Genomic DNA, 56140 nt, shown 5'->3' with positions numbered 1-56140 from the left:
TTAACCCTGTGGGGACCCTTAGTGGACCGTTATAAGATCTTGAAGTTGTACACCAGTTTGGCTCTATTGACTATTTGCACACAAGCATTTAAATATGCATAATGCCTCAAGGAAGAGAAGCAGGAGGCACACTGACGCGTGTGCGAAGTTGGCACGGGTATCCCTCCAGAAAGTGTTCCCTGATGGATGCACGGAAGCAGTAACTAATGTCTCGGAGGCTGCCCTAGCCAACACAAGGAGCACAAGACGACCTATCAAGATGAAGTACACTAAAAGCAGCTACAGGTCCTGCGGGGCTAGGCAGCCGTCTCCCCCCTAGTTTGCACTAAACCAACACCGCGTGCTTTATTGGGGGAATATTGCCGCTTACAGTCTGTGTGCGGCACTGCTTGCCTGCCCCATCGACTATCCAGGCATTCTCCCTTCACCTTTCGAATACAAGCAGTACACGACGGGGAGGAAAAGTGGGCTGAGTCACATTTTTCTGAACAGTGAGTCAAAAAGTGCGAGGAGTGAATTCCCCGAAAGAGATTCTTTCTTCATTCATTTGTCATTATTGCAAGTTCCTTAACGAATTTCGCCGCACGGGCGCACTGTCATTTTCATCACCCTCGTACGCGGGAACGGAGTCTGGAGTGACATCCGGCTCTGTATGTTTATCGTCGGAGTTGAGAAGTAGAGCCTCTTCGCTTTCTTCTTCATCACGCTTCTCCCTCAACTGCTGTAGCTCGAGACTAATAGTTGCATACCTCCCCCTCAGCCCCACCAGCTTCTGCAGGTCTATGCTGTATTGCAGGGAAATGTATGCTACTACAATGCCTGTGAAGGCCCCAAGGCAGAGGCAAGTAATGAGAAATACTGTGGCGTTTTCAGCCGCGATTCCAGGGTCACTAACTGTTCAGCATGAGCAACAGCAACACAGCAGAACAAACAAGAGTCAGTTTATGATTGCGTTTACATATTTGAATGCATACCTGTGTGGCTGGGTGCAGTTCTGCGCATTTGCGGGTCTAGGCCGGTAACTATTCCATTATGCGGGCATGACGGTGACCCCATTGTGCTGAGCAGTTTGACTCAAGTTTTACGCAGCCGCCATATGAAGTTCCGTGATTTCTCACCCGCACAGAGCATGTATTTAGCCTTGGCGCAAAAAATTTCCTTCTCCTCGACGCTCGACGCGGCATCCACAGTCAGGTCTTTCTCAAAACCGCGGAAAACGCAACTGTACTGCTCAAAGTTTCTTGCACCAATGGTGCCGTTGGAAAGAGAAGCACAAAGTTTGTACGCGTCAGTCTGCCAGTTTTGCCCAGCCAAGAGCGCCTCTCCTCTGAAACATGGTCGGTACCCGTTGGGGCAAGAGCACGAATCGGTCTGAAGGCAATTTACGCGCAGAAAAAAGCCAAGATTGCGCATTTCGGAGGTACTGCTTCAAATTTTACAGCTCTAGCTAGCGTTCTAGAACGGCATTCCCCATGACGCATCACAGGCGCACTGATATGTCGTATTCCTTCGTCGCGCCTTCCGCGTCCATGTTAACAAAAGTGCAACGCTGAGGAGTGATGTCCGCAGGAATGCTATTCCGATCTACTGATGGTGGCTTTGTGGTTGTGCTTTCCGGGCTCCAATCCTCAAGAAGCGGAGGGGCCTTGGTGGTAAACGTGGCAGGCACCAACAGGTCGCTTTCCGCACTGGGATCTGGCAAGTGCAGCCGCAAAGTACATGCAGAAAATGAACTGGCAGAGGAGGAGATACAAGCGAGTGAGAGATTGTAATGACGCTAATGCTTTGAAATCGGTATTGCAGAACACACACAGCATCTGAACTACATGCAAAACGAAAACAAGTCACCCAGCTCGAAGGCTGATAAGTCGGACAGTGGGCCCTCACTAGTGGCGTCATGAAAACAGAGGGCTAGCAATAGGAACAGCGCAGCAAAAAGCGCGCGTATATGTATTGCATTTTAGTTGTTATTGCATTCCTTATCTCCTAACCGAGGGGCCCCTATTTCAACGCACCGCAAAAAGGTGTAGCCGAGCACACACTCGTCTCCACCGTTCCTGCATCAGGCACAAACTGGAAGCAACCCTTCACAGATAATACTCTAGTGCGTTTTCCTGCACCTGCTTCCCTACAACCCTTCAAGGCGGCCACCAATTCCACTTTCCACGTAATCAGAGGCGCTTGTCGAAGGCGAGCATCGCAGGAAACTTACACAAGCTGCTTACCAGCAAGCGAGAAATCACGGCACTTAAATGATCTCTTTCCATACTCTAGCGCTTCGCGGGTCCTTATTCGCACCGACGAGCTTACATTTCCGGCACTTGGAATACAGCTGCGCAGAATTGTAGCATAGGCACGTATAGGAATCACGGGAAAAGGTAAAGTTTTACCGACGACATTTAACCCGTCAACATTAATATTGCGCACCATAATCTCATTGAAGGGCGGCATTGCCGGCCAGAAAAAGGCAAACGCGTCCTGTTCAGAAGACACTACTTCTTACGGCTCTCCCTACTGAAGTATTATATGAGCGATCCCTGCCGCACAACTCATGAACTGCGCTGACTTTTATGACAAGAATGAGGCAGCCAAGAGTCGCCAAACATTTTTTCTTCTTACCTCAATGAGCAGGCCGACCATTCGCTCCATTCAGTAAACTCGCACTTGGGTTCCTTTTCTGTCAGCAGAGCAAGAAAGCGCCTTCTCATGCAAAAAAATGGTAGGGAAGTGCAGAGGACGTATATTTAGGAAAGACGGGGATAACACTTGAGTTCATGGCGACGGGAATAAAACTTGAATTTATGGCAGAGAAAGCACAGGCGTCTGCAGCTGAATTTTTCGGCCGCCTACGCACGCTCTTACCCTTGCATAGAATGACTCCGTTTCCAGCGGCCACTGCGGCAAGTGACAAACGAGCAAAAAGGAGCTTCGAGGTTGCAGCATTAATTGTGTATCCCGCCGTATTTTGTTGGCTTTGGGGGGAAAACTAACATGTGAAGGAGAGGACGCGCCCTTCTGGCATGGTGTATGGAACGGTTAGCTCTCTGATGCAGAAACAGGGAGAGCCTACCGGGCGAAAGCGTGCATTTGTCCGCGAATTCTGGGGTCTCAAATGGCCTAATCAAACACGCTTCGTACGAAAACTCTTGAGCTTCGGCAATGCATGCGCGTAGCAGCTTTCTGCATAAGTCTTGGCAAAACACAGTGCCTTCTGTTGGTTCAGGTCCTTCGGAGTTCTTTGCCATCGCCCCCGAGCAGTCTGGCATCCTCGTGTCTGCGCGCGTCTCAGCAGCGGCAGCTATAATAATAAGCCACAAGCAATGAAAGGTTGGAGTTAAGGCTCTTCAAGCGGCCAGGGCAGTCCCTCGGCTCGTGCAAAACGCCTCTGTCAGCGGCTGTAACAAGCGTCTGGAGCGGCAGCGTGTAGACACCCATCGCGGAAAGCCGCTGGCTTACAAGTCAAGGGGTTTTCTACGCCTTCCCAATAGTTCAGTCCGTGCTGGCAGAAGTCGTTGAGGCTCTCCGTGCTGGCAAACTGCGTGAAAGTGAAGCGCTCCTGAGAGTCAGCCGTCGTGTCTTTGATGGACGTATGCAGGGGACAGTGGAATCTACCCAGACCTGCAAATGCTAAAAAAATACTTGAATCTGGAGCTTTTGTCGCACTCTCTTCAGAGCGCTGCCACAGTGGTTCTTGGGCAAGTGCTGTCGTGCAAAGCCCACTAGCCCCTAGTAAGGCATTTCGGATATTTAGCCAGTCTTGAACGATGTCGTCTGCACTGCACGGCTCCAGGCCGTCCTCCAAGCACGCACAGCTGACGGGCAAGCGCGAATCTTCGACGCTTCCCGTGTCTGCCGACGTTTCTTCATCAGGAGCTGTATTTTTTAGGAAGGCGTATCGGCTGCTTGGATCGATAATTCTGGTAAAGGTCGGTCTGCATGCCACCTGTCGCGCTGCATGCAGACAAAAACACGCCTTGGCGACAGGGTGCCCGCATGACACCCCCGTGCAGACATACACAGCCCTCAGCAGAAGAGTGCTTTTCCCAAATACTCTCTTGTATCCCGTGCATGCGTAGCGGGTAAGTGCGCTCCTTCTAGCTGACGGAGGGGCAACACACGCGGCATTCGAAGCTATGCACTACCCGACAAACCCGTTTCCAACTGCAATGCAATGTGCCATGCCCGCCTATATACATATCTATGTATATCTATCTATAATATATATATATGAAAGAGAAGGCAAAACAGGGAGGCCCCCTGCACTGCCTTGAAGTTGCCTGGGCTTTCTCTTAACAAAGCTCGCTATTTAAACCTGTGGCGGCTATCCAGCTCACGAACGGCAGGTTTAGTGGAAAAATTAACAACTCTCTAGCGTTGCCTTACCAGTCTGGAGAGCTCCAGAGAATTTACAAGTAAGGTAGAACTCCGAGGACGCAAGTTCGGAGAGGACACAGCTCTTGAACGGCGATTCTAAGGCGTTCTTTTCTAATAGCTTTGTGCACGCCTGCTTCACTGCTTCACACTTTTTCACGCAGGCATCACCGGACTGAGAATCGACGTGAACAGGAGTCGCTTGAGAGCAGTCTGAAGCGCACAGCGAAAGCACATACCCTTTGTACGCTGCCCTTCGCAGGAACAGGCCGTCGCACGTATTTTTCGTACAAACATTTATTTACGACTTCCACGTACATATCTTCTCTCACCAAGATCGAAAGAAGCGCTGCTGCACTCTTCAAGGCTTTCTACGCTAGCACAAGGTCTCGTAGTCACGACTGCACCGACATCCGCTTAGACCACCACACACATGCATACATACATGCACAAAACACACACACACATACACATGCATGTATATACACCCACACACATGTGCATGTATACACACACACACGTGCATGTATACACACATACACACACATTCACATGCATGTAGATACACACACATACACACACATTCACATGCATATAGATACACACACATACACACACATTCACATGCATATAGATACACACACATACACACACATTCACATGCATGTAGATACACACACATACATACATGCATGCAGGCTATTGAAATCTGATGCCGGTAGGGGGTTTCTACGCAGATATCACCACAGCCCCTAACACGCCTCTCGAAAACAGTTCCCCTGTCTCTGCTAATGTGTCGCCTCCTTCCAACGCTTGAAAGAAGACTGTATCCGACAGAAGCTGAGGAAAGCGGGGGAAACGGGGAGTGGGAAGGGGGGGCGAAGGGGTTTTATTCCGAGCCATGCGTAGTCGCCGACCTGATGAGGACGCAGGACTGCTAGTTCTCTGAATCCTGAACTGTACCGCCGTATGAACGGCTGGCAGTAAACACCTGAGGCATGCAGAATGGTCAAAAGATGCAAGTCCACTGAAGAGGCCTTTTCAGCAGCTAACATGGGGTGTACGTACCCCACGAGACATCAGAAAGAAAAATCAGCTGCCAGCGTCCGCATGCACTGTCCTATGTAGTCGCTGGAAATGTTTGCCACATACCACCATTTACAGAGCGCAGTTGTCAACTGCATACATGGCGAGCAAATTCGAACGTGCCCTTAGGTCGTCCTTTATTTAGGAAACGCTGGGCTTTTTAAGCATATTGCGATGCATGCGCCATGAGAGACAAAATGTGCGAAGGAGCGATACTCACGGCACGTCGCATCCTGACCAGTCTGAAGTTTCTACGGTGCTTTCTGAAAGAGAAAAAACTTCAGCGAATTGGGGACTTCCCGCTTCGCTTGCTTTCTCCTGGATTTCGTCTTCTGTTCAAAAAAAGACATCCACTGCCACATGGCAAGCGTGCTCTCTCGAAATCACGGTTTTTAAAAGCATTTGTGCATACGAGGGAGTCTGCGCATCTGTAAGGCTATTGCCAGCGAGAGACAGACAGAGCGAAAGAGATAAAAAAAGACAGCGCATCGAAACTTGCATGGCTGGGCCTAATGTGGAGAATGCATGTTCAACATACATGCACGATCTGTGAGGGGTGTCGTGAGCATTGTGATGTGCGTTGGAGGAGCACTGTCTCACTCGATTCGCATGGAAGGAATTGCTGGATCTCGTCGATTTTGCAGTACTTGGCGCCCGCAAATACCGGCTTGTATCGCCGCCTCGCCTTGATGACTTCTCTGTCTTTGAGCACCAACGCGCATGCACTCCACTGGGACCAGTCGGCCGTCCAGCAAGACCCTTCGCATTGCTGCAGCAGTCCTAGACACTGCATGCTTTCTTCCAGAATGCAGCTGACGGCCGTGTTGAGCCCATCGGCGACAAGGGGGATTCTTGTTCTGTGGCGATACGGAGTTGAGCCGTCCCCAGCTACACAAGTCGCACTGCAGGCGGACCAGTCTCCCCATTCGCTTTCGTAGCAGGAAGGGGGGTCAAGGGCAGCATCGCTGCCTGAAGCCTCCTCCTTCTTCTCTTCGTCGAGTTCCTCCCCAGTAGCCTGCGCTGCAGTTCGAAAAGCAAAAGGGCAGTGGCTCTGCTGCAGGAAAAAGGCAGCGGAAGCCTCTTTTTCGACTCCTCTCGAGTCAATCAACAGAAGGCCTCACCGCAGCAGGCAGCCCTTCCCGCCTGCCGCGGCTCCCAGCTGTAAGAAGAGCACCCTGCCCCTGCTCGCCGCTCCGCAAAATGAGCGGCACGCACAGCTCCTGCACGCATGCATGCAAGCAGCAGCAGCCGCCACTGCCACCCCTTCTCCCCCAAGGCATACGCTCACCGGGGCAGAAGACGAAAGGAGTGCTGTACTGACAAAGGTGAGAGCCGCTGAGCGACTCTTGACCAGTTCCAGGTCCTGGAAGATCCGGATACGCGGGATACGTCTTTTTAATCCACGATAAATACACATTTCCACTCGACTCTAGCGAACAGGCGTCCACAGACAGCTGCCAATACTCCTGAACTACAGGCTGCACGACTTCTGCAGGCGCCTTCTCGCAGAGGCCGCCTTTAGAGCGCAAATCGCGGAGCCACGCCAAGTCTCGCCCCGCTTCAGCCGACGTGCAAGGCACGGCGTGGCTTGGACACCCACACGTAAATGCAGCCGAATTCCACGCAAGATCTGAGGGATACTTCCGCATGTCGACTACGCGACACTGCGCGCTTGTCTCGGCATCCTCCATTGCTGCAGCAAAAGCAGCAGCCCCGCTGTGACGGACGGAGGCGGTAAATAAACGCATGCATGCGTGCGCGCGATGCCACGCAAAAAATGAAAGAAAACGCATACTACTGCTGGCCCTAGGACCGCCTCGAAGTAGTAACAACCGTCCTGCCTCAAAGAAAAAAACCAGCAAACGTTCCTCACGCTTTCCGCTCGTTTCCCCCTGAGCCTCATCGGAAGGCATGTCCTCTTCTGAGAGAGGCCACGCAAAACACAAGAACTACAAAAAACGCCTTTTCTAGGTAGCCCTTTCAGAGTTAAGGATGGGCGCTGCGACACACTTTCCTCCACGGCACTCCGCAACAGCTCTTGAAACAAATCGCAAACACATGATTGCAAGACTACAAATCCTGGGCCATGCAAATCCATGGAAAATGCGCCAACGAATAAACCCATACACACATAGATTCACAGACACGTAGATACACAGACACATAGATACACAGACACGTAGATACACAGACACGTAGATACACAGACACGTATATACACAGACACGTAGATACGCAGAGACATAGATACACAGAGACATAGATACACAGAGACATAGATACACAGAGACATAGATACACAGACACAAAGATACACACATACATACACACATGAACAGAAAGCTCTGAGAAAGTCGGCATTTGATTAAGAGGACTCTTCAAGCGCCACTTCGGGTTTGTGCACGGGCTGCGTGTGGCCTACACGCATGTACATGGGGAGATACCCTGAGCGCCAGAAGAAACGCGAGTGGGCGAAATGCATGAACTTTTAGACAGCAGAAGAGTGTCTCTGTGGCTGTCTAGGACTGGTGGTTTGCTGCAACCTACGTGGTAAGGTGCAAGAATCAAGGAAGTCCTTTGGAGAATGCAATTCAATACAATATGCAGGATTTGATGAATTGGAGCAGTACAGTTGAAAGACTCCCGAGCACATTTCTGTGCATTCTGCGTCGGTCAAGGCCTTGTCCTACACAGAACATTTTTATGGGCGTTTGTCTCTCTGACACATTGAAATTGCATTCTGCGAAGCTCTGATTTTCATATCTTTAGAGGGGGGAAGGGGGTGGGAGGCAGGGCTGCCACATGGGGAAAGGACCAAGTACGAAAACGCATTGCGTGCGAGCAAACCTCTATTGCTTTGACATTGCAGATGCTGCTCAACGCTGCGGCAGCACAAATTCCACAGGCAGGCAGATGTTCGAGGCCGAGGCAAGAACAGCAGAATGACGGTCATAAAGTGACCAGTGGTGTGTAAAAAGCATGTCATGAGACGCGGCAGCTGCGCCTCTGCGAGAAGAAGTAGAACCGTGAAAAACGAGGTTGCCACGGCCAAAAGGCAATCAAAACTGCACTTACGGGAGGTTGCGCTCATCTGAGTAACTGCAAGATCACGCAAACGGAAAAAACCGCATATTGAACATGCCGCAAACGTGTCTCAACTGAAACACCATGGGATATCAAGCATGCCGCAAACGTGTCTCAACTGACACACCATGGGATATCGAACATGCCGCAAACGCAGCTCAAATGACAGACCATGGCATATGTCGAAGATGCCGCAAATGCACCTCAAATGACAGACCATGAGATATGTCGAACATGCCGCAAATGCAGCTCAACTGACAAACCATGGCATATGTCAAACAAGCCGCGAATGCAGCGTGCACGAAGCAATTTTGCACGTGTGTTGCGGCCTTGAAAAAAGGAGGACCGTTTTTTGGTGTGGAATGCATGTCTTCACGATGGCTCTGAAGCTTTCTGAAAGGGGCAGCGGTACATAACGCCGTCGATTCAGATTATTATTTCCTAATGCCGCTCGTCTGGCCTTGCCGGAGTGCTTACTGGCGTCGATGTACAATCCCGTAAACGTCAGCATGGAGTGAGGCATCAAAGACAAGAGCTCATCTGTGCCGCACAAGGCCATCCAGGCGGATGGCGTCCACGTTGCACTGTCTGCGCTTGCCTTCCACTGGATGGAGTACTTCTCGTTTCCGTCAAAGCCAACTCTTGCGACTTGCGGAAAAAAGTGGGGGGTAAAGAACGTGGGCAGGTTCTCGGGGAACGGTATGGCTGCCAAATCGACTTGTGTCGAATCGAAGAGCTGCGAGCAGCAGCGCAACAGAACAGCATCCCGATGCCAGCTAGCTCACCGAGCGAGAGTTCGTGTTTCCCTCTCGACAGCTTTTTGTGCGGCCACCTTCTCCGCGCACTAGCCCTGCGCGAATCTTCACGTCGTCGGCACATACATACAACAGTGTGTGAGGTCCTTAGAAGGAGCCAAGGATTGGCTTGCTCCCTGGAAGGAGCTAAGGATTGGCTTGCTTGTCGAGGGAGAAGGAAGGAGCAGAATGCCCAACAAAGGATATTGCAGTTTGCATTATTGCCTCGCAGGGTTAAAGCTATCGCTTCCTGCCCACAATCGCTTCCTGCCCCTCTAACCCGTCGTACAAGGAAAGGGGGGGTTTGACGTGCCGCATTCAAACAAGCTTTACGCTGCACTGAATTCTCCTCTACTTGCCCCCCTCTACTTACCCCCCTACTTACCCCCTCTACTTACCCCCCTACTTACCCCCTCTACTTACCCCCCTACTTACCCCCTCTACTTGCCCCCCCTCTTTATCTTCGTTCCATTACCACTCTCCCCTAAATAACTCACCGCTAAGGACCGGCCTCCTAGCGACGCTGCCAGCGGACTGCTTTTCGATCCAGCCTCCGACAAGTCGGCAATCAAGTAGCCTACAGTTATCGACGCGAAGTCTTCCGTGCACGACAATCGCGCTTGAAGGCCTTGCGCATTTAATTCGAGCAGATTAAATGCAGAAGCCGCCAAAATCACCGCAGGGAACCGCCCTGTAGCGGCTTGAGGTTCTAAGAGGATAACTGCCTGCGGAGAGTGGCACGCATGCAGGTCGACCCCGTCTGCTTTGCTAAATGTCGAGCAACAGAAACAGGAGGCCCCTCTCGAACGGTGCAGAGGTGAGCTTGAAAGAAGAGCGCCAATTCCTGCAGGACGGCAGCCAGCGGGAAGGGGGGGAGGGGGGGAAGAAGCGCTCGACTGAAAGAAAGCCACCCCACGCAGCCTCGCCTTCTCACCTTCGAAGGATGCTGAATCGCAAATGGAATGCGAATTTGGAAGGCTCCCAGCTGCGTCAAGCTCAAACTGCCGACAAGAAGTCGAATCGGCGAATGCTTCGCAACGTACTGCCCTGGCGGGAGAGCTAAGTAGCTGGTCACGACTTTAAGCTCCGCTGATGCTGCTTGAGGTGAAGCTGCAGATCAAAAGCGCCGACACACGTCTCGCAAAAAAAGAGCCCCTTGCACAATTGCCTCTCCGCCTCTTTCCATCGTGCTAAAGAGCTGGAAATATCTTCGCTCTGCGCAACGCAAGTGCTATCGTTTTAGGTGTATCGGTGAGCAGCTTACACCCGCAAATACTTCCGAAGGCTTGCACCTTAAAGCTGTAGGACGTCACTGCGGATATGGCTAGCTTGGGAACTCCCGCTAGCGCTTGCGGTGCTCCCGAGAAAACAACTGGGGGAGGATAAATGGGTTCTGCAAACAAAACTTGACTTTCAGTGCCGCTTGCCACCATCCAGGAAACGGCCATGTTGGCAGCTGCAGCAATCGGATCGCATGCAGCGGGGGCAGGGGGGGTGAAGCGAGGGGGGAGGAAAAGGGGTGGAGTTGCTTGTCTGTCGAGCTTGCTTTGACGTCGGGGAGTGTAGAGAGTCTCCTGAGCTCGCTCTAGGAGGACTTCCGAAAGACGCTAGACATGCCATACCTCCGGCCGTTGGTGTTTGAGTGGCTGGAAGAATGTTGCGCAGCACAGCACACAGCGTTTGCAAGGCAGTTATGGTCTGCTAGGAGCAGAAAAGAAGTGTCTCATGCCTCGACACTCAATGGTAACACACGCAAGGACTCTCTACTGGGAAGCTTGGTATTCTGCATGCACAGTCCTACGAAACGCAGCGTGGCATTGCAGCCGCACTTGTGTCAAGCTCGCAATACTTCAGCGCGCTTTCCGTCTGTAGCTGCTTGAAGCACTCCATGATATCCTTGTACAAAGTAGGCTTTTGGATCATTAGAACCCGACATTCCCACTCAACGTGTCCACAGTAGTACTGACAGTACAGTGTGCTTGCCTTCTGGGGATTCGTCGTTACAGCAGTGCTGCAGTCTGGCGCAAGAGAGCCTGTAAACCGCAGCAGACAAGGCATACATATATATACGTATATACATATATACATATACATATATACATATTCATATATACGTATATACATATATACATACACAAATATACATATACATGTATACATATACATATATACATACACATATATACATATACACATACATATACATGTATACATATATGTACGTATACATATATACATATACACATATACGTATATGCATTTATACATATAGATAAATATATATGTATATAGAGAGATGTATAGCTCGAAAAAAACCGTTTTTTAAATGTGGTGCCTGCCGCTTTGTTGTGTGCAACTACTCGGCTGCCCGATTCTGCCAACAAGAAAAACCTTTGAAGGTTTTATTTGTCTCTTTCCCTCCCCCTGCTACTGGTGCCGCACCGCCTCGCTGGGAAAGCAGTTCTTTATCGGAGCCTGCGGAGTTTTGCACACGAGCGAACCAGCGAAACTTTATTACAGGTCAGCAAGCAAGCCAATCACGCAAAAGCTGCAAAAGCTGCAAAAGCTGCAAAAGCTGCAAAAGCTGCAAAAGCTGCAAAAGCTGCAAAAGCTGCATCCTGATAGGACGACCCTTGTTCGGCGAGCAGCTGAGTGAAGGCTGCGGGGGGAGGAAGAGGCGGTGGAGGGAACTAACCTAAGCAAAAGACACCTTTGATCCATCGCTTTTGCTCACACAAGCCTGCCTGAGATCCAGCCTCATAGTGCCACGAGGCCTTTGCAGAAGGCCACAGCGCGCGGTTGTTCTTTGCCACAATGACACCCTCGGAGCCATCCCAGAACTGGGAAAGACTCTCCTGCCACACGAAGTGTGTGACTTCTGCCTCTAGAGACGTGCATGCCCCCAGGGAAGAAGTGCTGCATGCGCAAGTGCCATGGCTTGCATCTTCGGGGCCAGGAGATTCAATATAGCAGGTGAGGGAGTTTCTGTTCGGAATGTAGCACTCCGCATGCAGTTGCCTGGCGATGCACAGCCAGATGTTTGCGGAGGCTGCACACAGGCCGCCAGCTTTTTGCGAGCACTGCGTCTTGCATTCTTCATCATCCGCAGCTGAAGCCCCTTCCACAGTTGAAAACGCGCTGCTGCATGATGGCACTGCACGGAGAAGCACGCATGCAGCCCGCACAGCGCTATCCAGCCTGTTCTCCCGAGACAAAACAAACTCCATGAGCGGAAAGGGTTGCATGCATGCACGCAATAGAGAGCAGCATGCAGCAGCAACCCGAGCCAGCCAGCGGGGCACAGCAGCTGGAGCACGCATGATGCAAGACTGAGCGCATGTCGTCACGTGTGCAACACAACATGAGAGTCTTGAGAGGTTGAAGCTTCTATCTGGATCGCTTCCCACCACACGCCTTACTTCTTGAAGGAATGCTGTCGAGAGCGACGTCTTGACGCATGTCTGAGGAGTGGCCATAGAAAGAGCAAGGAAACCAATCTGCATGGCTTGCACACAGTGACTGTCTGCTCACGGAGTCTCCACACTTCGCCTAATTCGGCTGAGAACAGCGCGATTCCGCAAAAGCGTTCGCTCTCAGCAGCATCGCAAAACTCTATCGAGCACCAAGAGGCTAGGGTCAAAAAAGATAGCCACGAGAGGCCGTTTCCATTCTACTAAGCACATAAAGAAGGCACCAAACCCCCGTAATCCCCTGCGTTGTGGCAGATAAGAGTTCGCTGGTAGCCACCCCGCGTCTCACCTTCACACAGCACGTAGGAAGATTCTTCTGCACATGGTGTGCTCAGTTCCTCCATGAGGCTCACGCTCAAAAGTCCAGCTTTCGAAGGTTTGAACACAAGGTAGTTGGATAAACTGACAGTTGCGCCTTCCGAAACGTGCTCCCGCCAGCTGCGGCTCACCAGAGCAGCATCCATGTCGCAGGGTGTTGCGCTATTGGGGCAAGCACACGAGTGGTGCGTCGCATCCTGCTTTCCTTGCGCGCGATACAAGGTGCATTGGAAGGGAAGTTTGTCCTCGGAAGCTGAATCGTCTGCGAGGCAAATTCAGAGAAAAGCGATTCTGTGGGGTCAGACAAAAACACGAAAAAAAATCCACGCGGTGTCGCTCGACACACACGAGAGATACGAAATAGCAGGTGATGCATGGGGGAGTCAAGAAACGCGCACCGCGAGCACAATTCCAAGAGACAAAGAATTCTCTCTCGTCTTCGGAGCACGTGTCGAAAGTAGGTTCGATCCCCTCAAGGGATGCTTCATAGGTCCGCAAGGATCCTTTCACAAACTCAGCAGGCAACAGTCGCTCGACGGCATCAGTAAGGGCAGCCTCCGCGCAGCCCGTGACTCTCTTGCCCTCCCTAAGCGTCGACGAGCTTCCAGAAACAACGTTTACAAGCGAAAACTGTTCATACGTTTCGCAGGTAGTCTCTAGCCGCAGCGTGTTGGTGGCGCTGCTCTTCTTGACGAAAGTGGAAAACTCTGAGCACAAGTCACGTGTTGCACACCAGGGATCGCCATAGCGTCTAATGCACGGATCCCCTCTACAGGCGTGTGCAAGGGCCAGACAAACCGATTCCACAAAGCAGGAAAAAGCGCTCGCTGGACAGGGGTTGCAGAAAAGCGGCCTTGCCGATCTTGCAAGACAGCGGCCGCGATGCAAAACTGACCGCTCTGAGTGGAGCTTTCATAGTCCCACCGTTTTTCTGCGCATACGCAAGCTCTGCGAAGAAATGAAGCTTTCAGGTTCGAGAACTAGAGACCATATGACGCTCTCAAGTAGAAGAAAAGGCGCCACGAGGCAGCTTTCCCAGCACAGCGCATGAGGCCGCACTTCCGCAGAGGGAGAAGCGACCCAGAGGGAGGCGTAGTTGCCTTTGCCCGCGCCACTTGACAATCACATGCGTGGTGGAAACGCGTGAATAAAGACTCAGAAAAGGCTGACCGAAGATGCAAGCCTGAACCCTCTCCGCTGCAGAGGAGCTGATGAATGAGAGCCGCGTGAAGTCGTAGTTCTTCCAGATGCTCATGAACTGATCGTAGGTGTCATGGACGCCAAATTTAGCCTCAAAAGCCCGCCAGATCGTTATACAGGGCACCTGACAAAACGGCTGGTCTGTTCCTTTGTAGCAATTGGGGCCTACATCTCCTGGATAACCGGCAGAGGAGCAGAAGGCACTCGTGCCATGCAGTCGTATATACGCATATATGCATGCACACACACATACGTAAGTACGCATACATACGAAACACACACACACACACATACATACATACATACGAAACACATACATACGCACATACATACACATGCACACATACCTACATACACATACATACACATGCACACATACATATATACACATACATACACATACACACACAAGCTTAAGCACCTATTGCGAAAATCACGGACGGAGGAAGTTTTAAGGCTCTGCAGCCCCCGATGAAAGTTTCGGACGAACCTAAGAACTCCTTGAAAGTGGATGTTGTTGTGGTTGTAGTTGTTGGCGGGTCTATCGTACCTGCAAAAGCAAACTCAGGAGCCTTCCACAAGTGTATCTGTCAGTCACCCATATCGGCGATACAGACATAAAATGAAGCTCACTGCGAACGTTTCGTAAAGGCGGTCTTAGGCCGATTGAATTCGACGCTTCAAGCGTACAATGTGCTTACGCTTGCAAAGCGCAAGCGCCTTTTGTCGCTTGCACGGATTCGAAACGGTGCTGAATGCTTCAAACGCCTTATCTGCAGCGGAGTATCGGATACCATCCGCTAAGTACACCCGTTCGTTAGATGCGACATCGTCTTTCCATGAATCCGAAATCTTTGCCTCCTCTACTGTACACGGTGAATCGAGATTTGGACATTTGCAGTACTGCTTGGAAGAATCCCATGAAGTCGTGCTCTTCACGTCGCATGAGAAGGAAGAACTGGCTGTAGGAGGAGGAGGACAACAACCATACATACATGTAACCACAGCAATAGAATGGGGCCTGTGTTCGACTGAAATGCTGAAGTGCACCATTAATTAAGGCTTCAAGTGCAGCGTTATGTGCGTTGGCAAGAACCACTGTAGGCCTTTGCTCCACATTCCTCTAAGGCTAAGGGTTGAATGGCGGCTCACGAGGGTCACAGTCGTAGAACAGAGCATATCGGTATTCATTGGAAGGCACATCAGTGCATATCGTAGACAACTCTGGGGCATTGGGGAGGTCGTAGATACCCAATTCGCAGTACAGCCTGTTGTTCTCTTTTCTGTCCTTTTGGCAAGCCTCCGCTACTTTTTCCGCCTGAGAGTACAGCAAGCAGTTCCAGTCGTCTCCTCGAAACGCGGAAGGATGTCCAACAACGAAATCAACGACTTTTAACTCCTTCTGGTTCTTGCAAAGTGTTTCTCCTCCGAATATGGCAGAGGACTCGAGGTCTTCTGCACTGTATTCTTGATACCCATCTGCGAAAGACACGGATTGCGTGTGCCCCCTTAGAGTGAATTTTCTCAGCTACATAGAAGCAATCGTAGTGCACAATCTGAAAAGCGTCTCAGGAGACACGATCCGCAGAGCACCATCAGGATGGAAATGCCACAAATGAAGCGTGCTCTGCCTTACAGTATTGGAGGACTGGCGCGGTGCTTGGTCGTATGCCTGGTTGATGACACCAAAGCACAAAAGCACAGAGCTTCGAGCTCCACCTTTTGCCTTACACCTTATGATCCATAAATGATGCTCTGGAGTCGAAAGCAACCCATCTTAGGGGTGACCAGCGATGCAAATATGCTATGCGGCCAGATCACACACAGTGCGTGGTACGTAGGAACAAACTGGCGGAAAGTAGGTAGTTCTTTATATGGCTCACCAAAGGAGCACTTGGTCTCAACTTTTATGAGAATACTTGAATCCACTTGCGGTTCCTTCGCTAGTTCTGTGGTGTTCCAGAAGTTGGTAAAGCATGACATTGGATCCGCACAACGCATGAAGCGTTCCGCAGCATATTTACTCCAAATTTCCTCACAGATAAAGCTGCACTGGCGCTCTATGACGGTAGTTCCGGTGAATTTGCACTGCGGGCCTCCATTGTTGTAGTCTGCTGCATAACGTGCTGCAGGCACACTCGCATATCCCCCCAACACGTGAAGCGTAGCTGCTTGCCACAGTCAGACGGACACCTGGTAGGAGGCATGTAGAGCCAAACACAGGCGGGGGTTCACACGAGACCCTGAAGATAGCCATGAAACATCTTCTAGGTGCACGTGAACTTACTGCGATCTGCGTCGGAATCATCCCCCTGCACGAAAGCAATGCCGCCAAAGCACAGGCATATGAGGCCACACAACAGCAGAGATATGCTCTGCGCTGTCATGATGTATCAATTGCATGACCACTTCGAGAACACGCTGGGTCACCCGCAAAGGCGGCGTGAGTACTCTGGTCCCAAAGCGAGGCGGTCGATTTTGCCCTCCTTTGTTTTTTGAACTGAAATGCCCGTCTCTTAGAAAAAAAAGCTGTAGGATCGAGCCGCCTTGAAACTAAGGCTAGATATTTCTGGAGCGTCGACCATTATAGGACAGTACGCAGCACCCAGCATATCCGATTAGCCAATAGAGCAGTCTCATGGTCTGTGATGTGACTGGGCCAGACCACCAGGCAGTCAAATGGTAGGCACGACTTCTGGAGTTAGAAGGAAAATACCTTCTCACAAACTCGTATTTGCGTGTTTTTTGAGGAAAGCTGGCCTCGGAACGCTCGTCTGCGAGTGGACTGGTGGGAAACAGACGGGTAGGGAGATCACGCCGGATGCATGCCACTTGTGTCTGTGCCACTAGCACAGTGTGTAAACGATTAGCTGAAACTTCCAAGCCTCTTCAACACAGTGCGATAATACTTTCTGCCTATAAAGACTTCTAGGGGAAGGGTGAAGTCCCCATTACTATGCTGATCGTGGGCTGCCTGCTGAGACACAGCAGTGGTCCAGCGAGTTCAATGTGTTAGCAATAATGATAAATGGGGACAAATAGGGTTGATAGCACGTTCTAGTCAATATTAAGCCTTGGATGATGAAGTTATGAGCCTAGATCATTAAAGGCATCAAGCAAGGAACCACCGTACCTATGAATGCGTATGGTCTAGCACGGGGGATAATACAAGCCTACAAGGTCAATATTAGCTCTTCAAGTATGTAATGTGTAAGGATTTTGCATCTGAAGTAGTATGCCAGACACTAATTTGGTGTGACATGGGACAACTAGCTAGAACGGATGACCAAAATCCTGTGTTTTCCACCTAACACGTAAAAAACATTATGGGCTACCATGCCCAACAAATGTACACCTGGGGGAAAACACTGTGCGACATTTCTCCAGATGTAGTTCCTGAGGGAACCAGCAGGAACTTTCCTTTCTAGTTAGTGGGCTAGCCAACAGCACGTGCGTCAGAGTGGCTCTGCCCACTCAGACGGGCTGGCTCCCCCACTGCGTGAGGTGTTATTCCTTTGTCATATTGACGAGCTCAACGTATCTGCCCCTTAAACCAAGCACTTTCTGAACGTCAACGCTGTATTGAATGAACCAAAGCACTACTGCGACGCCTAACATTATTCCCACGAGCAATATCAAAATCTTTGTGATGGCAGCTTGACGCCGTTCGGATTCAAGGTCTTCTGCCACTGAGCAGACAAATCATACCATCAATTGTGCTCCTCATTAAGTACAGAGAAAAGAATTGAAGCCTACGGAACCCATGAGTCGACTGGGGAAATTAGATTTAGCGCTGCTCTCCGGCAAACTTACCCACGCAAAAGACAGAAGAATATTGTTCTGTCAAGCACGCTGTCTCCGCTGTCGACTCATTTAAATCCGCATGAGCATCAAAAAATGTGCGCGTTTCGCAATCGAATGCTATAAAGCTTGCTAGTGGTATCCTAGCTGAACAGAAATGCAATTTCAACGCATATCGTTGGGCCTTAATGTGGCACTGCTCCCTGCATAAGACCAGTAATTATTTCTACATCATTTTAGCAACTTCGAAACAAGGTTTCCTTACGGTAGTGGCCAAAGATACATCAAGGTTCTAGGTGCAACTGGATTACCTGTCTTATTGTCTTTGCACAAAACCATCATTGTTTGGTTCCACAAAGAGCGAGATGCTTCTGCCTCATCAGCCAGGCACGGTCTAGTGTACGATGGACATTTGCAAGTCCGGTACTGCCAAAAACGAATACGCAAGAAAGAAAGATTATAGCATCACTCGCATTATCTGAAGCTTCTTACCGACCGTAAAGGGTACAATAATGCTTGTTGATCGATCAGAGTAGGAAATAAGCGGCAATGCCGGCACAGGACCACAGATGAGGTCTGAGCAAAGGAAGAATACTAACCGCTTTATCGTATCCCATCTTTCTGCTGTCAGTAGCCATGTCGACGATGTCGCAGATCATTTCCCCCGGATCACGTGGCTCGGTAGTAGTTGTGGATGTACTCAAAATATCGGCGCTCCAGTCTTCCAGGGAGGGCTCGGGCTTGGGTGTTATACTCGAGGTGCTCCAATCGTCAGAATCATCTGAACACACTCAAATTTATTCTCTTACGGTTGATACAAGTTGTCATGCATCACCTACTTATGTGCTTCACTCTAGGCCGCCCTAGCGTAGTGCGAACGCTCAAACAAAAGACTGAGCGTTCTCTTGCACCGAGTACTAGTTTACGGTGGAATAAATACGCAAACAGAATGTAATGCTGCAACGCGCACCGCATAGTTTTTGGAAGGTACAAATCTCCAATTCCACGGTCCCTGTATCAGTGGTTGAGGAACTCGCTGCGATGCATGTCAAACAGTCAAAACAAAGTTTGGCGGTACATAGTGGGCCACAGTAAGTGGTATATCGCACAGGAACGATATAAGACTCAAAAACATATCCGTAACGCGTACTTTTGTGGGTGAGAAACCTGCATTGCTCTCCTCCACCAGTGCTGGGTGCCACAATTTGCCGAGTGCGGAGTCTGACGCTTCCGGCCATTCCTCCTGGGCCACTGCGGCAGGTGGCACTGCATTCTGACCACGCTCCCCATTCCGAATATATGCAGTCTTTTTGCTTAGCTTTGCAAAACACAAATCCTCTGCCGGCGAGACGCTTTCCTTTAGTTGCACACCCCACGTCAAATTTGGTGATTCGGCGCTTTGTAGCGACGCATGACAAAAAGTTTACTGTGGAAATTTCGCAATCCTCCTGAATCTGACGGCACTTTGATTGACAATCTTCAAGGCTCGCAGTTGCATCTCGGGGCACCACGGCATCGCAGTCAAGATCAATGTCGTCTGCAAGCACAGCCCTCAAATCGCAACACGATGCACGTAAGGTAGCCTGGCGGTGTCGATAGTACTACATTAAACATCCAAGCTGTGTTTTGGAGCAGTATCATGCGTGGTGAGTCGGCGAACATACATGGAGTGCTGCTTGAGTACTGGTACTGCGCGTCCAACCCATTTGCACAGTAGTCGTTCATCTCGGCAGGAGTTGCAAATTTGGAGTACGTTGCATTATCTGACTTCTGCTCTTGGTTTTTACTGTTGCTCAGGGGACAGAATATTTTGCTTGAGTCTGCTGCGGCAAAATACAACTTTGAATCGGCAGAGCCAGACCCCCACGGGCCAAACATCGCTCCGGCAGAATCTTGTAAAGGGCATGAAGAAATATCCGAAGAGGGAAAAGCATATTCTCGCGATTCAAACACTTCTGCGGCGGTGCATGGGACAGCGTCCTTCTCAAGGCACAAGCATTGTGCGGACGGGCTGTTGGGGTCTAAGAACCGGAATTCCGATGAGTCATCATCGTTCATCCGAGTTAAACTTGGGAAGCACACTGGGGCCAACATCTCTGAAATTGCAAGCAGACAGAATAGAACGATCACAAAATCAAATGCCACCATAAAACTAAAGGTTAGAATAACTGCTCAACTTTCTGACCATTCTGCGTACCTTTATCGAGGTCTGGGTTATAATGGCATTGTCCAGTGAGTGTTAGACGCTGGACAATGTTTTGATGAAAGCACTGGAGTGGTGTTTGCTCTTTGAGGCTGGATTCATCTGAGCACGACTTCAGGATCTCCCGGCATTTTTCTTGGCAATATTCGCGTGTTCCTGGAATATCGTGCTGGGGGAAAATATCATCGCAGCCTGTAAAAAACAACTTTGACACAATCCCGTATGAGATGAAATTTGTGGTTGTGCCGCGGAAAACGCATCCGCTCACGTAATACATGCAAGGCGGCGATGCACGCGAATCTCTTTGGAAGCATTCCACCTACTTGGGGCTCGGTCATTTCTACAAGGCTGCAGAGAGTCTGGGCAGTCTTCGCTTTCGGTGTCTGCGCATCATCGTGTTTAAAAAATGCGCACGCACGCACCACCTCTTATACGCATGGATCTAAGCCAGTAAGCATGTTCATTAAGAGCAGTGTGTCATTACGGCAAGCAAAGCCCAAGCTTACTGTAGTAAACTCTCCCGCCCTCTTCATTAGCGCCCGGTTTAATGCTCAGCCTGTGCCTTCTGGGCTTCCTGCCGTTCATAAGGCACCTGAACAGCCCATCTCACAGTTTCAATGTAGGCACATTGCCATGAATGGAACTAGACAGTACTAGTTACACGAGTCCAGCGATTCAAAATCCCAACCAATTGGCTTATCTAGTTTTTCAGGGAGTACTTAATGCTCGAGCAAGCCTTACGGTGCATCGCACGAAGACCATTCGGACCAACTTTCGCCTCCCTCATCGACAATCTCACTGCTCCCAAGCTCTAGCGCGCTAGGCTGTGGAAGGGAGCTTGTAGGCTGGCCATTCCCATCTGAAGTATTGCCACACGCATAGTGCTAGTGCTTTGCGCTGCCACTCTCCTCTCATGGTCATGCCTACGGTGAATCAAGCCGTACTACGGCTACAGCATGAAAGGTATGCGTGTGTACTGAAATCCAGTTCGTGACTTTTTAAATGTGCTATTTGTCCCGCGGGGCTAACACACAGCTGGTGGTTTGACCTCCTTCCCTACTTACCAGTACAGCGCGAGGCGTCATATTCCTTCAGATGTTGCGCAGCGCAAGCTTCACCTGCTTCTGCGGAAACCAATTTTTCCCTCAAAGATGTCTTCACTGGTGCTACTCCAAACTCAAGCAGTTTCTCTGAGCAGCTGGACCACTCCGTCCACTCCGAGTGAAGGCACAGCGAATCGCAAGGCAGCAGGGTGTCCGACGCGCAAGAAACTGTTTCTTCCAGTGTACAAGGGGTGCCATTGCCTCTGGCGGGCAGCAGTTGGGGCCTTCGTCGCCTCCGCACAGGAGTTGACTCCCTTGAACTGACAAGATGCAAAGCGGCAATAAACGAGAAAGAAGACGGCATGCATGGAGCTTGCTTGCTCTATCGTTATTCCTTGCTAATCAGTCTTTACGTCGGAGGGTTGCCTTTAACAAGCTGCATGTCCGAATTAGCGGGTACGGCGAGTTTCAGGCCTTACTCAGACGGTAGGCAGGTAGCGGAGCACTCAGACCAGTCTGCCCAGTAACCCGGCAAACAGTCTGCGTTTTCTGGCCAGTCCCACACTGGAGCCGCTGTGCTTGTTGTGGTGGTTAGAGAAGCAGCTGCGGGCTCAGACACCGTTGCCGCAAGCTAGCAATGATCGCACAGGTAACGGGAAAGCCCGCCAAGCTAGGAAGGTGCAGATATTGCCCGTCAGACAGTACGTCAAAGCTAAAGGAATGTCTCCAAGTCCACGGCTCCATAGGATGCCTTACCTGGACAAAAGACATAAAGTACATCTGTCGTACACTGGTTGTAGCCACTTCTATACCCTCTATCAAGATACACATCGTTCAAGGAATAGAGTGGCAGCTGACGCTGCCCCCATTGAAGATTCGACGAGTTCATACATAAGTCGTTTGCCACCTGCAAAAATCCCCAGGCGACTGGCTGTACTGTATACGAGAGTCGGCATATGTCGCCTGCACCCACAAATGCACAGGCCACACGTAAACCTTGCCTGATTTCTATGCCTTAAGGGTAGAGCTTTGCATTCCAAACATTGAGCTTTTTGAACTGTTATGGAGGCTGAAGCGCCGTTATGTGCGGGAACAGGGAAGCAGCGTTTTGGCTGACTCCATGGTGTCACATCCTCAATCCAGTAAGATCGATCTTGCTCAACCTGTTGCTGCGTGCAGGGGCTGAACCCTTGGGGGCACAAACAGCTCATGGCGTTGACATCCCAGCCTGCGTCCGCGAAGTATTCATCGTCTTCCATGTTGACCACTCTGCACTGAACGGTATCTGCGTAAATAGCATTTGACACAAAAGCCACTCAACAGTACCAAAAGTCGCCGACCTGGCCGACTTTATAAGGCTTGCTGGGTTGGAGGCTCACAGTGCAACGGACAAGAACTCTTACCTCCAATTGGAGGGACAGTAGTCGAAGTTGTGACGGTCTGCCCAGTATCAATGTCTGTCATATGCCCATGTCAAACATAAGCGCACACGCACAGAAGTGCTCTGTAGAATTTTTAATTTCCCTAGCTAATCCTTACAACAAGATCCTTGGGTACTTTTTCGCCCGTGAGGTCTCTAATTCTTCCAGCACTGGAAGGGTCGCCTACATGATTCGATGTAGCAGTCGGCCTTGAGCTTTTCAGAAGCCGCAGCTACAAAACAATCCCACGAATTGGGTGGTGGGCACAAGGCAGATAAGGAGCTGCATTCCTTGACGCAGTCTACATCATGGGCCGCAGTCTGAAGAGCATTATGCCATGCATCATTACCCACAAGGAAAGCCAAGTGGTGTCATATACACATAGCTCAGTGATGCTGCGCACTGGAAAGTTGCGAAGGCTTGATGGAGGTACAAAAACAGCTCGAGCTTTCAGCACAATTGAAGCACTTAACAGATGATACAACAGGCCTAGCACGCATGCAATCCTTAACGCTAGGGTCGTAACTTACGTTCTTGGGCTTGGCTTCGGTGCAATTCGGAGTGATATCTGAGCAGCTCAGCAGGCACACTATCTCACGTTGTTCACATTCTGCTACCGGGCTATTTCCCTGCCAGGTAACCGCGCTCTTATAGAAGACGTCGAATAGCAGGCAATATTGTATAGGGGCAAAGGTCTAAACGATCTACAAGGCATGTTGCAGTACCAGGTATGGCTTCTCCATTGTCTGCAAGTGATGCTGAGTACCATTTGGAGGCAAGCACAGAGCACAAAAGAACATGCAGTCGAATAGGGAAAGCTTTTAGAAACGATTATATGCAATAGAAATGCCATTATCAATAGGTTTCTCGTGGTTGTCGCCTGACTTTCCCGGTGGAGAAGGCTATTCGAATCTGTGTCTCACGCGATTGAACGTGAAGAGCAACCATTCTTAGCGTAGAAGAACCAGATGGTACCTCTTGAAACACAAACTCTGAGCAGATATCATTTGTTACAACGAAAGCCTTGGGAGTCCACTGGGCCTTAGTCGAGCCATCTTGAGAGCCAGTTTGCGCAAGCATTCGTTTTTTCCCATCTGTTTTCGTTGGCACTATCGAACCGAACATCAACGGTGCTTGAGAAAAGTTCTCTGCAGAATACGATACGGGGGATTTTTTTTTTTTGTTAAGTGTAGCTGATTTCGTCTGTGAGCACACCGCAAGACAAAGGCGTACAGCGACTACACATAGCGTGCTTTCTCACCTCAAAGAAAGGCCATTCAATTTTTACGGAGCGGGGGATTGGCAAGTTTGCAGGCGATGAATAGGGAAACCTCGTACATGCAACTCCCACCTCTAACGCCAGATTATTTGTTTTGCAGCCGGTGGAGCACTCGGTACTTTCAATTTGGTCCATGTAAAGATAGCCGACTGTGAATTTCTTCTGTTGCGCCGCTGTAGATGTGGTATGAACGCTGATGGTTGCTAAAGTGGCATCGAGGCGGGATATCGTAACGAATGGAATATCAGTAGGCGGCAGGTCGCTCGCAATGTTTTGGATTTGCGTCAGTAATAGAGGCTGCGAAGAATCATTAGACAAGTAAGAAGCAACCATGTGAAAGTCCGGCAGCTGCATTCCCGATAGGACCTATCGCTGTTGTTAGGAAGCTTTTAAGCCGCTCTTTCAGCCATAGTGGCCTGTACTCCTTGTATCCAGCCTACCTTAGAGGAATGCACTTGAATCAAAGGCAGAATATCCATATCTTTGTCAATAGTGATATCCATTGTTCCCACACGAAATGGCGTCCCGGAACCCGAGACCGCGTAGCGCTCCTCTGATACGGCAAGCCAGCTCGCCTTCGCATATGCAGCTGCATAGCCTGAACGTGCACAGAGCGACGAACACTGTATCGCCACAGGGTTTAAACTAGCACACGATGTGCTACCCTCATGGCCAGTAACTGCAATTAGTGGTCCTCCTGTGCGCACACTGCAACTGGGGCTCAGCCTGAATACTTACCAATCCTGCAATAGTCCAATGCTAAGCGAATACTAAATCCAGTGGCTGACACGTCGGTGATTTGCACTTGCCCAAAGGTATCGAGGGGCTCCATAAGACCTAAATCAACGGAAAGAAAAGGCAGTAGCGCTTGTTTAAGGACGCCCTGCACTCTAGGCAGAGGCACGGCATCGGTCCTCGTCATCCGATAAAGAGACATAGCGGAAGGTGCTTTTGAGCTCCCGGAAGCCTAATAGTGGTGATCTCGAAGCTCTAACCTGTCAATACCACTGGGTTAGGAAAAACCAAAGACGGGAAAGCCACTTTTATCCACTCCGTCGTTATCGCAACCACTCCGGTGAGCATATTCGATTCTGCGATAAACCCATCACGCACTACACCCTAAAACAGACTTTGATGCCGAAGCGCATCCTCAGCGGGACTGAGGACGTAGATAGCGATTGTCCAATCGATTTGCTCAGTGCCTTTCCTGTAACAAGAAGTGCTTGCACGAATATTGGCAGCAAGTGGTGAGACGCTAGCATTCTTCCTACCACCCTCGATAAGGTCTTCCTGCACTGCACACAAAAGCACTCCTGAGGTAGACTAGTACACATGCTGGCTTTGCGATTCTCGATACATTAACGGCCAACGGCAGCCTGTTTGGAAACAACAAAGGGGCGTGTCCATGATTTCTTCAAATCAAGGCAGCAGCATAGGCACTTACAGCAGACTGGCCGTGTTCGTACTTACCCAACGGAACACTGCATTGCCGTAAGGTCGGGTCGTCCTTCTGTGCCGTCGAGTAGCACGATGCGATGCTTGTGTCATTCTGCTCTCGACACTGATTATATATTTTGTAGCATGAATACGCGCACTGATAATCGGATACATTACTTAAATCGGTGGAAACCGCGCCATCACAATTAGGCTCTAGTTCTGCAAAATATAGCACACCGCACCCAGCAGGAAGTTCATGCAAAGTTTTCGTTCTGGCAAGAGTACTGCGGCTTGCAATGGGTGAACATAATGAGTAGCAAAAACCCAGAAGCTCTTAGAAGGTTGAGCGGGTGTTTTGAAGAAAGCAGAGCATGTGCGGCACACCTGCTCGATCCACGGAGTCAGCCTCACTGTTCACTGCAAGGAACGACCAAAATGCAAAACTGCCAGTATTAAGAGCATTGATGTGTTTTCGCGGAGCACTATTAACTCGCCTAGTCACCTTTGGACCAACGGGTGGAGAGGTGCAATTGGTGCATTGCCTGCCGATTTCGTTACCTCGACAAAATATGCCTTTGTACTTTGAGGCACGAGTACAGGCTAGATTTTGGGAAACCCCGAAATCCGTATAGATTGACCCTGTGCCATCCATAACCCTCATGTTCCTCAGCAGCAACAAGCCTTCTTTTCCTTGGTAGTGCTCCATAAAATCGCTAGTCCAGTCGACGGACAGCATTTTAACTTCACTTTCAGTACATGGTTCCATAGTGGGGTCGTTCTCGCATCCACAGCTATTAAAGCTGGGATTATACTCAGCAGACACCGCTCGTATAGCACAAGTTGTGCGCGTGGAGTTGGGGATGTAGCAGTTGGTTGAATTCTCAAAAACACAAGCCCACTTGTTTTCTGCCGATGCGCATGTATTCTGCCAATGCAGCAAGCAGCAAACACATTGCCCTCTGTGGGTTTGAATAGCATCGCACGCGCTGATGTCGACGTTTTGTCACTAACTGTGTTCGCCATTTGAGGAGGCTTCACGACTGACAAACCCAAAGCCACGACTCTCACGTTATGTCTATTCATCTCTTGAGCAAAAGCTTTGTACAGCAGCGTACGCACCTTTAGCAAATGAGCACAATACTCCCGGCATAGCTCATGCTGAAAAGTGCCGCTGGAAACTTTTGTCGAGTAAGCTTCTTCACAGAGCGGTGCTGATGGCGCAGGCGGGCACAATCTAACACAGTCGGCCGCGTAAAATACTCATTTTCATGTGGATGATAGTATAGCCAAGAGGAGCTTTTTCTCGCATGTGTATTTCCGGGAGTTACCCGTCAGAACAGTACCAAGCATTAGTATACAAGTAAATGCCCCGTCAATCATCCTGCCTGAAGGGTGTACACCCAGACCTGATTAACCCATAACTCATTTTAGCCAAGAACCCAACAGTGTAGGCTTTTAAGCCCCTTGACCTCACTAGGATTCATCATGCCTTCATCTGAAGCTGTCTGGGAAGGTCCTGTTCAGGGCATAGAGAACAGGGAGCTCAATGGTTAGCTACAACTGGGATCTGCTCCGCACTGTTACCGACTGTCCTGGTAGCACGCATTGGATACTCCCCTTAGAATTCATGCAGCAGTCTTACGCTTGCAGAAAACTTGTACATCGTCGTCCAAACAGTCTGTATCCGAAGAGGGGGCCCAAATCGAGAATTCCAGCTTGCCATTTTTGTCGACAAAAAGGCTACGAGCTCCACCCAGGCGTACTGTTGCTGGCGGAGTAAGGTACGCCTTCCAGGATGATTTAGCCTAAAAGAGCGAAAGGCAGTCAAATAGCTCCTGGTAGTCGTGAGCGTGCTTAAGCCTAAAAGTGCACGCTTATTTTCTTAGAGCCAGATGCATGCCAACTCACAACGACCTCCTCTTCGGTGGCTGGCGTTGACCCATCGACACATCCACAGGAAGGGATGTCGCCAGAGTAAGTTAAGCTGCCAGAAGACGAATGCGTAAAAATATCATACCCTGCCAATGTATTTTCGCCTGAAAGCACGCAAAACGTTCTGCATAAGAGTGTTTATCAGAACCAATACCAAGGGCCCATGACTACGTTTAATATTATAGGCTGCTAAGCGTAATACCAGGAACTTTAAAATAGGCGTATCACAGGAGGCATAACGGGTCTGCTAGCCTTTAAACTTACTTATCCGGCAGTTGTAATACGCCATCATAGTAAAGGTATCGCAGGAAGGACACAACTCCGTCTTCGACGGTAGCAGGTCCTCAGCAATAGTGCAACTCGCATCTTCAGTATTCAAGGAGGAGCATACTGAATTCAGCACCGCTGTGACATCCTTTACTTCGCAGGCAGCTTTTTTCCCCTGGCTGAGGAGCACCTGAAAAATAATAATGGGGTACAGTAGCCTGCAAGGGAATTGCGGTCTGATTGATGCCCTCCAGCAGGTCAGAGTGTCTAGAGAGAGCTGAAGCCGCTATGCTTTTGCATGCTCTTTGGGTCCATTTTATGCATGCAGGCCAGTGCAGCGGCGGATAATGTTATTTTCAATTTACATCTCACCCAGAGCTAACAGGAGATGCTACCCGGAACAAAGAAGCGACCCTGGGTGACTGTGAATAATATTCAAAAACATTAAGACTGTGCACACACTAGTACACTTGCGACACTGCCAGCAAAAAATGCTCATAGGTTAAAGGAACCACAATATCCTTATTAGTGGCAGGGCCTTACCGATTCGCAGCCATAAACGGCGGCCACGATCTCCGTGGTGTACGTATCAGGGCATGGGTTGTACAAGGAAAATTTTGTACCCTCTTTGGCGAACGTAGTTTGTCGTTCTGAGGGTCGAAACACAAAGCAAATAGGTGCTGCAAATGAGCATTAAGACTCTACTAGGCATGCCTTTGGTGGAGTCTCTCAGACTGTCTACGTTATATAGAAATTAAAGCCCAAGGAAGCCGATGAAGTGTGAACGTTCGAGGTGTGCAAAGATTTCTGCTTTCAACAATCATACACGTGTTACAGCACTGCGACCACTTACGGTACTGTGGAACGGGAGAAAAATATGGCCGCTTCTCTGCGCACACAACGTAGCTTCAAGGTCAGGTATGGTGCCACCGTGGTGAAAAGCCTTTTGTTGTAGGTTGTTTTCGCTAATGATGTGGGCCTACCGTATGTGCAGTCCACGGCGATGTTATTAATATTCATCGGAAGAGCCCATAAGTTTTCAGCATGCCAGTTGTTCTTGAGTGTCATGAATGCTTCATACGGAGACGAAGATGCCAATGACTCATCTTTAAAGCTTTCCCATAACTGAAGGCAAATGCTCTTGCAGACAACGCCTTCCAGTGTTTCTGGATCTGGGTTTGCGAGTTCCGTACATTGAGGGCCGTTGTCGTCGGTGTTTGGCACTTCCGCTGCACAGCCAGCACGCATTCTGGTGGCAATCGTTGATATTGCGCATATGTGTCGTAAGGTTTGCTCAAATCTAACGGGTGCGGTGGGCACACACGCGTCTCAAGGACGAGCCCGCTCCTGCCTCTCTCAGCACGAAACATATCATGCTTCTGATATGCCAAGCTGGCGGAGAGGAGCGACCTTCACTTAGCTTGCCTTGGCAGAGAATATATGTATCGGTGGAGCTGCAGTCGACCACCAAGTCAAAATCCAGTGAAAATTTTTGCTCGCTTGTTTTGTACCTGGCCTCAGAACAGTGAATATACTAACATGAGAAATACAGGTGACGTTGAGCATCACAAGTCATTTCGTCGCCTTACAACCATCTGTTCTTCCCGCAGACTGTGTTGAGGCAATTAACTTGTAGGTCTACAGGAAAGAAAACGCGAAGTCGTGGTACGTGTTCTTTCTGAAAGTTTCTGCTCACGTAATGGGGTTGGAAAGCAGTATCGTTCGACCAGCTGGCAGCCCCTTTCGCCAATTAGTATCCACAATTGCTACCTCAAGACTGCATTGCTCTCGGCCACTAGGACAGCTGCATGAGCCTACGCAAATTCATACCAACTTGCAGGAGTCATGCGACTCGAGCTATAAGACTAAATTTCATGTGCTTAAGCAAGCGCTGAGCTAGCCGCAGCATGTGATTCGCTGTGCAGTTAGGCGAACAAGCACTTCACAAAGCGATGCACTTTGGGGAATCAGGGTGATCGAATAACGTTGCAATTACCTGTGGTCGCGAAGCTACCTTGAGCTGGATGTAAAGCGAGACAGGATGACTCTTCATATGCTGCGGGTAGGGACACAACCTCAATTCTCAATTCATGGCTTAGATATCCCGATGTGTTATACTTATCAGTAGAGCGCATATTAAGTGGAATCGACCTTACTTGCATCGCAATTGAAGCGCATTAACATCGATGGATTGGGAGCTGCTGGGCACAAGGTTGAGGAACTCGCGTTGGTAAAAGCAAGCATCGATACCTTGCATGCCCCTGACGTTGAAGTTACTTGCTCTCCACAGAAAGAAACCATTAAGTCTGTGACGTCTTGCGTTTTGCATGCCTCTGTTTCCGTCGACTTCCCGTTAAAAATGGATTCATCGCTGAAGAGGAGTTGCACAACCTGGATGTTGTGCTTGCCGCACGCCTCCTCAGTACTCCATATACTGCCGCTTACGGTATCGCTCCACGTGATAACATTCTCAAATTCTGTAGAATTGAGCAACAGTACTTGCATAAATACCAACAATCCAGCCACACAGACGACTACACAAGTGTAGAAAGTTCTGAAGGACTTTGAGTCCAACTGAGCATACGCCACAATCAAGCTTACTGTACTGGTCCACTCGGGAGGAAGATGGCCTTGTAGCTGAGGAGTGAAGTTCCAGACGCACAAAAAAAGCGTAATTTTGTCTTCCTTGTGGGATAGACTACTTTTGTTAATAAGGCTACAACGCGTATGCCCTCCGCCCTCAATGGACCGTTTTTGAGTCCGCTTAAGAGGACCTTAGTGGAGTATTACCGTAAGAGCAATTTGTTGATAGATTCTGGGCCAACAGGAATTCCACGTCGTTGTTCAAAACAGAAACCAGGGTTGAGGGTGTCGAGAAGTCCGCAGTAAAGCATTCCATCGGGTCCAGGCAAGTTACGTAATCTTCCTTCTTTTCGTCCCAAAGCATCGTGCATGCAATTTGACAAGTGTGCAGGAGATTTGGCAAAGTAGACTTTGCATCCTGACAATTTGGGCCCATATTACGAACAGCCGACGGTCCATCTGCATTTGTGTTGAAATACCCCATACGCAGCAGTGCATCATAATCCCCTAGAGGAGTAACCAGCATATGTCCCAAGCTCATAGGCGTCCAACAGATCCTATTTCGCATCTAAATGATGTCTTGGAGGAATAAGGCACTAAATATGCAGTGTGACTTACCGTATGCGAGCAATAAATAGGAGGCCGTTAGTGAAGTATCAGTCAAATAGGTGTGGCAGCCTTGTCTAAGCTTTGGCACAAAATGCGTCGCGGAATCAGAGTCTTCAACTGTGAATGCAAACGGTGTTGATGTGTCCCGTGGTTGTATGAATGCTAGAACAGGCGAGTTTAGATCATGTGAGTACTTTTCGCCAGAATCTACAAGCACATCTCCCTTGACCTGAGTTTTCACACCAGAGCAGGTGCCACCAAGCTTATTCGTATGTGTCCGTGGCCTGATCAGCTATGAAAGATTTCACACAATCTACATTTAACAAGCGTTTGTTGCGGGAACCCTATGCATCAATACAAGCTATGTGCCCAACCCACTTGAAGTTTGGCTCCTCCAAGACTTGCGGGACCAGCGGAGCCGATAATAAAAACCGCAATACTGACAGAGGAAACCACTGAATAAACAGTGTCTGAAAAAGAGTACGTAACAGATTGCGTGGCTGGGTTTGTGAAGCCCCTGACGGACACGTATGGTGTTGTGTTGAACTCAGATGCACCATCTTCAACTGCCTTCATGTTCTGAATCTGCATGAGTGTGAGATAGTCGTCCTAGAAAACGCAACTCAGCAAACAGTTTTCAGATGGCAGCATTATGTATGATAGGCTTATGATTCTGCGACAGCGCTGGCCATGTTTGGTGATTTCCGTTGCAACATGACTCCATGTGTATGCTCTGCTGTTCGATGTATGGGAACTTATTGCAGTGAATGGCATACGTTCTTAGCAATCGAAGTTTCCAAGTGGTACGTGCGGGAGTATGTATCATACCCCGATAACCCTTTTGTCATTTTCAGGGTAATGGACGCTGCAATGTAATTCGAACCGCTTGTCTTTTTCCACGCAAGGTAAGGGACAGAGAAGTGAGTCCTCGACAGGTCGGTGACTACGCAAGACGGCACCGTCACTCGAACAGTGAAGCCGTCTTTATCCACTTCTCCCACCTGCAGGATCAGACACACAGTATTCAACCAGTGGCTTAAAGCATTTCCGAAAGCTGTGCAAGAAGCGATCATATCAGCTCTGCAAGTGCTAGGGGCATGTCCGCACCTGAGGTACCAAGCTGTAGTCGCTAATAGAATCCAGCGACCCTAAAAATACTAGTGCTTCTTTCATTGGAGTAGGAAAGTCCACTCGCACCCAAGAGCCATCGCCTCTGACGGTAGCCTTTCCCCTTAAGATATCTGAATGCACGTGCATCAACGCAGAAACGATTACGATGCTGCGTGACGGCTGTTCCTAGCCACACAAGAGTGATTTTTAGGGGCTTTCATTGAAAGCATCAACACGAAACTTTTCAAGCCATCAAATACTGTTTGGTGCAAATCTCGCTTTTTCACATCGTCAGTTATTTGTGTGTGACGCTGTATTATTCCAGCTCTAATCGTCATGTGGCACCACGCGTTCCGCCCATGTGAACCCCAAAATAGATGGTTGAACATCCAAAAAGTACCTGAGGTCGAACTAGCATGGCACTGGAGGACCGCTGAAATGGTTACTAGGAAAAAACCTAGTAAATTGGCGAGCTGGGATTGACTCGATCGCTTCATCTTCTTCCCCGCTGGCTGCAAAGTGGGTGATGTATTTCTAGTGCGCACAGGCGCCCACCACAGTAGCAAATGGGAGATACCCGTTGATCTGTGATGAAGAAAATCGCATTTGCTTGTTTAGAATAGAAGAAACAGTCTGGCGAAGGGGAAATGCTTCCGTCTACGCGTCTTCGTGAGAAACTGTACAACCATCATGGGGGAATTGTAGTAAATTGGAACGCTCGTGCTTTCCTTGGCTCCGACCTTAGCTAAATCAGCTTTGAGCCCCTGTCGCCCTCCATCTCCTCGTTGTCCTCTGCTTAGCTTCTTTTAAGCTGGTCCCACAAATATGAGCCTAACGGCAGTGGCTCATGCAATGTGCAGTTTGCAAATAGGTCAGACAGTATGTTGTCACTTGGGCGAGGCCAAAAGCCCCAGCTTTATAGAGTACAAATGCCATATATTAGTTTCCCTGCGGGAAAATGGCAATGGTACCTTTGAACCCGACAAGTGGTTCCTGTGCCTCTTGAGCCACAGCGAGTCAGTAGCGGTTGGCGCAATAGCCATGTATGCCACCCTCAAAAGCTAGCGGAAAGATCAGCTTCTCAGCACCTCACAGTTCCTCCTTACTAGATTTGCTGTTTCAATAATATTTATTCTTTGGGGGGCTGGACAATGGTACGCGCCCAGGAGGAGCTGACTGAGGACCCGTTCCCCGGACATACGTGGCTCACCAAGTCGACAGCCCCAACGGGTCGTTGTACATCAACCCATTGAATATAGTCTTGTCTACTTAATAACTAAGTGGAAATCTATGTTTTAAACTTTTTTATCACAGCCTGCTGCGATCACAGGCAGTTTTAGCAGTTCATTCGCACCGCCACACAGCAGGGTCTTCGTCTGTGCGCCCCCGTGAGTTAGCGCCTTGCAGGGACTGGGCGGAGGCACACCATCATGCATGCTTAGACAAGGAGGCAATAACCAAATTTCTTTCATACTCTCAGAGTGTGTCTGATCCGTACTTCTTCCTAGCCGAGGTGAATCATGAGGGCCACAAATCGTGCTGCTGTGAACGTAACAATGCCCACCTTTGATGAAAATTCCCAAAGGCTGCATTCTTTTGGGAGGATACAAATAGAGAGCACAAAGTAATACCTTATTTTACAAAAATGTTTCTTTCCAGCTCCCATCTCCATGCCTTCATAATACCCGAAGACTACGCCGGATGAAAAACAGGTAGTCCCGGGTGTGCGTGCAGCGTGTGTGCCCTCAGTGCTACTCCATGCACGCAATTAGTCCCATCTCCTTCGTATGCATACTTCATGGCACACCAGACCCACTAAAATCACTTGTCCACTGAGCCATACATTCTTTACGAGGAGTCACGTGTGCTGCAAAAATTCATTGTGAATGCTGCGTCCTCTGAGTGTGGACTCAGAAAGGCAGGGCTTTCCTAGAAGCCTCATATGATTTATTATTTAAACGCCTGAAAGGTACAAATCGGTGTACCAAGCTTCTCAGTGTATGTCCCAATTTTTTACAAATCGGTGTACCAAGCTTCTCAGTGTATGTCCCAATTTTTTTTACTTTGGAACAAACTAATGATGACACTTTCTATAACGCTCCATTTTACGCCGCCACTGGGAACACAAACTGTAGACTCGATGCAAATTCAATAGAAAGCTACTGAGTACGATTCTAAATATCCCTCGCCTTTTACTACCCGCGCCCTTCGAACCCGCCGAAATAAGGGGAGAGGACAAGTGGGGAATGAGTGTAGCTGCATCCTCTAGGCACTCCGAAACTTTATAGCTGGCTACACATAGCATCTAACACATAGGTACACATAATTGTGTCGTCTTCAGCTTAAGCCCAAAGTATTCGGCAGTAAGAAATTAGTTTACTTCTGCCAAAACACTTCAAACTACACTAGCTCTACTTGAAAAAGGATAAGTGTAGCTTAGCTCATTACATTTTCTTCAAACAAGATTAAAATGTACACCATCGTCTGCCGTACCTACCCGTTCCTCAAGGACAACTGCATGCACAACGGCGATAGGCTTCCTGCCCCACTGCCACTCCTCAGGCAATCTAAAGACCGAAAACAGCCCCAATGGCAAAAGCAAGTGTGTGTGGGGAGCATCGACTGGCAAAGAAAAGTCGGAAGGAAGAAAGAGACACACACTAGCCAACAAGAAATGAGGAACCGAGCCAACACGATCGCGGAGGCGCGACACCTAAATGTGAGCCCCTTTTGCAACGAGAAAACAGAAAACAAGCAAAGTGTATGCAGAGAATTAATATGCAAAACAGTTCAGCCGTGCCTTCAGGCCTAATTCAACCACTTCTGCATGCACATACAGCCGATGCATGTAGCTTAGTCGAGTGCCAAGCCCCATAGAGGCATAATGAAAGGCCGACAGACAACCTTCCTGAGAGTGCCTCTGCATGATTTGAGTGTAGACAACGCCCTAACAAAGATGATCTTTGAAGTGCAAAGCAGTTGCTCTAGGTGGAGGTAGCTATTTTATACATACGGTCGCTGTTCGATTCCATGGAAAAAAGGGAATCGTGCACGGCCACTTCCGTCGTTAACCAAATAGGGTCGAAAGATTTCAGAATGCAACGAAATCCGCAAGCGCTCCTCCGTTAACTACTGGGGGTGGTGGTACCCACACCATTTTATAGAACCTCCCGTCTAGACTGCCACCGGTGCTCAATACTCACAGAGCCCAGCAATTCTACGGTTCCCTGTTGATTCTTCGCCTCCACTAGGGTCATTTGCCTGCAGGCCAAAGTCCACGTAGAAACTGGAGAGTCTTAAAATTTAGGAGGAAGTCAGCGCTACCGGATCTATCGCACGTTGAACTCTTGGGAAAATCGAGCAACAGGAAAAATCGTTGCCTTGTGGGAGCACCACAAATTGTGTCGGCCACCCGGTCGCTAATGTCTTAGCCTGGCCACCTAATGTACCTTATAGAGCCTGCCAATCGGTCAGGACCGAATCTGCAGGCTCGCTAAACACACAGCCAACCTCCGCTTATCATAATTTCATGCGTGTCTCTCTTGGACTTGTGCGGTAAGCTGATCTTGGCACATACCGACGAGTCAGGGCGCGTATGAAGGTTTGCACCAGAGTAATAGATTTATGCAGACGAACTTCTCTGCGTGGATTAAGCCGTCATTGACCTGCTCTCTGCAATTGATGATCCACAAAGAGCACTCGTTTCTCTTTAAGGTACAACGCGAGGTACACTTCTAACCGACAGATCGAACCTCTGAGTTGTTCTTCATTGTTACGGCCGTTGTACGTTTTTGGTCTACATACCTGACTCATGCATTCGTGAGCATTTCACTGGCTGACAAATCGTGCCTTTCGTTTGGCTGCGGGGCAACTGCGTTGAAACCAGATTGCAGGCTTGGCTGTGCCGCCTCACAAGGCATTGCACCACTGTCAACTTGCATCGCCAAAAGGCTCTTCTCTCCCAGTCGGTTGCTGGTAACCATCAGACTGTTGATGCACCAAACGACTTGCTCAAAATCAGAGGACTGCTGCCCGTAAACTTCGTCTCCCTTTGAATCTGCAAACAGTAGACAAGTGGGGAATGGCTGAAACGAACTGAGTTGCTGGCGTCTTTGCAATTCCAACGTCGCAAACGAGTGGTTTAAAACACCTGAATCGAAGCAAATCCAATGGATTCATTGAGAGCTCCATAGAAAAACTTCTACCCATGACTGCCTGCACCCTTCAGGGTTTTCGACAAGAGGGCATAGCGAGAGCTACAATGCGTGCAGCTGTGCCCTACGGCACTCCTAACATTCACATCTAGTTGCACATGGCATCTAATGCACACATCGACAACCTTACGCATTCTTGTTTCGAGCTAAAAGTACTATGCAATAATGGGACATTGCACAGACAAACCAAATAATCAAGTTTATACTAAATCTTAGTCAAGTATAGTTAGTGTGGAAGAGAATTTCAACTATAGCATAAGTCGCTGCACTAGCTAAACTGTGGTGGAGCTTAGCAATTAGGACTAGTGACTTCTTTACGAGCTATGATGTTGTAACACACCACATCAGGGACAGTAAACGTCAAGAGGGTTAGTACTCGGTTAAGAGGCTGATGCTTCACCTTGAACACAGGGTTTGAATGCTAAGGGTTTGCTGGAAAAATCTTTTCGTGCAGTGCTACTGCTGCCGTCAAGGGCAGCCCCGTTGTAGAGGCCACCAATGCCTGAGGACGCCGGATTTCAGTGAAGCAGTATCCAGAGATGTTGTTGGTGGTCGCAGCTATAGTGACCAAGAAAGAACAAAGAATTACCGGTTAAGAGTGGAAGATGGGGTAGCCCATCATTTACAGCTTTAAAATGTACTATCGTTGGTAGCTCGCAAAATATTTCACTAACAGCTGATAGTTCTGGATTAGGTTGGCTTTGGAGATCAAAGAAAAGTTGCAAACACCCATGAGCCCACCAGCAAACCGCGCGACCAAGTTGTTTTAACGCGAGCAGCCGTATTGCTTTAACAAAACACTGGGTAAGTAGGCTCGAAAAAATAATCACGCATTCACTTGCAGTAACGCTTCTTGTTATATTTAAAATTGGCACCTTCCACCCAGAAAACCTACAGAGCTGTACGAAAAGTGTCAGCAAGAAGTGGAGACACCAACCTAGTCTTTGTTTCTTTGAATCTATGGAAAAATATCAGCATAGCCGAGGGATAACATACCCAACTGGTTGCATGCGATCTATGAAGGCCACAATTCTGAACTCCACTGAAACCGGTCCTCGGTTTCAGGGCTGGACTATTAAGGGATTCTTTAATTCGACACCTACAGAAAAACATGAAAATTCCTCGATCTAACTTCCTGAATTCGATGCAGACTTCCGCAGAACGAATTGCAGGATCCCTCCATTTTTGAAGTACTCGAGTTCTACCTGGGAAAGCATATTCGCATGACGGAGCAAACCTCAGTGAAAGGCATCTTTGCCCCTTTCAGAGAAAAGCGCTTTAGATACTCGTTCCTACGACAGGGGCATTCCGTACTGCAGATCTGCCTTACGTTTGTTTCTAAGCGGCACCTAGTTGTGAATCTTCGCCCGTCGCCGACTTGCACCTCAATTGCTGCCTTCACGCCTAAATTAGTCAGGTCAATGAAAAACTCTTCCGCCCCTGTATAAACATGCATTGTTATTGCCTGGCTGTTGCATCTGGCCGGCATGCCAAAATCATGCACTCATTGATGCTGTACGCAGCACACCACTGAATCGAAAGGCTTGCTGGAGACTGTACCCGTGAGTCCAAGTGAGGTGGCAGACTCGCCCTCTTGGAATTGGAGGGGCAATACTCCCATTCCAACCAAGTTGGATCTGTGAATCCGTTCATAGCTCTCCGCAATAACCGCTTTGACACCCAAAAGAGCCACACCCTTCGCTGCCCAATCCCTGCTGCTTCCGCTGCCGTATTCCTTTCCTGAGCATGCATAAGAGCATGCATACGGGCATCAAAGCGTAGGCTTCCCATCCACCATTGTGAGTCACCCTATGTGTGCGTATGATCAAATAGGTGGCGCGCTAAGCAAGAGGTCAGGCACCCAGTCTGCGCAGAAGGTATACGCTTCCACCAAAAACGTAAAGTTGCATGACCGACCGGCAATGACAATCAACGGTGTGCTCGCCTCTCTATACATCTGAAAAACGCACACAAGAGGCAATACGCCTGAGCAGGCTGCGTTTTGCGGTGCACGCCAGCCTTATGTGAAAGCAGAAACACCACTTCCACAGGCGCACATAGACCTACTTGTGCAACGTCGAAAACGGGTAGTTCCTGCCCAGAGGGGAAGTGCTTTGTAATGGGGCCAGGAGCAGAAGCAAGCTTGTTAACCAGGCGAATGTTTGCAAACGTTCCTTGGCAGAGCAACGTAAACCGGAAGTCTTCGATTTATTTCATCACAGGCTCCTCGCACGCTACGCTGCTGCCGCTCTCACGGCGCATCACTCCTCCATAAGGCTGATGCAATTCTTTGGCCAGCCCCAAAATGTTCGCCTAACTGTTGGCTCACCCCGTGTCATAACTTCATCATTACCACGGCGGCTCCCATAGGAATTGAAATCCCGTTGCTGTACACACCAAGTTTTGCATTAAAATATACCGTGGTGACGCCTAGTAAACGTTTAAGGAGGTTGACATACTGAGGGATAGAGGCGTTGCACGTTAGGTCAGTTACAATACAGACCGACCAGCACACGTAATGCCAGCAGGTGATTTTTCATAATGCGTACCGTTACACCGTGAGCCAAAAGATAACGACCGGCGGGGGAATTCTTTTCAATCCTCCCAGCTGGCGAAATATGGTCAGTCGTAATGCTGTCTCCTGGTGGCAACGCCCACATCGTACGTCAAAATATGAAGATTTTGGCAGCCAACTGCATACTTATCCGCTTGAATTACCCATGCAGACAGTATGTTGGGCACGCACCCAACAGAAGAAGGCACCTGGCCTTAGAAATCGACTGTACGGGCAACGGTTCCCTAGTCAGTCCATTGAAGTAGGGAGGCTTGTGAATATATGTTGAGTTCTCAGGCCATTTGAGCAGCGTGCCCACGGGTGCCTCAAGTGCTCTCCAGCTGCACCAAATCATTCAATGCACATCCTTGAGTGTAGCTTCACGTCCAATTGGATCACTGAGCGGTGCCTGCCGCTCTGAAGTGCGCTGATGCGGCGACTAACGCCTCTGTGTTGGGGAAATGCACACGGAGCAGTCGATTTGATTTTCAAGCAATCTTACGTCTCATTCCCTTGCTGGATGTTCCTATATGCCTCCTCGAAGAGTGAAGGCAGCAGCACAGTTTCTACCAAAGCATTTACGGCAGTCGGGCTCGGCCAGATGTCGCGCAAGTACACCTGTTGTCCTGTCAAAGTAAATGCCACAAGAAAGCTTCGATCGGGAGACGCAATGCTGTGTAATGAAGCACCACTCACGCACAAATGACCAACATCGAATAGGGCGCACCGTTCTTCCCAATACCGAGTGGCTCTGCTTCAAAGTCTATGTCCACACGGCCTGGAAAGCATCACAGCAAAACATGCTGCAAGGCACACGATCAGAAACGGCGCATGCGGCAACACAGAGCTACCACCGGCTACCCGAAGAAAACGCCTGTACCTGCGATTGCAAATGCTACACAAAGCGGTGGAGAAGCCAGATAGTTTGCCCGCGTGAGCTGGTGAACGCGGCCCTCGAAATTCCTGTTGCCTGTACACGCAATCGCGAAGTCAATAAGCAACGCTTTCTCATGATAAAATGCATTATTACTCGTGCCCCCAATATCCAGTGCAGCCAAGCTCCAGAAAAAAAGCTTTGAGTTATCGTGGAGGCTTCCGCGCCTACCGGAAAGGACGGCTGCCGTAATAAGGTCTGGATTCGCCTGGATTGCTGCGGTCACCTCCTGCACACCACAAAACAGCACAAAATCAGAAGCTTCTGAAGTTCCGATCAACCTTCGGGTTACCGAATCTCCCCATCGCGTATTGTTGTGAGGTGAAGGAAATTTGGATTTTCGACATACCTCAGGAAGATCTCCACTGTTGCCGATGCACGTCATGCATCCGAATCCTGAGGCAGAACACAATGCATTGAAATGGTCGTGCCACCTGCAAATGACTTTTTATTCACGTCCAGAGAAAAACTACTAGTACGGCGTTTTCCTTGGAGAAAAGTGAGCGCGTCGCAGAGGACAAGAAAGCTGAAATGCCTACCTGCAAGGTAGAAACCAAGCGCCTCGAGGGCTGGTAGAACGCCTGCGGCTTCGAGGTATCGCAGAACCACGTGGCTGCCTGGTGACAGAGACGTCTTAATGTACGGAGGAACGGAAAGGCCCAATTCCTGGAGTGCACGAGGAAGCACATAAACAGAGAATTCTTACAGATTGGATAGCACAGAATACGCACATGTTGCGCGTCAGCGATCATAAACACTACCAACACTCAGTGTAGCCAGCTGGGTATTGTAATTGTCTGCCTGCAAAAGCGCAGTGATTTGCGGCTCTCACAACTGCCTTTTGCGCCAGTAGACCGGCTCCGATCATAACAAATGGGTTGGATGTGTTCGTACAGCTGGTAATTGCTGCGATTACGACTGAGCCCTGAACATCGAGCAATACACACAGAAGGTTGAGTTCAACAATTCTATGCCGGCCACCAAGGTCACGCCTACTAGCAGCCACGCTGCTTGCCCTCTAGCGGTGAATGTGGCCCCACCTGTTTCAGCTCAAAGTTCTTGCCTTGGAATTTCAGCGGAACTCGAAGAGAGACAGCTTCCGACTTTAGTCCGAAGCCCTTAAACCCCGGTGGTGCAGTCAAATTAGCCTGCACGCACAGCCATTGTTTTGCACTGGCGGTTCACAGATATACTGAGGGGTACTTCGGCCACAATCGCCAGAAACCGCCTATTCCAAAACGTACAGTGAACTCTGCCTTAAGGTTGCGGAGGAAGACTTCGTCTTGTGGGCGCTTGGGACCAGCAACGCAGGGCTCAATCTTGGACAAGTCAATCTCCAGCACGTCTGCAGTAATCGCCTTCGTCGGATACAGAACCATCATGGATACACTGTTGGAATCAATGGACAGGCTCCGTGGTGCCTTTTGGTGCGAGAACCTCACCTGTGTAGTATACTTCCGGCTCTGAGCAGTCGTACATCCGAAGCATCCCCTGCTGTAAGAGGTAGGCCCTGATCTTTTCAACCTCTCGGGGGCTTCGACCAGTGGAAAGCAAGTATTTGAGAGTCACTTCATCAGGGGGGAAGTAACCAATTGTGGCACCAAATTCAGGACTCATATTTGCAATGGTTGCGCGGTCCGGGGCGGAGAGTGTGGCACACGCCTCTCCGAAGAACTCCACGAAGTGGTCAACAACACCCCGCATGCGCAGTATGCGAACTACATGCAGAACGACATCTGTCGTAGTGCAAGATGGGCTTAATCGTCCAACAAGGCGTACACCCAAAACGGGTGGCAACGTCATGGATACCGGTTGACCCAGCATTGTCGCCTCAGCTTCGATGCCACCGACGCCCCTGTATTAATGTGCGACGCCAAACACAGAAGCAGGGGAGTATTCTATTTACATATTCTTAGGAAGCTTGGATAACAGTACCTAATGAAACCAAGAGGCCACAAGACATGCGAGACGTTTCCCATGCTGAAGCCATGTGAAAGCTTTCCTGCGCCCCTCCACCATAAGTCTACTTCGTTTGGATTCCCAGTTAGCGCCAATTCTATTGTGTAACTATACTTGCGGCGCTGTCTCACCAACCCAGAATGCCCAGTCCATCGATCATGGTGGTGTGCGAGTCTGTTCCCACAAGTGAATCAGGGAAGCAAACGCCGTCTCTAGTCAATACAACCTTTGCGAGATACTCCAGATTAACTTGGTGTACGATACCAGACCCTGGAGGCACAATTAGCATCCGGGAAAACGTATTCGCTGCCCACTTTAAGAAGGCAAAACGCTCCTTGTTGCGATGCATTTCCATTGCCTCGTTGTACGACGCTGCATCCTTGCTGAATAAACAACGACAAAGAAGGCACTGGCAACCAGCTTTTCTTCGATTCAGACAACGGGGGCTGGCCTGTGCCACTCAGCTGCACGACCTCCTGTGTCAGCTAACAGTAGATCGTCATACCTTCTGGCCTTGTCCACTTGAACAGAGTGATCAATAATTAGGTCCACTGGAACCTTTGGGTTAATCTTTAGAGGGTCGCACCCAAGTTCCACCATAGCGTCGCGCATGGCCGCAAGATCGACTACACAAGGTACACCCGTAAAATCCTGGAGAATGACGCGAGCCGGGATAAACGCAACGTCGAGTACAGGTGCATTTTTAGACGTCTTCGGGTTGATAGACGGGTCCCACGACAAGATCCGTTCCACGTCGGCTTCAGTCACAAGAAAACCATCACAGTTGCGAACAGCTGATTCCAGTAGCACACGGATACAGTGCGGTAGACGGCACACTTTATCCTTTCCCAGTTTCTGAATAGCGTAAATCTTCTCGTCAAACCCATTCAATTGTTCCAAAAGGTGTGCAAACGGGTGAAGACTGGCTCTCTGAGCAGCGGAACTGCCGGCGATGTTTCCTGAAGTACCAGAGCTCAAGCTATCACTCATTTTGACTGTTGAAGGTGTGCTAACACCGTACTATAGCTGTTTACATGGGTATTTGTGTCCATGGGCCTCAGCTACCCTTGTGCTCCCAAGATAGTCGATGATGGTTATTCGATCAGCAAATATCTTGTGGGCGATCATATACAAGTTACGACTCAGATTAAGATGAAACCATATATTCTAAATACTCCTGGACTAATACTTTGGAAATCGCATATATTGTGTCTGAGGGGCTGCGACAGCCTCTCGGGCAAGTTCCGACTTCGCCTTCGAACACTGCAGTCTGCTGATCCTAACCGAGCACTTCAAGCCATAGAGGTCTTGCTTTACTTAATGCATTTTTCGAATAATCGCTCATCTCTATTATTATAGCTAACTATTTTTTTGTTAGACATTGTGGGAACGACTTTTTTCTTCAATTCTGTTGCAGTTTTAAAAAATATGCTCTGTTGTCTATGCTGTTGGAAACTGTGCCTCCTTGTGCTTATTAGGGTTTGCAAACTCACGCTTTGTAAAAAGAATGCACTTTCAGAATTTGAACGCTTTCTTCCAAGGATTGCGGATGTCCGAGCAGTTTTCCGTATATCTGAATATCCTGCAATGGGAACCGTGGGGAAGGCTATTTGCAATGGGCTAAGCCACACTTGAGTAATCAACCTTGTGGCAATCGATGCCATAAGTTAATCATACGTGTTTAACATTATGCAGTGAATATTGGGATAGCGGAGCCTTGTATCGCATTGTGTGGCGTGCACGATGCAACGACTCCTGTCGGGCCCGTGATCTGCCACACGAATAAATAGCCATATTCAAGAAAAAAGAGCCATTTCATGCCTCGGAAAAGGTGTGAAACCTTGTTTTTGACTTTTTGTGCATTGTTTTTTCTTATGGGAAGCCGGATATCCGAGCTCTAGCCTGCAGCACTCCTGCTAAAAGGCTGCGCTGTAGGTGCCCCAAAAGGTCGCGCATCCATGAAACAAATTGGAGTAAGCACATTTTGTAGCTTTTAGCCCCTGAGTAATACCTTCAAAGTCACAGGCCCACGGGCCTCCTAGGATAAGCTATAGCTGGAGTGCAACTAGATGCAGCCTTAGTACATTTGTGGTGGACTTATATGTTTGCGCAAAATTAGTTGACGAAGAGCTAGCCTGGTGACAGTCCATGGATGCTCTTACCGACGATTGAGGCGGGCCTGAAGAGCAGCTTTCGCCACATACCTTGTGTTGTGGCCTGTTTCCCTGACAGACTTTTACTCGAGTAGCTATTCTTGACTGCGAGTGGGTAGAGAGTTAATTCACTGGTTTTTCTGTTCGTATCTCTTGTTTTTACTAATTGCAGAGTAGTGCTAGCTTTAAACAGGAAGATGTAATTTTGTGTGACTGTGCAGCAGATGCTGAATGTAGCTAGCTGTAAACGATCCAAGTGCAGCTGCGCGCAGCCTAGCTGGCCCTCTCCCCGAATGTCTGAAACTCTAAGGCGAGCACGCATTTGCAAGAAGCCCCTTCAATGAATAATCAGTAACGCTCGATCAAATTTGTACTTAGTCCAGAGTTTTGTTTTTCTACGGAGAGTATAGGGAACTGCAAGCGTATTTCATGTTGAGGGCGATCTGATTAGCTAATAAACAAACCCCATCTCACTTCCGAGATGATCATATATCACTGTTCAGCACTGTTGTGGCGAAAATTATAATCGGTCGGACAAACATGTTCCAGCCTCAGCCTCCTCCTGTTGTTCCAGAAGAGGAGTCTCACTGTCCGTTGTACGTGTCAGGGTCCGCTCGTCGCTCACTCGGTAGATACTAGGAACGATTCCTGCAAAGCTCTCCGTGCTGAGCGCCTAAGCAGTTCCTGGGAGAAATGCATTGCGTTTTCCAAGCAAAGGGCGAGTTCATGCTTCAAAGTAGGAACCTCTACAAAGCAGCTCTCGGGACCTCCTTCGCCGAGACCAATACCACTAAGGTACCAGAGCCATCTTGACTACAGCCATAGCGTTGCACTGGTCTGATCAGCATTGAAAAGAAGGTGGCTGCCAACGGTTGAGCTGTTTGTAATGCACCAATTAAGGTTACGATAAGAAGACACATCACTGCAGATTTAATGCGAAATATTTCTAGTTTATCATGCTAAAACAGTCTGAAATGGGCAAGAGATAGCGACTGACAAACCAATTACTTATTTAGTATTCTACTAATGCTCAATCAATTATAACTGGTGTACGACAGGGTGGCCAGTTGTCGTTTAGCTTGTGACGGCGTTCACTCTTACTGGGTCGACTTAAATAATATTTGCAACAGCCATTATATACCAGCAGTCAAGCCAAATGTAATACTCTTCACACATTTCAAATTGCACATTACTAGTGTAATACAGAGCGCCTAACCGGTGGCTTGACCCCAGACAGTAGGATTGTTTATCTTGCCTGTTGACTCTGGAGTCGCTTATAAGCTTAAACCCGCATAGTTTTCTGCTCAATAATGAAGGAGAGTACTGATGCAGACGGTCGCACTCATAGAGGCGCCCAAGAATTTGCAGGGAATTCTATGCAGCCACTGGGCGCAACATAGGTCCATGCCATGGAAAGGTGGTCTTGCTTTGCAATGAATAAAATGTAAGAATACAGAGTCATATATAAGAGCTCTAAATAATTCTTAGCAGGATAACAACCCGTCTTAGCCCATCAGTGTACGAATAGCTGAGCCGGTTACGCGAAGGGCCCAATTCCTACGTCGTTATGCTGATCAATCGGCGTGTGGCATCATACGTTTCTACATAGGCCAAACAATTTAGCGGAAACTACCTGCTGAACAAAGTTTTCTATTTCATTCCGCTCATTTCTGCTGAGACGCTCGTTGACGAGGGCATGTCTAGAGGGGCTTGCTGCGGCCGTGGCAAAGCGGCGCGTTTGCGTACAGGGAAGCGCCATAACCATTACAACACAAAGATCTCTTTAAACGTTGACATAATTGTCTATAATAGCTCGTAAACTGCCTCGAGAGGATTTGCATGCTACGTAGCCGCCGCAAGATCAGCCCCACTGGAGCGCTCATCACCATCTGTAAAACACGTAGTCGCCATCCCACAAATTGTAGGGGCACCCTTGTAGAGACGCTGCGAAGCAGCTTTGGAGAGCGTTACCGGACACTCGAAATCTCTAGTAACCCTGGCCAGAGCCGTCACTGAACCACGATGCTTAGCGGAGGAGGCTCAGGCCTCTTTGGTAACCTATCTGCACCGGGAGGAAGCGCAACTCCAGCAACGGGCTCCTCTGCAGCCCCTTTGTTGGGGGGTCTTTTTGGCTCGTCCAAGGCAACTCCGGTCTCTGGAGCAACGACCAACATCTTCGGAAATGCTCCGTCTGGTGGGAGTTTGTTTGGCACTTCATCAACAGCCCCCCAAGCAACGGATGGCGGAACGGCTCAGCCTGCACAGCCGCAAGGCGGTGGTCTCTTTGGCTCTGGTGCTTCTGCTACTCCAGCAGGTGGGCAGGGTCTATTTGGCAGCGGTTCAGCTACGAGTGCTACAGGCAGTGGCACCATCGGCATTGGCCTAGGTTCAGGAAGCGGCTCAGCTGTCTCTACAGGGGGTTCTCTTTTCGGGAGCAGCACCTCATTCGGCAGTGGTACTTCGCAGACTTCAGCTCCAGGATCGCTTTTTGGAGGCGCTGCAGGCACAACTGCCGGTGCAACCGATCCCGCAAAAGGGGGGCTTTTCGGTGGAGCTGGATCAGCGAACAAGACTTCGGAGTCTGCGAAGCCTGGTGGCCTCTTTGGCGGACTGTCGACAAGTGGAAACACGTTGGGTCAGGCCAAGGGGGGAGGCCTCTTTGGCAGCACCGCTCCCCCAGCGGTGAGTGGGAAGCCAGATTCCGCGCAAGGGGGGGGGTTGTTTGGTGCCGTTTCAACAGCAAACGCGGACGGTTCAAAGCCGACTGGAGGCCTCTTTGGAGGAGCTGGACCGTCTTCTGCTACTACCGCTGCTAGCGCTGGCACTGCCGCCGGAGCACCTCTTCGGGGATCTGTGGGCAACGGTTCAAGTTGTGATGCTTCAAAGGGATCGACACTCTTTGGTAGCTTAGGAGACGCGTCGAAGCCTTCCGGCGGGAGTAGTCTATTTGGAAATGCCTCCTCGACTGCAGCGGGAGGCCAAGGCGGAGGGAGCGACGGAAAGGGCGGCGGCTTGTTCGGGAGCTCCCCCTCCGCGACGCAAGCAGCGAAAGCAGATGGCCAGGCTAGTGGCACATCGACTGGAACCTCGTTGTTTGGATCCGGCCGAGATGTTGGCAGTAGCAGCGGCGGTGGGCTGCTGACGGATTCTGCAAAGCCAGCAGAGGCAGCAACAAGTGGCCAGAAGGGAACGGATACTGCTGCCACTCCTGCGGCGCAGGCCCCTCCACCTGGCGAGCAGAAGCCAAGTAGCGGCCAAAGTCTGTTCGGATCGCGTCTCGGCTCTGCAGCTCCTGCCGGATCGTCGGGAGGAAGCTCAGCGTTCGAAACCAAGCCAGCAGGCAACAGCGATAGTAATGCAGCCGCGGCAGGCAGCGCTGCAGCAACTGCGGCAGCGGTACCGCCGACTGTGCCAGCTGTGCCGCCTGAAGAGGTTGCCTTGGAGACAATGCAGCATGAGCGAATGGACGATCTTTTGGCGAACTGGGAAAGGCGGCTGCAGCGAAAGGCAGGACAATTCGATGAGCTCTCCCAGGAAGTTGCTGCAGTAGAAGCTTCGCTCATTGCTCAGGCGAAAGCGCTAGCAAGTATTCGCGAGGAGCAGCAGCGCGTGCACCGCAGGCAGCTATTCGTCGGCGAGACCATTGACATGATCGAGCAGCAGCAGCAAGACCTTTCGAATCTTTTGGCCTCGATCGAAAGCAGCCTGATGGCAAAGCTGTCACCCCAGGAATCGAGAAACTTTTGCTCCACTATGGAACAGAACATGTCTCAGCGGGTGCTAGACATAGATGCCCAAATGGATGAGCTGGCTTCAGCCATCTCCCAAACAGCTCGGAGAACTCAACCCGAGCCGGTAGCAGCTATTTCGCAAGTGTTGGCTGTCCACCAAGCAGCACTCCAGTCCGCCACACAGCAGTGCGCAAAACTGGAGCAGTGCCTCAAGAATTTGCAGCGGTATGTTGCTTGAGGCACACACGGCGACGCGCATACAGCTGATGCCACCTGGTTTATTGTTGAATTCAGTCGAACTATTCATCGCGAATCCGGCAACGCAGCAGGCCAGCCGTGAATAGTCCTTTTTCCAGTATTGAACAAATCTCTTGTCTTTCTTCCGAAACGTACCTTCGGAAGAGCTACGTAGAGCAGTACACAAGGAAAGACTAGTTTTTCGCCGCAGGCACTGTGGTGAACAACGGAACACCAAAGTGCGGAATGGAAGTCCGTACAACCGACCGAGCCAGCGTCGCACTGACGTAACATCGAAATAAGCTAAACCAACGTGTTTGTATAGTGTGTGTTAAGCACCATATTTTGAATACTCCCTGATGTATGCATTTCTCGTCGCCTGGACGGCCTTCGCCACCTAGAAAGCACTTGCGACAGTACTGCAATGCGTTCTGTGTCACGTTGTGTTGGAAGCAGCGCTAAAAGGGTCAGCGGCGCAGAGTCCACTGCCCCTTCAGACACCCTGAAGAGCACTACACACTCAATAACCGTCACCCTCGGCCCACACAAATAGTATACAGGCTCTTCGGGTAGTCGAGCCATTTGTAGCAGTAGCTCGCAGAAAGGAGCCACTGCTGGAGCATCCAACAGGAAGCTCAGAATATCAACTGATACAATGCGTGCCTTATGAAGCGGCGATAATTCCAGTCCTGGTCCACGGGGCGTTTGCTGCGTCCGTCACGCCGGCAGCCAGTTATTGGCAAACGCCCCTGTGCAACAGCAAGCGCCTTGCGCTACTTTTCAGAATGCCACAAGCACTCTACCTGTTAAGCTATTTAACATGAATGTGTTGCATCCGCCCCTTAATTGCGCACTTCTCTCGACGGCTAAAACTGGCACTTCGAAACCCGGCGAAAGGGAGGCACGAAGGTGCGAAGGTAGTGGAACCACAACAGCAGTCGGAACTTCGTTGGTAGTGCTTCAAAAGTTTGAAACAGCGATGAATCCCGAGTTCTGCCATGAATTCATGTGCTTCCGCTTTCAGCACAATCACCGCATGAGCTACAGGTGATGAAAATCTCCGGACAGGCCACCCGCAGGCGGGCACTGCGTATCCGAATTCGTCACTGCAGTATGCCGTTTTGTGGTGCAAAATGCAGCTTTTAGCTGTGTGCCGATAGAGGCTCTGTCTGCCTCTCATGCCTTCGTGGGAGACTTGACACAAAACTGAGAAGACGCAGCACAACATACAACAGCGTATCATTAGCCAGCCCACGGACGGTCGGGTGATCAAGCAAGGTGCTAGTGCACTAAGCAGTTGAGGGAAGTACAAGATCTCACAAAAGGCAAGCAAGATAAATGACGGCGTTGCTTCGTCCTGCAGAAAACATTTGCCGCATGATGATACTGACCCAGCCATAAAGCCATTCCTAGGTGAGAAGAATAACATCAAGTGTGCTCAAAAGCATCCTCATGCGCTCAGTCCAGCAAATCGGCAATGAGTTCCAACTAGTGGAGAGAATCGAAACAAACTAGAAGGATCAGGGTGTGAAAAAAACACACTACACGACGGCCATGCGGCTTACGCTTCCTCCTGCAGCTGCGCGTCCGCTGCAGCTGGCTCGCCTGCTTCACCACTCGCACGCTCCGGAACCATCACTCTGCAGTACATATCCGCCAAAAACAAAATGCACGAATTTCCAAGCGGGTAGTTTGGTCAGGCAACACACAAGGACACCTGAGACAGCATTGCTGGCACCACACAGCCATACTGCCAAATTAACTGCATGGCGTCATGCATCCGGGGCAGGAAAATAATTCAAAGAGCATACGAGGGGCCGCCGGGGTTGGTTGCCATCGAAGGATTTCCCAAGTTGCCATTACCAACAGTTATCTGGTTTTTGCTGGCATCTCGACTCCGGCCAGCTGCACGAACAAGAGCGAAGTGACACCAAGCTCATTTCAGGCCACGCATCAAAGGCAGCGCATGTCTTACACCGAACTGCCCCAAAACAGAAGGGTAACATGTTAGAAGCACCCCTACGTGCAAGCCTGTCTTGCTCCCGTCGAGAGCGATGCCGTGGTTCCTGCGCACAATGGCCATGAAGACGATCCCCCTGAAACACGAAATGGCGTTCACAGTGAATGAATTGAAAGCACGTTCAGATGAATAATGACTCAGGAAAGAGTCGCTGGAGCATAAATTCCCACAAGTCCAGCAAGGCTTTTTCCACGCATGCACGTCACGAGGGTCCGTGTATCGATACAAACGTCGAGGGTTCACGACTAGACCTTCTGCGGATGCGGCGCAATTCCCACTTCTACCAAGGAGCAGCGTAGAAAAAAAGATATCATTAACTCTCCCCCCTTTGATGGACTGACACGGCTAAGGTCCAATGCCGTACAGACGACTGTCTACTCACTGAATAGCCAACAGTGGAACTTCGAGCCGCCAGCTTCGGCGTCCAGTCAAAAACGCCATCGGGCTGCTGCTGAAAAGAGACACAGGACAACAGACAGGAACGCTAGTCGTTTGCAAAAGGTTGGCGTAGGTGAGAAAACACTAAGCAACTCGGAAATAGCAATAGCGTACATCAAATCCCTCTTTAATATATAGATCCTTAAAAAGACCCCGAAGATATGCGTAGTCCGGGCGATCTTCAAAACGAAGCTGCCGACAATAGTTGAGATAGGTTGCGAATTCCGCTGCACCCAGGCATACACATCAGGGGAGACGCATGTCATACTAATTGCCGCTTTGGGTGCCTTTTGCCAACAGAAACAATTGGCTTGAGCTTCTCAATCGGAGGCCTTTTCGATAAGCAGTGTCCACTGCTACAGCCTATAGCGGAGCTTCCAGGAAATTGAATGCGGCTTCTCTTTCGACGGGCGCTTACGAGGATATCCTTTGCAGAGAACCTCGACTGGCGTAGACATCTTCTTCTCCATGATCTTATGATACTTTTCTTGTTTCGTATTCGCCTTTATACCTTGCCACGGGAGCGTCCCCGCTGCACGCACACCATATTACCCCCCTCCAACGAGCGCACTTTGCGCGCACTGAAAAATTCACTTACGACCATGAGAAGGACGCACTTCGACCAATGCAGCAAAACACTTGTATTCCGCTTCCTCGTTTTGTAGCTCTCACCTCTGCAAAAGTACATGAGGACATAGCCCACGGCCTCGAGGTCATCGCGTCTACTCTGTTCCGAACCAAGGTGCGCACTGATAGATGCATACCGCGCCGTCCCCGTCAAGTTCTTATTTTCCCTGTATGGAATGTGCTGATGGGTCTTCGAGTCACGGTATTTCTTCGCTAGTCCGTAGTCTATCATGTAAATCTGACCACACACAGTGACAGCACGAGGCCCCCCTGTCTTCGCAGTTAGACGCCCCAACAGCCCGCCTACACCTGAAGCCCTCGTACAAGTCGCTGGGATCCTGGGCTGATAACGCGCATAAAGCTGCCCGAGAAGGCCACTGCGCTAGAGGCGCACCAAGCTCTGGTGGGGACTGTTCACTCTCCCGATCAGGAAGTTGTCTGGCTTGATGTCGCGGTGAATGAAATTCTTGCTGTGCAAGTATTCAACGCGATCGAGCTGAGAAGAACACCCACGTGCACCATGTCGTTCATGCGACGATGCCACACCCTCTGGCATCCGCCATGACACCTTGCCCCCCTGCTGAAGCCTGCTAAGCATGATGCCCCCCCGAACCCCTTCGCACTGCGAATGCAATGAGCACTTTCAATTCCAAGAGACGTTCTGCGTAACCGTGCCACATAGAGCTCACCACTTGGTCAGCGATCAACAGAATGGTGCGAAGCGTGAACTGACGGCTGCAGAGGTTGAACAGGTCTTCGAGGCTTGGTCCAAGCAGTTCCATCACCATAATGTTGAAATCTGCTTCCGCATCACAGTAATATATCTGCGCGATACCTGGGGCTCCCTGCAAGTGCTTCAACAACTTGGACTCGTATATTAGCTGGGGATGCTTCGCCTTTGCGCTCTCGACCTTCATGGCCACTTCTTCGCCGGTTTGTACGTTCACGCCTGATCGCACAAAGGCGGCAAACCCCCCAACCAAAAATGTTCTTGTTCCATCCGCAGGTGCATGAAGGGCAACAGCAACCTGTCATGAACTCCAAGCCCCGTACTGACGCGGCATGTGTATTCCATATGCCCATGGGCAACCCCCCCGAAGCACTCCACTGTAGCAGATGCGTTGCAGGCGACTTGAACGGTGCGAGTCCCCCCCTACTGTCCAACCGACCTTTGTATATATCTCCAAAGGATCCGGAGCCTATTTTTCGGCCCAGTCGCCAGATGCCTCCCACCTTGGCATCTCTAAGAGGGTTTTGAGTTGCTTTTGAACCGTCTGCATGGTGCGCCATAGTGGCGAGCTTTTCATCGGTGGCTCCAATGCACCATATCAGCACTTCTTCCACCGCCAACTCTCCGCTGGGCGCCGCGTCAGCGACTGCCACTCCTTCCGTAGCACTCGAAGGGGCACCGCGAAACGGTGATGGTGGTCTTGATTCGAGCTTCGAACACCTACACCACGGATGTATATATCCCCTTTGAGGATCACGGCTGGCCGATTCGGTGCACCGCCTGATTAAGAAGAGAGGCTTGCCGTCAAAGTACAGGATGTATGCAGATAAATTCGACTGCCGCAGTCCTGGCCACTGTTTGTGCAGCGAGGTACAGACCTGACGCGCCCGCCTTGCAATCGGTATGCGCCTGATTAACCAGTGACAATCAAGCCACAACAAACGCTTTTCACGGGGGTGCGCCAGCCAATTCCTGTGCTCCGCTCTTCTGCAAAAGACGAGGTAAGAAAGATATGCTGTCCTGTAGGAAACAACATACGCAGCCCGAGACGAGAGACGCCTCCTGAAGCACCGCGATTTCTGGTCTCCCTCGTGTTTGGTGCAAGCCTCTAGTTACAAGAAGCAGTGCCGCAGACGAGGCATGCGAACACGAGATCGGATGCACTGCGCTTTAGTCGCGGCTGCGGGCGGCGTGTGCGAGTCGTGCCAAGCACCACGGGATTCGCACAGCGCTGCCAGTGCCGCGCCTGCCGCGGCTTCCCCCAGATACGCCTGTTGAACGCGATAAAAGCAGTGCGCCCCCTTGAGTCAGTGTGCCGTTTGTGTGGCAGGAGCCGAAAAGGCTCTAGAGTCACGCTGCTGTATGATGGCACACAAGCAATGGCGACGGAATGCCATCCTTGGGGGTACTTCTTCTAGAGGCCTGAACCACGGGACGGTAGCATCCGCACCCCCAGATTTCCCAGTGGCTGATGCGATGTTTTGGGGAAGCAACAACGGGGGAACAAACGGCTTGTGCATGCACAGGAATGCTCAAAAGCCCCGGGATTCTCCAAAGGGGGAAGCGAGCCCACGTCGTAGGCAGCAACAGGATGAGGGATGGCAATACCCCCGCATGCGTATACCCGCAGCTACTCGTATGTGACAAGGGAAGTATTAAACGCAGGGAGTCACAGCGCGACGCAGACGCCTGCAAACGACATGCTTCTGCCGGGTCAACGAATCCACGCCCAAGCAGAAGATTAGCTGATGAGTGGCAGGACTTAGCCAGCGTCGTGGCAATCAAAACTAATAAGGAATTTCAGTCTAATTAGAAGCGTTTGTAGAACAGGCCTCCAAGTTGAGGGCAGATCAGAGCCTCAGGAAAGTCAAGCGGCCGGCTGGCGCGGTGAGAAGCGCCGCCTGCACATCAGCACCGTGGCCACATGCTGCTGGCTGCCGGCAGCTGCGCAGCATGCAAAAAGACGTGGTTCTTTAATTATGATATGGAACATTTCTACGAATACTTCTACCTGAAGGAGCAATGCTGTGCGGAGTCTACTCAGCAAAATATAAGCCCACTTTACACCATCTCCCCGACCGGCTGCAACTTCGCCTCCACATTCCCTCTAGCATTTCCATCTTCAGCCCCCAGCAACAGAAGCAGCTTCCTTCTAAGAGTACAGGAATTTTAAAACAACCACTTGTTTGGTGTATCTGTTTTTGAAAAGGTAGCTGAACGAGAAGCATTATTCAATGTGTGCTCACTGACGCCATGTGGGGGGGGCATCGTTCACCGTCTCTGTAACTGTAACAAAGGTGCATCTACTCAACCTTTAATTTACTAGAAACACGCCACTAAGACTTACTTCTCCATTGGCGACGCGGCTTGGAGCTTTTTTGAACATTTGCTGTGAGCCGAAGGCACCTTTACCAAGCACGAATCCTTACTGTAACTTTCACCAAAGATCTTCTCAGGAAGGCGCTAAACTCCGAGCTCAGTACAAGCTTTATACAGCTATTGAGCACCTCCTCACAAGAGCTCCCCGATTAACTTTCTCTGTCCCCTCGTGTAAGAAGGCTGAGAGGAGAAGGTCAGCTAGGTTGCGCGTTGCGGTACCCTCTCAAATCTGTAAGGAGTCACAGTTATATGCGCATAGCACTTAGTGAACGCACATACAGCATTGAACCCTAATGTACCGAGATACCAATACTCTGCAATAAACTGTATATTGTAGCAGATAGATCAATTTGTCATTTCGTCTGCTATTCTTAGAAAAGTGTACCGATTGCAGTAGAAAATGTTGGTATAGCTTGGCGCGCTGCGGGTGTATCCAACAAAAGTAGTATTGTCTATTTGGAGACTTTCGGAAGAACTGCCTATGCAACATGTCTGTTTGTATGCCTTGCTTCGTTCAAAGTAGCTGTAAATGTTCGCAGTAGCTCAGAAGGTGCAGCTACGCGCACCCCAGCCGTCCGTCTCCCCCCATAGCCCACCTCTGACAGCTGGGAGCAGGCAAATGAGGGAGGCCCTCTGGTAGATCACTCGAATACCTTCCTTTTGAGTTTTTTGAGTCTGGATTTCAATGCCCCGTGACTGAGAACTTAGATAGCGCAGTCCAGAGTGGTTGTCGACGCAGTGGAATTCGGGTGTTCCTACATCATTTGTCTAATTTTAACAGAGTTTTGTGACTATTCCATCAGCTAAATTTCTTGAGCAAAAGCCTGAGAGAAAAAGCATCTGGCGATGGAGTTTGACGGCGGCAGAACGGGTGTTGAGGTGGCACAAGCCGGTCTGCTAGCAATTTGAAGTCAGGTACTCCATAGCTAGCACCAATTCGTGGTTCGTCAGCCAAGAAAATGTTTATGAATGCGCTGATGATATTACGCAGACCATAAAAGCATGATGGCTGTAAGGATGGGCAAGACTTGAAGAATTTATTGCCGTTTGGAGATGTACCTCACTGTACACCTCCAGACGGAGCGAAAGGGGTGCTCCTTGTGGATCGCCTATAGCAGGGGTAATCACTTTAATGATAGCTCTGCTCATGCAAAAAGTTTGTCTGCCTGAATGGATTACTGCAGTTACAGCCTTCAAACCCACCCTGACTAGTCGGTTTATGGCGAGTTGAGCTCAACAGCAAGCCTTAAGGGAACTCAAAAGGCCTACGCTGGGAAATAGATGAATGTGTTAGTGTAATGAGAAACATGAAGGTTTGACTTGCGAAAGCCCCAGCATTAGCGCACAAGTGCTTTATATGTGGATTTTCTCAGGCCTACGCGAAGTGGGATACTAAGAGGTAACAGAGTGCCCAGTGACTCAGGGATTAAGCCACCGACCAGTGCAGCATCTACAAATGATGAACTTCACGGCTTTGAGGCACCTGAGCTCACCTCATGCATTTTTGCGCGGAAAGAAAGGGCACAGGCGGGATTTAGAATCTGTGAATGTCGGGTTGTTTCAACTGACCCTAGCCTACATGGTCAGGCGAGCATTAAAACAAAGCCAAGGAAAGTCTTGCTTTTAGGTATTCAAAAGCAGCTCTTTCAAAATGCACCTGGTTTTTTAGTGGTGGATTGAGTCAGTTAATCCGAATGTGCCAGCGCATGCAAAAGCCAAAGAAATTAAGCATCAAAACTGAGCCCAGCTAAGGCAAACTGCTGGTCAAGCAAAGAAGGCTCACCAGGGAAACCAAAAGACCCTACGCATGATGCAACGGATTAAGGGAGCTACAGAGGATAGAAACACACTTAGGGGCATACCACGGGTGGAATATGCGCAGACACAGATTCGCACCAACTCCCAAGAATTGCTAGTGTTGCTTTACACTGCATCTGAGGTGCACCTGATCTCCAAGGAAAAGATGCAGAAGTGCAGTATGCTTCTGCACTTGTTAGCGCTGTTCGCTCAACTGGGTTTGCTAATGGATGGCAAAACGCAAGGATTGGCGAAAATGCGGCGGCGAAGCGCCACTTCAAATTGGAATAGTTTCCCATCAGCATGGTCCGTGGCTTGTTCTCAGCTGGACTCGTGCGCCACGACGCAATCCTAGGCAT

The 56140-nt window shown here is 49.8% G+C and overlaps 6 protein-coding genes across 6 annotated transcripts; 1 reads left to right on the top strand and 5 right to left on the bottom strand.

Annotated features, from left to right (window-relative positions):
• Window positions 1-553: 553 nt before the first annotated feature.
• LOC113146997 lies at window positions 554-16935 on the bottom strand. Its single transcript, XM_026336008.1, has 29 exons — window positions 16906-16935; window positions 16725-16823; window positions 16611-16635; window positions 16207-16491; window positions 15476-15802; window positions 14294-14494; window positions 14019-14054; window positions 13516-13950; window positions 13095-13385; window positions 12031-12489; window positions 11165-11368; window positions 10600-10791; window positions 10270-10445; window positions 9780-10060; window positions 9466-9610; window positions 9019-9277; window positions 8305-8339; window positions 7952-8143; window positions 6713-7406; window positions 6058-6573; window positions 5678-5786; window positions 4379-4625; window positions 3403-3943; window positions 3071-3298; window positions 2620-2677; window positions 2213-2332; window positions 1493-1610; window positions 1119-1371; window positions 554-894 (listed from the first exon to the last, which is right to left on the bottom strand). Exons 1-29 carry the CDS (start codon window positions 16933-16935, stop codon window positions 554-556), a joined length of 6897 nt encoding a protein of 2298 aa, XP_026191793.1.
• An 895-nt stretch (window positions 16936-17830) lies between these two features.
• Window positions 17831-30725, bottom strand: LOC34617988. The gene is given in 32 exon segments (XM_026336006.1): window positions 17831-18012; window positions 18137-18271; window positions 18436-18550; window positions 18724-18905; window positions 19095-19160; window positions 19275-19661; window positions 19789-20220; window positions 20322-20519; window positions 20834-20919; window positions 21069-21164; window positions 21361-21633; window positions 21877-21973; window positions 22127-22333; window positions 22488-22655; window positions 22774-22827; window positions 22979-23111; window positions 23322-23359; window positions 23715-23994; window positions 24143-24367; window positions 24511-24668; window positions 24809-24907; window positions 25066-25189; window positions 25515-25720; window positions 26045-26432; window positions 26627-26718; window positions 26982-27023; window positions 27150-27312; window positions 27416-27543; window positions 27704-27896; window positions 28250-28356; window positions 29863-30183; window positions 30497-30725. Coding segments are annotated over 32 exon segments (5604 nt in total).
• A 524-nt stretch (window positions 30726-31249) lies between these two features.
• LOC113146996 lies at window positions 31250-32155 on the bottom strand. The gene is made up of 3 exons (XM_026336005.1): window positions 32006-32155; window positions 31675-31899; window positions 31250-31507 (listed from the first exon to the last, which is right to left on the bottom strand). Exons 1-3 carry the CDS (start codon window positions 32153-32155, stop codon window positions 31250-31252), a joined length of 633 nt encoding a protein of 210 aa, XP_026191790.1.
• Window positions 32156-37349: 5194 nt separating this feature from the next.
• LOC34617989 (aconitate hydratase, cytoplasmic) lies at window positions 37350-42659 on the bottom strand. The gene is made up of 21 exons (XM_026336004.1): window positions 42423-42659; window positions 42175-42320; window positions 41801-42052; window positions 41153-41565; window positions 40955-41055; window positions 40751-40858; window positions 40543-40635; window positions 40250-40376; window positions 40060-40106; window positions 39882-39939; window positions 39657-39746; window positions 39504-39554; window positions 39279-39402; window positions 38969-39117; window positions 38772-38863; window positions 38552-38609; window positions 38290-38396; window positions 38140-38179; window positions 37783-37962; window positions 37553-37662; window positions 37350-37427 (listed from the first exon to the last, which is right to left on the bottom strand). Exons 1-21 carry the CDS (start codon window positions 42657-42659, stop codon window positions 37350-37352), a joined length of 2661 nt encoding a protein of 886 aa, XP_026191789.1.
• A 3185-nt stretch (window positions 42660-45844) lies between these two features.
• LOC34617990 (nucleoporin NSP1) lies at window positions 45845-47791 on the top strand. Its single transcript, XM_022731335.1, has one exon. The coding sequence runs from the start codon at window positions 45845-45847 to the stop codon at window positions 47789-47791; it is 1947 nt and encodes a 648-aa protein (XP_022590450.1).
• A 1141-nt stretch (window positions 47792-48932) lies between these two features.
• LOC34617991 (casein kinase I) lies at window positions 48933-52165 on the bottom strand. The gene is made up of 11 exons (XM_026336003.1): window positions 52045-52165; window positions 51565-51824; window positions 51270-51371; window positions 50921-51113; window positions 50667-50780; window positions 50363-50475; window positions 50193-50258; window positions 49814-49886; window positions 49602-49695; window positions 49356-49430; window positions 48933-48996 (listed from the first exon to the last, which is right to left on the bottom strand). The coding sequence occupies exons 1-11, from the start codon at window positions 52163-52165 to the stop codon at window positions 48933-48935; spliced, it is 1275 nt and encodes a 424-aa protein (XP_026191788.1).
• Window positions 52166-56140: the final 3975 nt, after the last annotated feature.

Source organism: Cyclospora cayetanensis, unplaced genomic scaffold, assembly GCF_002999335.1.
Source record: "Cyclospora cayetanensis isolate NF1_C8 unplaced genomic scaffold, CcayRef3 CcayRef3_contig_9, whole genome shotgun sequence".
NCBI classification, from domain to species: domain Eukaryota; phylum Apicomplexa; class Conoidasida; order Eucoccidiorida; family Eimeriidae; genus Cyclospora; species Cyclospora cayetanensis.
Note: the sequence above shows the minus strand (reverse complement) of the source record. Positions and strands in the feature narration are given on the sequence as shown.

What these genes read in the sequence shown, in the direction of transcription:
- LOC113146997 (XM_026336008.1), bottom strand. Translation starts at nt 16,935, where the DNA reads ATGCTGGGTGCTGCGTACTGTCCTATAATG. An exon ending in TGAGACCAAGTGCTCCTTTG is followed by an intron (nt 15,803 to 16,206) that starts GTGAGCCATATA and finishes TGTCTTTCGCAG; the next exon opens with ATGGGTATCAAGAATACAGT. An exon ending in CGATTCAGCATCCTTCGAAG is followed by an intron (nt 10,061 to 10,269) that starts GTGAGAAGGCGA and finishes CACTCTCCGCAG; the next exon opens with GCAGTTATCCTCTTAGAACC.
- LOC113146996 (XM_026336005.1), bottom strand. Translation starts at nt 32,155, where the DNA reads ATGCACGTGCATTCAGATATCTTAAGGGGAAAGGCTACCGTCAGAGGC. An exon ending in ACTACAGCTTGGTACCTCAG is followed by an intron (nt 31,900 to 32,005) that starts GTGCGGACATGC and finishes CTGATCCTGCAG; the next exon opens with GTGGGAGAAGTGGATAAAGA. An exon ending in AAACTTCGATTGCTAAGAAC is followed by an intron (nt 31,508 to 31,674) that starts GTATGCCATTCA and finishes TGCGTTTTCTAG; the next exon opens with GACGACTATCTCACACTCAT.
- LOC34617989 (XM_026336004.1), bottom strand. Translation starts at nt 42,659, where the DNA reads ATGAGTGATAGCTTGAGCTCTGGTACTTCAGGAAACATCGCCGGCAGT. An exon ending in TACTGGCGCAAAAGGCAGTT is followed by an intron (nt 40,377 to 40,542) that starts GTGAGAGCCGCA and finishes CGTGCACTCCAG; the next exon opens with GAATTGGGCCTTTCCGTTCC. An exon ending in ACTCGGTATTGGGAAGAACG is followed by an intron (nt 39,403 to 39,503) that starts GTGCGCCCTATT and finishes TTACTTTGACAG; the next exon opens with GACAACAGGTGTACTTGCGC.
- LOC34617990 (XM_022731335.1), top strand. Translation starts at nt 45,845, where the DNA reads ATGCTTAGCGGAGGAGGCTCAGGCCTCTTTGGTAACCTATCTGCACCG.
- LOC34617991 (XM_026336003.1), bottom strand. Translation starts at nt 52,165, where the DNA reads ATGGCGCACCATGCAGACGGTTCAAAAGCAACTCAAAACCCTCTTAGA. An exon ending in TGTTGATCGCTGACCAAGTG is followed by an intron (nt 51,372 to 51,564) that starts GTGAGCTCTATG and finishes TGTTCTTCTCAG; the next exon opens with CTCGATCGCGTTGAATACTT. An exon ending in GTTCCACTGTTGGCTATTCA is followed by an intron (nt 49,887 to 50,192) that starts GTGAGTAGACAG and finishes TTCGTGTTTCAG; the next exon opens with GGGGATCGTCTTCATGGCCA.